Below are 70,323 nucleotides of genomic sequence, written 5' to 3'. Positions count from 1 at the left end.
CAAGCATCACATTTTTCAAACCGTACTGGCATCTAGATACAGAAGACATTGCTGCATATCTGAAAAGCTTCTGCTGACATCTTGTCACACTCTGCCTTGCAGTTAGTTGTGAAAGCACAGAGTAGGGGGAAACGTCCCAAATCAGAGTCTTGGCACTACAGCCTACAATTACTAGCAGGAGAGAAACACCCCAAATTCAGAAAAAATAAGCCAATGCTTCAGGTCTATCATCCCCTCAAACTAGGTGCCAAGACCAGTGCCCTTGCTAGAGGAACTCTTCATGCGAGTACACTAGGCTGCACCACTGATTAGTGAGGCCTGCAGGTCATCAGTGCAATAGGAAGCAGCTGGGCCAGAGCCTACATGTACCATGAGGGCCCCAAGCTGGGCTAAACCAGGTGTCTTTCTAGCTCAGTGTGTTGGGCTTCATGGAGCAGCAAGCAAAGCCTGTTATGCTACGTGCCAGCCCAGAGCAGGCAGAGCTCCTTCAGGTGCTAAAAGGGTAGTTTCTGCTGTGGATAATGTTAAAGTTGCTGTAGAGGATGTCTGACCTTTCTCTCTTTGTGTCTAGGGGAGACAAGTTATCCATAATGAGCCTTCCTCCCTCTCCAGCAGATTCTTGTACCATGTTGTTCAGCTGAGGATGATCAAGTATCTGGTAGGTCATTTCCGCTGTTGGAGAACTTTGAGGCTAAGGAGAAAGGGGGTAAAATCCTGAGCTTGGTAGTTTCTTTCACTTCTCTCTGCAATGTCATCCTCTCTGCTTTTTCAGTCTCTTCCTTTTTGCCCTGCTTTACCCTGCTCTGCAGGTAAAGTTGTTCATCCTCTGTTTTCCTTCCCACTCCAGCTTTTGCCCTCTGCCTGACTTGTTCTTGTATTGCTCCCCTTCTGCTAATGGTGGCCTGTTATGTGTCCTGAGCAATAGGTGTGTCTGATGTTTCTTGCAGCTTCCCTGTCTATCAAATAAGCTGTAGGGAAGGAGAGGGTATTTGTTCTCACAGTTAGACTGCTTCTATCCTGCTGGATCAGAGCCTAAGGACCTGCCTAGCTCCTTCTACAGCCTGGGATTACTGGAGTTGTTCTTCCTATCTGGCTCTGGCAGCTGAGCAGTCCTAAGGTGGGAGCATTAGGTGCTGGTGGAGAAGCCAAGCACACAGGTCCAGTGTGCCCATGCTGAAGGGCACCTGGGTGAAATTTCCTCTTGTATATAGGAAAGTTGAGATCAAATGCACTTTGGAATTTCATTGCAGCAGTCACTTTTCTTCTCAGCCTCTGGATCAGAAGGGATGGGAGATCTTTGGGGACACAGTCGAGTCTGATAACTTCTATTTTACATGGCCAAAGTTGATCCCAGCCTCAGCAGTACATTATAAGAGTGCAGGGTTGAAGGGTTTCATTAAGGACTTTAACTAGCTGGAAGGTCTTATGCTACCTAATGTAATTCTCTCCCTTTTTTGCTGCAGCTGATGGTCCTTCAAAAAGTATCAGTCTGGGTTGGATTTGTGGTCCCTATGGAGACTATCATCAGCAAATTCCACCCCACGCAGTCTCCCAATAGGCCCGGACGGCTTGCCAAGAAACGCCGAGGGAGACTAGCACGCATCCTCTTCTCCATCATCCCCACCAGGTTCCAGAATGTCCTGGGCTATCTGCCAGCAGACTGGGGCCAGAACAACATACCCAAGGGTAGGAAACAGGGTGTCCTGGGGCACTTGAAGGCTTTGCATCTGAGAAGCACTAAGCATGATATCAAAACATATTAGGCCCAGAGCTCATGTGCTGGGTGAAAGTGGTGAAACGGAAAAATGCATGTGTTTATTCCATATGGATTGTGATCATGCCTCCTGTGAATCTTTGCAGAGATCCGAGAAACTCTAATCAATCCATCTAACAAAGCAAATAAGAGGAAGAGGGATGATGTAGCTCTGGAAGAACAGGAGTCCTTGGTGGTGATCTTGGAGAAAGACCTGCTAGAAGATGACTCTGAAGATAACACATATGAGGTATGAAGTCCTGGCTGCTGAGTAGATCAGTTCCTCAGGGCTTGAGCACTTGGAAGATCATGTTTGGCCTTTGTGTCTGTCTGGTAGACTGGGAGCCTGCAGAGGAGCTTGTACCGAGCTACTGCTCGGAGAGCTGTAAAGAGGCCTTCTCTATCGCACACCCTTTAGGGATGGTAGGCTATCCAAAAATTACTGGAACATCACATCTTCGGTGTCTGAAAAGTGTGGGTGCCCTACTTGCTCTGAGGTTTCCTTTTGAGGGGCATCCCTGCAAAGAGCATCTCAGCCATTCTTTGCTGTTTGGCTTTGTCTCCCAGCACAGCTGGGAGTGAGGTCTGTGCATTCCTCCTCAGACTGCCTCTTTCCTCCCACAGCCATCAGAAGTAGAAACAGATAGTGAGGAGTACAAGTCCCAGAATGACACTGAGACAGACTTGGAGTTTGAAGAGCAGGAAGGGACCATAGTACTGAAGGAATCATCAAATCTCCAGGTGAGTGAGCCTGTATTATGTTGGCTGCAAACTTGTTCCTGGGTGGATTTGCAAGTACTGGCATAGAAAAACAACCTTCAGTCATTGCCCCCTTTGCTATGAAGGGAAGGGAGGTGTGGTCCAGGGTTCTGATTTTCTTGACCTCCTGTGGTTGACTCTGTTGTTGAAGCCCTTACAAAGAAGGTGAAGAGACATGAAATCTCTGTCCTCATCCTGCAACCTATATTGGCATAGTTGTTGCCACAGGACTCCAGGTCTTCCCCTGCCACCTTGATTAAAGCTGTGTGGGCTTACTTAAGAAATTCAGAACAGTTTAAGATCATTCATAAGTTCCCTGTGCATTGAGCTGCAGTCTGAACATGTCCCTTATTCTACAGGTGGAGAGTGTGCAATTTGCTTGGGATAGCAGCACCCCAGAGATCCAGGCTGTGAGCACAGAGGAGGAATCAGAGGTTCCAGCTGTGTCCAGCAGTGGGGAGGATGCTCCAGATGTCACTAGCAGCGGTGATGAGGATGCCCAGAAGCTACAAGCTGATGAGAGAAATGGTGATGGCAGTTCCCAGGAGCAGGGAGCTGATGCAGATCATAATGGGAGCAGCTGTTTATTGCAGAATGAGGTGAGGACTTCACTGTGTTGAGTAAGAACTCTTTCCCACCCTCTCTTTGTAGAGTGGGAGATGTGTGACAAGCTGTCTGTGCTCGGAGACATTTCTGCTTGGGAAGCAGATAGTTCTTTCTCCCTATTGCTGCCATGTGAGGTATCCTCACCGGACAAGGAGACATCCTCAGTCACAAGTATGCTGTTGAAACGATGCTGAGTGTGCTCAATGCACTCGGTATCTTCACCCCTTGTGTGACAGGACTGCCAGATGCCTGTTGGGCATCTTGTGCTAGTGCCCAGTGCAGCCACCTCCGAACCAGAGTCCATACCAGCAGGTCACCATTAGTCCTTGATGATCTACTGGCCCAAAGATCTTGCATTTTAAAGTGGAAAGAATATGGGAGTCATCACAAGTGACATTATGTAGGCTCCTTTGCTGCTCTAGAACCATCTGTTCCAAAGCTCTGACCAACAGCCTTCCAGTGCCTGATGATACTGGTGCTAGGCAGCACAGCTCGCAACAAAGTGAATAAAATGCACAGGAGGATGTGCTGGATACACTGGTTCATGCAGTAATGCTTACCTTGGCTGCTTCCCCCCCCCCTCATCCCCATGCTGATGTTAGCTAGAAATGGTGCTTAGGGTGAAATATCTTGTTTCCTAGGATAAGCAGGAGCTTTGACTCATGGGCCCAGATCTCTCTGCTGTGGCTATGAAGTGCCTGGTTCTCTGTGGCCACTGTGCCATGTGAGTAAGCTGTCCAATTGAATGCCATGTTAATATTTTGGAACTTTATAATAAAATTACCCTATTTTTCATGTGAATTGAGAAGCAATTGGCTCTCAGTACCTGCAGCTGGCAGGCTCTGTATGTGCACCAGATGGCATGGTCATATGGCTGCACCTAGCCCAGGGTATGGGACTGAGCCGCTTCCTGTCACTGAGCTCAGGAGGGAACTGGGATGCCAGTGGGACCTTCCACTTAGATTGTCCCATGGGGAAGCTTTTTACAGACCTAGAAGCTCCACAAACATGACAACCTCCGACAACAATAAGAAAGCTAGCAAGTCTCTGCCCTTGGGATAAACCAAGTAACTTCTTTTGGAGCCCAGAGTGCTGCTTACTGAGTGCTTAAGGGTCTTTCATCTACTTTTCAGCTCCTTTGCATATTTCTGCATCGATCCTTCTTCCTCTACAGAGGATTCTGATTCAGTGCAGGAGTGAAGGGTGATTCAGTGTCTGCAAAGGCAGATTTAGTTCAGGAGCTGCATGAACACAACTTACAGCTATGGAATGACTTGAAAATGACCAACACATTATCTGGACCAAATCACAGTAGCTGATTCTCTTTTCAGTTTCAATTTTCCAAATGTGAGCTGAGCAAGCAAAAAGGCTCAAGGAGACTGACAGTATCTCCATCGTTTGAGGTCTGCCTGCAGGCCCTGTCTGGTGCCCTGTGCAACTGCATTGAGCCATATTTGCATGTGAATAAACTGTCCCTTGGGCTAACAGTGCTCCAACTATTAAAAATAACTGTGGCATATTGCAGAGGGCATGTCTTGTTGAATAAGCTGAGCTCTCCAGCAGGCTTAACTTCATACAGGGCAAGTGTGGCTGGACAGGCCAGGTCTAGCATGGAAACAAGACAGCTAGTTCTGCCCTGCTTGCATAGCAACGACTATGCTTGACCTCTGCCATGGATAAAACATTTGAAGTGCAAATCCTTCCTCGCACTGAAGGGAGCAAGGGGGATTGAAATGCCCCAAGGTTTTGTTCTCATGTCTTCCATTGCATGTGGGCTGTAATAAAGAGCAGGAGTTAAAAATCTGACAGAGTTGAAAGGCAGGGCTGTAATGAGGTTAGAGGTGTCCCTGCTAGCAGACCCTGCTGGGCCTTAGCTGAAGCAAAGGCAATCATGTGCTAATGTTTTTCTAATTAAAGGTTGTTTTATCTGTCAAAGGTAGCTTTGGGGCATGTTGTGGTCTGTGCAGCTTCTCCTGGTGGACTAAAGCAATCTTGTGAAAGGCTGCTCTGGCCAGCAATGAACCTTCTAAAGGAAGGAATCCCTTTATTTGAAATTAGTGGCTGGATCAGGACCTCTCTCCCTGGGCTGCAACCCTTGAAACCCTCTCTGGGGCTCTAAAGTAGGCTTTCCCCATACAGCTCCTGCAGACACTTGTAGGGCATCTGGCACTGAGATTGCTCCTTGTACATATGCTTCATTGGGGCATGAAAGGGCTGTGCCTTGGAATGGACGGAGCTGGTTTCCTACAGATTAGACCAGTATATCTGTGCACCCTTAGTGTGTCCAACAGTCTTGAGTCACAAAACTCTGGTAGTAACAGAGCCATTCAGTATTCTTTGCCATGGTGGTGCCTCTTTAAATGTAAATATGCCTCTTACCTTGCATTATCTGCAGCTGCAATGACACTGGTATCCTTACTGCTGAACTACTGCTGAATAACAGCAAGATTTTTTTTCTTAAGGTTGATAAAGAGCTGATATTGCAACTCATGGATATTATATTGGGGTCTGCATTAATTCAATTGCTCCTCAATTGTATTTGATTGCTCTCCTGTTCTCTGCAGCCAGTGTTTTCAAAGCAGAGATTAGTAGAATATTCTTTAGTGGCATATAGCTAGGTAAGGGCTTTCTCTGAAATCTGTACAGGATTTTCATGCTTACTCCTGAGCTTTATCTCAAAATCCAGTGTTATTGAACAGGAGGCTTTGTTCACTGTCTGGGTGTCAGGCTGCAGAGTGATTATGCCTTAAAATGTAGCAAGGAAGGGACTAGCACTGAATCTGGCTCTTTGAGCTCACCTGCAAATCAATTCTATGCACACCTGTCTGCAATGAGGAGCATGCCAAAATCCTCCCAGAATCTTAAGCCCTGGTTTGAGAAGAAGAGAATGGAGATCAGTGTGATGCAAGTAAATGGCTTAGAGTGAGAACTGGATGCAAAGCTGTCTTATTCCAAGGTCATCACCTTGAATTGAGCCCAAGTAAGTAGGTGGTGCATGTTTGTAATATCAGCAAGGCTAGACAGGACCCTGAAAAGGGGTGAGGGGTGTTCTAGTAAGGACTCAGTCTGGAGAGAGAAGGCAGGGAGCCTGGGAGGTGTGTGAATGGAGATCTGGCTTCTGCTGACAGCTCCACTGATTTTCTTCTTGTTGTTGTTTGTGTGTTTTTTTTTTTTCTTTTTTGTGTGTGTGTCTGGGAACAAATGGCTTGTGCTTTCTCAGTCCCTTGGTGTGGGCAATGGGTAGATACTCCTCTGTGCTCAAAGTCAAGGGTGCTTAGGTCTAATCTGCTCTTTCTTCTGAATGGAAATAACAGATCTGGAACATGTTTTACGGAAAATCTTCACACCTATTCCCCCCAGCTGCTGCTTAGCCATGGTGTTAGGACAGTGACATCTTGGATGTTTTCTCCTAGCAGCATCTAGCAGCAGAGGACCAGTTGTCCTCTGCAGGTCTTGCAGAGTCAGCTAGTCATGGTCTGTGTAGGCTGGCAAAGAATGGCAGTTGCAGCTGCTGCATGGCCCTGCCAGTGGAGGGAGAGAAACAACAGAAGTAAGGCCCCCTTGGGCCAGGATCCTGGCACAGTTGTGAATTGACTGCCCTAAATATACACTTGAGCAAGGGTTTCATTTAGTTGCAATAGGATAAGGCTTGTACATCACAGAAATACATATTCACTTTTAAAAGGTTCTTTGGAGTGGTTCAGTGGTGCTGCCACAGGCCTGCTCACCAGGATGTCACAGGGTGCCTAAAAAAAATGCCTAAAGCATTTTTTGAGGATTTGATTCCTCTTTAAGTTGAATTTGGGTGGAGGAGGCAACTGAGCGTAGGGCAAAGCGGTGAAAGGACAATCTGTCCCTCTGCCAAATGCCACAAGTCTTTGCTAAGTGCCTTTGAGTGGCCTCTCTTGCCACTGCTCCTCCATGTCTCAGTCTCTGGTTCTTTGTCTATGGTCCCTCTTTGCCCCTTGGATGGGAAGATGAAGCACTGAGATTTGCCCAAGGCTGTCCAGGGAGGCTGCAGCCAAGCTGGAAGTCCACCTTGGGTTGGGGGGTGGCATGTGAAGAGCAGTCTGACTTAGCATATTACTGAGCTCTGGTTGGATGGAGCTGTTCAGCACTCTTTTAGCACTCTCTGGAGAAAGGCCTGAGAGGGGAGGTGGGCTGTGCCTGGCTGTGCCTATACTCTGCTTGTGTGGTGGCTTGGCCCAAGGAATGAGTATTGCCTGAGCCTAGCTTTTGTGGGGGCTCTACTTATCCTTCCTCCAGGTGCCAAGAGCTGAGCAGAAGAGGTGGTTTTGATGCTAAGTGAGGCTCTGGAGCTATGCTGTGGGACTGTGGAAGAGGGATGAGGAGCTCTGTTGAGGACCAGCTGCCCTTCTCCCTCTGCCCTCCCTGGCCCCTGCAGCACCCCCTGAAAGTCTCTAAGCATCATGTCTTTGGGCCACGTTTCTGTGCCTCCTTCCAGAGGTCAGAAGGGTTGGGACTGTAGGAACACCCAGGGCTGCAAACTATGGCCTTGGTCTGCATGCTTGCCAGCTCCTTTGAACATGCCGTGCTTTGGAATGAATCAAATGCATCTCTGCTCCTGGGTTCACTTGGACTCGGTGGTTTTGTGGGTGACTGTAGGGCCACTCTCACCTACTTGCTCCTACCTCCTGGACAAAAAAAAAAAAAAAAAAAAAGCTATCCTCAGCTCACTCTCCAGAGCAATATGGGTGCTTTGAGAAGAAAGTTATCCCTGGACAAAGGAAGGTGGGAAGGGGAATAGGAGGAAGGGAGAGAACGTAAGAAGTTGGGGCAGTGGTGGGATGATGAAGAGAAAGAGGGTGGAATTTGAGGGGAGCAAGAAGGGGTGAATGAAGGTGACTTGTGCCCATAGAGCTGGGATCCCAAAGGTCGTGCTGCAGCTGTGAGGAGGCTGCACATTTGTGGACACCTGGGCCAACAGGCCTGGAAAGGGCTCCTTGCTAAAGCTATGATGAGGGAGTTTTGTGGAAAACAAATGGCTTAATTGAGGCAAAAATGATAGCAATTAGTGTGAGCAAATCCAATTAGGAGCCACTGACAGATTACCTTGGGCCTGTCATTGGGAGCATACGCAGCAGGGGTAGCACAGGAGCAGCCCTGCAGCCTAGAAATGCCAGGAAATGGGGCCGTGGAGAGGTGTGCGCTCTCCCGGGGCCTGCTTTCATTAGCAGTCTCATTTCCTTGAGGCAGGCAGGGCCTGCTGGCTCTGTGCCCCTAATTAGGATGGAGAAATGGATTTAGGGGGCTGTACTCAGTGAGGTGAATTGTTGGCAGCTGGACACTGATGGAGGAATAGTAGATGAAGCAGAAATTCTCCCTGCAGTCTACAGTGTCATAACAAATGCCGTCATGGTTTAAAACTTCTAATCAAGAGCAGGGTCAAAACCCGCTTCCACGGTTGCTCCAGTACTGGACTTGAGCATTTTGCTCTTTTCCCCAAGGAGCAGAGCTCTCTTGAGCATCTCATGAGCTGCAGCTGCCCCTCTTCTCATGTTGTTGCCCCATCTTTTGTGCTATCCTTCATAGCCAGCTGCAGCATTCCTCTTGTGCAGGGAGGCTGCAAGTGGAAAAGTCTTCTGTTGCAGTGCCCCGCCCTAGCTGGTGGGTTTGGAGCAGCACAGACTGCAGTTGAGGAGTTATCAGATAACAAGCAGTTCAGGGAGTGCAAAACTACTTCAGTTTGACCTGAATTTGCAATGGAAAAATCTCTGAATGGAAATGAACTAAAGAAAAAACAGAAAAGGCTTTTAAATAATGAGGTTAAATGTTTTTTAACATAATTTTTAAATATAAGGGTATTTCCGAGTGCTATCACATGCATATAACAGTCACCCAAAAACTTCATTTCCAGCAAAATCATGTCAATTAACTCTTTTTTTTCCCTTCCTCCTTCTCTATTTGGATAAACAGAACTGACGTCTTTCTCTTCTCTGAGCTGTTCTTTTTCTGTTCAGCCTGATGATTCGCCCCCAAATCCATTATTCACACTATTATAGCGGTTTCAGCAACACCTGAAATAAATCCCTGGCCTTTTCTAGTCCAGCTCTGTCTCCTGCTTTAGCTCAGGAGTGATTCACCCTTATGCAGGGGTGGAGATATGTCTGAAAAAGGGCTGGGTTCAGCATGTGCTGGCCAGGGGCCTGTGCTGTAGTTTTTGACAGTCTCCATCTGCCTGGCCAGCTGTCCTTTGAGTGAGTCCTTTGGTGGGGCATCTGCTGTCAGGGATGGCAGGAGAGGTGCTGAGTTTCAGGCTGTTGTTGAGCTTGGCATAAGCTGCAGTCTGTCTGGGTGGAGAAGGCTTTTCTCCCACAGGCTCGGTCTTTCCCCAACTCTAGTGCTGCGCACAGACACAGAGTAGCCTTATGCAGCAATGTGAAGGCAGTGCTGGTGAACAGACTGTTTTTGTTCAGGACAGTGACACCAAGTCCGGCTGAACAGTTTTTAACTGCCTTAGCAGGGGATTTTATTAGGGCATCACTCCCACTTAAACAAGAGGTTTACCTGGATGCAGGAGTCCAGGGATGCCTTCAACAAGCTAAAAGGCATTTGTGTTGGCACCTGAGGGGCTGTGTTCAGCCCCTTTGCAGCAAAGAGAGGTGTATCCAAGTATGTAACTAAATCTGATCTCTTGCTGCACCAGAGCACCGAAATTGAACTTCTTTGATGTACAGTCCATTCCTGCATGTCTATACCACAAGAGCAAAATATTATTTCACTGAAAAAGAGCTTCTGGCCGTGAAGGATACCCTTAGAAATGAAATTCTCACCTAGAAGGTACACAGTTTTCAGTCCAAATCTTCATGGATCACTCATACTTTGAATGTCTAAGTTGGCTGAAAGCTTTCAGCCAATATTAGCGCTACTGTTCTTCTAGTCCATTGAACTGGGGCCAAGTTGTTGGTCACAGCTGGGAGGCATAGAAAGACCAGTGCTGTGCTGGATGCTGGGCTAATGTCCAGCTGGGAGGTGGAAAGCTGAGGCCTAGAGACTTGTTTCACATTGTTTCACAATGATTGAAGTGTGAGATCTAGCCATTTGAACTCCACATGCTACTTCAGCTGAGTTGGGAAATGAGCTAAATCTCTGTCATTTAGGGACTCTGGTATGTCTCTTTCTAGTCAACACTGTAGCAAAAGCTCTAGAAAACAAATGGGAAAGAGTGTATGCTGCAGACCTAAATATGCATATACATTAGGTGCAACTCGCACAGTAAAGGAGAGTAATTTTCACATCTGATCAGCTTCATCTATGCTTTCTCCAAAATGTGCTGTATTTATTCACATTTCATTTAAGATACTGCAAGATAGTAGCTTAAAAAATGGGAGGTGACATGAAAGCTGAGAATGCTGGAGGGAAACCAAGGACAATTGCCATCCCAACCCTCTGGAGATAAGGAAGGATTAGGTTCTCCTCAGTGAGCCAAGCAGCAAGCTCCAAATCTCAATCTGCTAGATCTGTGCTCTAGAACTAGCTCCAGCTGTGTAAGCACAGAGGAGCTGGACAGGGGAAGAGGATTGCACTGGGCTCACCTCCTGCAGATGGAGCAGAAAGAGGCAGCTGAGATATGAGATGCAGGAGAACAGGTTCAGGCAAGTAATAGGACAGACATGTAGACTTCTTTACCTATGTGGCCCCTGTTCTGACACCTCCCCTTCTCCCCCATAGACCTCGTTTGCTGTAATTGTGGGTGACCCTCTGCACAGAGCTCTCTCCCTCTACACTGTTAGTGAGCAACTCTTCCTTCTAATGCATCCCCACCTCTCAACCTGCTAGGAGTAGAGATCTGGGCATCGTGCCTGAAAATCTGCAATCTGAAAGCACAGACAGGGTTGCAGGTCACTGGTTTGCCTTCCAATGGACTTTTTGTTTTATTCATCTTGTCATGGTTGACTTGCTGTCCCCTGCATGCTGTGCTCGGCATTTCCAAGGGTTCCAGTTGCCCACCTGAGGCTGCTGTTCTTGCAGAATATAGAGGGGACAGACAATCTGCTCAGATTTTCTTGATGGCTCTTTCAGCCTTCATAGCAGCAGCAGCTTGGATATATCACCAAAAATGCTTTTTCTGGAGCCTACAACAACAGAACACATGTAGCTCTGTGCCACCCAGAACAATCTTGGATTGCATCTTCTACTGCATGTTTCAGCTGATTCCCATATCATCTCCTGTGGTCTGTAGCATGGAAAGGAAATTTAAGGACCAGCTAATTTATCTCCATTGGCCAGCAAAGAGCAGTTGCTCCCACCTTGGGGTCATACCTCATAATGTTTTAAGGTTTTAATGCAACTAGGATTTGAGGAAGAAGTACAAGCTTCTGAGATCAAACCCAGCCCTCTTAAATGTTCAGAGAAATATATGACTTCTACATGGCTTCTCTCTTGCTGTTCTTGCTTGTGAGTTAGCTTTGTCATTGGCTGTGACTCACATGTGGATCAGAAACCAAGAGCTTTGCACAGAGCATCAAAACAGTCTGGTTCCTGGTTGTCTTTGACATTCCTTGGGTGTCCAGACAGCAAAGGGGGATTTTTGAAAGGGGAATTTCACCCCAGGGTGAACACCATAAGATGTGCACAGAGCATGTGGCTGGTGGAAGAAAGGCTATCACTGAAGGCAGCCTCCAGACACTTCTCAATGCCAGTGGCCATGAGGCAGAAGTCCTCCCAAAAGCCATGCATCACCCATGCAAGAGTGCTCCCTATCTAATAAATCGTATTAGAGAGACAAGATACAATGGGGCTTTTAATTATAGAAGCAATTACCAAGGGCTAATGATGGCAGCAGTTTGATGGATTATTGTTACTCTTGAAGTTTAATAAAGCTCTGGTAGTTTTTATCAGATGAGGAGAGCAATCAGACAGTGTTTCTCGTATGCTTGCTTTAACAACTACAATGCACCTCTCCTCTTGATTCTTCCCATTCTTTTCCTCTCCCTTCACTGATGAAATATGTTTGGGGGCTTTCAGCAAGTGTAGGGGCTTGACTAGATGAAGTTTCTGCAAAACTCATTATGGGAAGAGATCAGATGCCAAGGTGTGCCGGAGACATCTGGCCAAGCTGAGCAAGGTAGTGTCAAAAAGGGGAGCCAAAGAAATGGGGCTGAGTAGAGCCCCAATGATGGGATAGACTCTGCAAAGGAACCATCTGGCCCAGCACCACCAATGGCAAGGTGGATTTGTGCCCAAGACTCATGAAATTCAAGGGAGGTCTTGAGGTTTCACAAACCTGATTAGAATAAAAACTGTTAAGAGGATCCATAACTGGATCATTTATCCATAGATAAATCTGAAGAAACAGTGAGTTTCTAATTAATGGCAGAATTAACATCATAGAATCATAGAATCTCAGATAAATGCATTTGCTGAGTGTTATCATAGAATCATAGAATGGTAAGGTTGGAAGGGACCTCTGGAGATCATCTAGTCCCCTCAGCGTAGCCCATATGGGGATTGAACCATGACCTTGGCATTAGCAGCACCACGCTCTAACCAACTGAGCTAAACCTGCTCCCCTAAAATAAGATAAGTGTGCTTAGAAGGGAGCAATTCTGTAGCAAATGCCATCTTTTCAATGTTTTTACTTTCCCTCTCTCAATATTTTTCAGCCAAAATTGTTTATTTGTTGAATTTGCTATTTGATTTGCTCCTTCTGAAGTTTTGGTTTAACAGAAAAAACTTACAAGGAAAAGCTGTCCATCAGTTGCTTGTGGGCCACTGGCAAACTGCTCAGATAGTGCCTTCAGCTCTCGTCTCACTGTTACTCCGTTGCTGTAAACAGGGAGATGCTGTTCTCCACAAAGTACATCCCTTCACAGCACCCCCCGTGGAGTGGGCACGGTGCCCAGTCCCAGTGGGCACTGCTGCATCTCATCCCATTGCCAGGGCCAGGAGGAACATGCAGGTGCCTTCAGCCATCTTGTGGCCACTGAGCCATGCAGCTCCAGCGCCTGAATCTTTCTCAGTAGATGTTTTGACCCGTCCAATTTTCATATCCCAGTAAAACCCTACCACCTCCCTTATTACCTCCCAGCAGCTTGATGAGCTGGGCTTCGGCTGCCCTGCTAAAGATCCTGCCACATTTAGCTAACCTACTTAGAAAACACTAACAGAGACGATGGCTCAGGAAAATACAAAAGTCAGCGATAGTTTTCCTTTGCCTGCAGCCCTTATTATCCCTCTGCAAATGAGGCTGGCTTGGCTGTGGAATTGGGGCAGCTGTCAGTTGACAGAGGCTGCCTGCAAACAGCCTCACGCTACTGGGGACGCAAACACGGAGTGATGGAAGAGTGAGAGCTAAGCTGGGGGTGGAGGCGTAGCCAGAGTTGTCATTCAAACCGAGGGGTGGATGGAGCCACACTGAGCTTGAGGCCTCCACTATGGCAGAGAAAACTGATGCCTCAAGCTACCTAGTCCTCCCTTCCTTTGCAGGACATTCGAGCACCTAGGAAAATGCACTCAAGGGGCACACAAGGCTGAGTGCTAGACTGAGGCACTGTCTGCCACAGGGGAGTTGCCTTTAGGACTTTGGGGAGAGGAGAGCATTGCTAGAAAGAAGCGTTTCTGAATGGCTCCATGCAACCTGGTGTTTGTACCACAAATTGTTCTGTCTTCCTACACAGCTCTTGGGCTGGGAGCTGTGACCATGTGCCATCAGCTCCATGCAGGGGCATGCTGATGCTGCAGTGTGTTCCCTCAGCAGCACCCAAGCTCCCAGGTGCCAGCATGTGCCCTGCAAAACACCTTCTCTTCCCTGCAATGGTACTGCACAGTGTTTGTGTCTTTCAGGCCACCCTAACCATAACTGCTCTTCTCAGGAGCTACAGCACATGCCTGGAAGACCTTCAGATTTGGCATTTGATGATATCGCTGCTACATGCCAAAAAAAACTCGTCAAACAACTGACTCTAGGAGGCAGATCTCCTGAGCACAGGTCTGTGGATACCACGATCTTCACTGTAGTCTGCTGCCCAGAGATGCAGAATCACTGTGCAATCACTGAGAGGTAAATCCTGACCATACATCCCCAGACAAGTACATGCTTTACCCTGCACCACAGGGGAACCTGAAAGCAACCTTAAATTCCCCATGACTCTGTAGCAGAGCAGAGGAAGGACAAGTTGGATGACTCTCAACCAAGATCACTGTCTTGGACATTTTCTCTAGCAGGGCCTGAAGAAAATTTAGCAGACCAGCCTGTGCAATGTTGGATTAATAATTCATTACAACAGGCAGAACACAGTGATCTTCACCCCCTGTCACATATTAAGTGTGCTGGTGTGAGGTGCAGAGGACTGTCATTGGCATGAGGGGCAGGGAAGGATGGTAGAAACGGCCCTGGTGTACACTGCTCAGTTCCTTTGGGCACAGCAGGACCCAACTGCCCCAGCTCCTTCTGACAGTGCCCTCTGGTGACAGTGCATGGGGAGATGCCCTCAGGCCAGGCTGAAGAAGGGCTCCCAGTGTGAAGGCTGCATGACTGGCTCCGGTTTCCCATTGGGAGGAGACGAAGTGGGGTGAGGATGTTCTTTACCAGAATTGCAGTGGACAGAGCTGGGACCCACTTTTCAGGGGGTCTGGTACCTCCATAGCTTTCTCTGTGGATAGTGAGCTCTGAGCTCCTGGCTCTGCTGCACTCTGGGCTGGGAAAAATCCTCACTAGGAGGAGCTGCCTTCACGCCCATTTCTGTGCTGGTAATTAAGCCAGGTCTTCAATCATTAAGTCAGTAGCATGCTCCCTGCATGGCTTTGGCTTATGCCGACTAGCATTGCTCAGACAGGTCCTGGGGATGGGGATGGGCCTGAGACCCTCCCTAAAGGGCAGGCTGGATGTGGACACTCAGTTTTGGGGTGGGGAATGGAGTGGGCTGTGCATTCATTGGTGCAGGTGTAGCCTGTGCGACCTGGAGATGGACACCTTGCAGAGAGATGCATTCGGTGCTGAACAACGAATTTATCTGGATCTGTTTGCCAGGTAGAGGACTTGTTTCCAAACAGTTTTTCTTTAATTCAGTATGTGGGTGGATTTGTTGCCTGTGAAAGTGAGAGACTAATAATGCTGGCCCAGAGCCAGGCACTGTGTTGCAGCACAGCTTGAGTTCTCACCTACCATGCTGATGCTCCTCAGAGGCTCCTCCAGCCCAGGCGAAGTCCACCCGCTGCTCTCCTGGCCTTGGGGTCCTATCCCTCATCCCAGGGCTCTTCTCTGCTCTCTTTGGAGCCCCCCCTCCCCCCCCCCCCGCAGTCCATGGCACCAGACTGGGATTGTGAAAAGCCCACAACTGAGTTATCAAAGGCAAAAGGAGAGCCTTTCTCCTCTAGCCTCCAAGGTATTTGCATCTCAGCAAGGCTGACAGCTAAACTGTAATTACCTGTCTGGCTGCAGACAACCTTTAAGCAGCAAAGCCAATTCCCTCAGTATCAAGCTTGAAATGTAACTTAAATCTTGGAGCCATTTTTCACCAGTTCCTCTCCATGTCCAGGCTCCCATCCTCTGTGGCCAATCTGACAAATCTTTCTAGTGTTACAAGACCCAGGGAGTACTGGAAGGACTCCTTTTTCCCAAACGTTGGGGAGAACATTAGGTCCCTCTGAGCTCTGGACAAGCAGGGACAGTTGGGAATGAAAAATTCAGGTTCAGGCCTGCCCTGATGTCTGCCATCTGCAGAAAACCTGTCTGAAACCTCTCTGGGGAGTCTGGACGGCATGGACAGCACCGCAGAGATGGCTCAAGGTTGTCTCTACTTTGCCTGCTCTCACCGCTGCTTCATCTGGTGGTTACATCAGCAAATCGCTTGCCGATGAAGCCCTCTGTGCCCATCTGCACTCCAGGGCCTCTGGAGATGGGAGATAGAGAAAGAGCAAAATTTTGCACATGGGCCAGAAGAGATTCTCAACAGCAGGAAAGAACTGGGCTCCCCAGCAGAGAGACTGGCATCTCATACGCCATCTTCCAACTGGCATTGGCTGACACTCCTGGAGACCAATGTGCAGACATGTGGGTGACCTTTCTGGCAAATTTAAAACTCCTTTCTGTTAAACTATTTCATATTTAAAATCTTATTTCCTAACCATGAAAGCCCTTTCTTCCTATAAATGAAGTGGAGCCCCTGGATGGGCATGACAAATGCATTAAACTGATAAGAAATACTGCATTTTTAAAGAAAAATTAAAGTTTTCTAAATCTTCCTCGTTACTAAAGAAGCCGTCAGGTGTGTTTTGTCCCAGATTAGACCATGTAGACCCACCTTGCTTGGGTGTCGGATCTACCATCATCGCATATGAGCATGATTTGTCTTGTCTTTGGTCGTAATGGCTCCCATCCCACTCTGAGGATGCGGAAGACGAGGAATTAGACAGACGAAGAATGCAGGATCCCATGGGCTGAAATCAGTGGGGTAGTAAGAGTAAGGATTTGGGGAGTTTCTTCGCTTGCCATTTGATTTTGTACTCTGGATACAGTACACACAGGGACAGGGAAGATGAAGAAAATTGCCAGGCATTGGCACCTCACCACTGTGTAACCTTGAACCATTAAACTTTACTTAAAAGGGCACTTTCCAATGGGTAATCTGAATGAGTAGAGGCAGGGCAGCCACAAAATGAATAAAATCTTGAAAGCCTCCGATAAGAAAAGAATCAAAGAAGTATGTTATACACCATTGTCATCTGCTGGCTATTGTTGGACATAGCAGAGACACAGAGACAGCTGAGAGCCCTTTGGTAGCTGCCAACGTGGAAATCCAAATCCAAGACAGGGTCTCAGCCTGCTGCAGCCAATGTGTATATGGTCTTCTTGAACTTTATCCAAGGTCCAGCAGTCCTAGAAGAGCAGCCAAGTACCATACTGAGTCTTAGCAAAGCCCTGGGGGCTGTTTGGCTGTGCTGGTCCTTCAGGCTCTGCATTAGCTTGTATTCAATGCAGCACTGTACAGGCTGTGGAAAGTGGGCTGTAGCCCTGCTTGCTGCGACATACATGCTCTCAGCCACATGAGATGTTAGCAGCTGCAGGCCCTCCTCCTCCCCTCGCACCACGACTGCCTCCAGCACCCTGTGCACATCTCTTTGCAAACTCAGGAGTAATTTGCTTCATGAATTTTGATACTTCAAATTGGTTCCTTTCAAATAAAGTTAAAAAAAAAAAAAAAAAAAAAAGTAGCTGGGGATGTGTTCCTGAGAGATTTGTATCAAAGTGTAACTTCTATCCCAAGAGACTGGGAGATGTATCATAAATGCTGCATTATTGATAGGGAGTTATTAGAAATACAGGAGGAGCACATCTCCTGGCTCATGGCATTCACAGACATCTTCATCTCAGGATATAGGAGGAGAGATCCCTTGTGCCTGCAGTTATTGATGGCACCCCATTGCTAGGTGGGTTCAGCAGATGCATGGACTGGTTAAGAATATGTTCAGCATCCTTGTATGAGAACGGAGCCAGGGCTATCCCATGTAGAGGAGATGGACACAGCTCTGGGCTCTTAATGCCACAGTGTTATATAATGCGCCCATGCACTTCTATGTAGACTGCCTGGGGATGAGATTGCCATGTCTTGTGTGCAGTGGCCCTGTCTCTGGCCCCAGGATATCAGTCTTCTCCCTAATCGGGAACCAGCAACTCCCAGAGCTGGAAGCAGGCATGGCTACAGCTTGAGATGATGAGTTAAGGCTGTTCATCTGGCATTATAACTCGCTCATATTCTATATTAGGACATTAAACACTCATTGGCCATTGGATCCACCTCCTCAGAGATCATCCTCCATCCACAGCCAGGACAGCCCCTTTTGCTGCTAGCTCCCAATAGCCACCCACACAGCTACACTCCATCCCATCACCCTTGCCGAGGCTCTTGCGGAGCCAAAGTCTCCCTCCCCAGCTCAGGCCAGTTTACTCCGGATGCACTTGGAGCCCCAACAGGTCTTTTGCCATTAAGCGTGATCAAGGTTGAATGTCACAGCTGCTCCATCTGCCAGAGAGCTTCTGCAAAAATCTTACAGAGGTGAGAACGCAGTTTATTTGCATTAAGTGTGAAGAAAGCCATCAGAATCCCTGGGGCAAGGGGCAGAGAAGGCACTTGGGACAATTTCTGGCTGGCAGGTGCAAACGGCACATTTGCCATCCATGGCACTTCGTTGCCTGCAATCCCAATCACCTGCAAAGCACTGATGATATTTGAAAATGAGCTTGGAGCTGCCATGAGGGATTCAATGCTATGCTCAGATAAATGCAGGCAGGACTCACGCATGGAGGGAGAGCGAGTGAGCCGGGGGCGGGGAGCACATTTCACAGGAGCCTGACGCAGCTGAGTGAAAGGAAATGTGGGCTGAATTTCATCAGGAGCAATTTCCTAGTGGGGAGAGAGTTACGAGGCAGCAGAGCAGCCGCCCCCGGCTCTCTGCTTGCAAGGGAGAATTTGGACCCAGCTGAGTGCTGCTCCAGCATAAAACCACCTGCACTCCTTTGGGTAATGGATAGGTGACCTTGGGTCTTTCTTGTCCAGCTGGATCCAGCTACAGGTGCCTCTGCCAGGAAAAGAAATCAGGAGGATGAAACAGTTGGCACTATGTAAAATTTTGTTGTACAGGCCTTGCTTGATCGTTCTTCCTCCTGCCTATTTGGGCATCAAGATGGCCACGCTGCACAAGATAGTGGCCCAGCACATCCCAGCTCACATATAGTCCAATTTTGCTAGCTGTGGTGACACCCATGGATGTGGATTCACATTTGGGTTGATTCCCAGCTGCTGCAGCCTACACTTGCACCTTCTCGTGAACAGAGCCCAGGTTGATTCGTGTCAACCTGGAGCCACATGGACCAAAATGGAGGCTGTGCACACCACCATGAGGTTAGGGCCTTCAGCAGGTATGACCTCTGCATAAACACAGCAGGACAGATGGATCCAAAGAGTCCAGAAAGAAAAAATCCTCAATGAGCCTGTGATAAGCCATTTGGCCAGCACCAAGGACCATAAGCTCCCCCATATCTCGTTAGCTTCTGGCACATAACTAGGCTGAAATATGCTCACCTCAGCATTTGGCACCCTCAGGGCTGCCTGTCGGGACAGTGATTCAAATCAGGTTCCTTATGAACACTTGGTTATTGCATGTCACGGTAGACAAGCAGCACTAGCACACTAACACTGGTAGTTCACGGTTGGATGCTGCCACCCCTACGGTGCTGTTTCTGCTCCTACCCCAGGGTCTGGGTAATCCTCCTCAGGGCAGGCAGGAGCAGGAAGCTCCGCACTGGTGTGCAACATGCCAAGGGCTGGGAAGGCACCACATCATCGCAGCATTGCGCAGGCTGCTGACCCGGGATGAGGAAGAGGAAGAAAATAGCTGTGCAAGCAACTGCCGAATTTGCTCCTTTAGCAAACACAGCATCTGTCAGCTCTGATGGAAGAGCCCACACATCTGCATGACTGGCTGCCTGCATGGTGCGGAGGCCTCTGGTGCACGAGCTGGCTCTGCCAGTTCCCATTGCATAGCTGGCTGGCTTGAGTGAAGCCAGTCAGGCTGCCTGGCCTGGCAGATAGACCATCATGGAGGCAGTATTGCCTGGTGGGTAGGGCAAAAAAAAAAAGAGATTTCTCTCTCTTATGACTTTAGCAAGCCCCAGATAAACTACTGCTCATCTCCTTGCCTAAATTTTTCTGGACATAAAATGACAGCAGAGAGACTTAGGGCTTGTGCGTGCTGCTAACAGGCACTCTGACGTGGGAAGTGCTGTTGGGGCTGCAATTAAAAAGCTAAGGCCAATGCTTGGGTGGGGGGGCGGAACTTGCACTGTTTTTTTCACTCTGGGTGTAAAGTAAGGAACTGGCTTGACAAACCCCTGCAAGAGTCTGGGGAGTCCCCCAAAATCACAAGAGCCAGCCAGGAATGCTGGCACCACCAAGCCGAAGATGAAGCTTGGTCCTTACAGAGGACGTAGTGGCGGCTAGGGTCTGCAGGCTCCAGCTCTCTCCAGCTATGCGCTGCCCAAGGGTGACCGCAGTCTGCGCCGTGGTGACTTTGGTGAGTTCCCAGCCCTTGGGGAGCCCCTGAGCGCACAACTGCTATAGAAATGAGGGTTTGGGGTTTGTTGGCAGAGCCAAGCCGGCATGGGGGAAGCTTTGGTGGCAGCCGCATCTGGCTTGCTGCCCTCACTCTGCGCACAGCATGCTCTGCCAAGGCAGTGAGGCCATCTCACTGAACATCCCCATCTATTATCAGCACCCAGTAACCAGCCAGCGGTGGTTGGGTCAGCCCTGGATCTTGCTGACTTTGCCCGTTCGGTGGCATGCAAACACATTTTTGGGGAGCAGCTCTGTTTAGAAAAGAGAGGAAATGAAATACAAACGGCTGTCTTGGAGGAGTGGCTACAGAGGAGAGAAGAGCAGATGGGCACGAGGCTCCCAGCTCCTTGGCATGGGGCAGAGCCCCTCCCCAGCAAATCAGGAAGGACATGCTGCCTGAGGGCCCCCTGCAGCAGGGACACCTCCCAGGGCTTCCTGGCCACACAAGCTCTAGGGATCTGACCCCATGGATCCCCCTGGATCCCCCTGGATTTCATTACACCACCCCAGCTGTGCCAGGCTGTTCCAAGCCCCACTGACAGTCTAGGGACACTCATGGACATGAGGCAGCTCTGTGTGGCTGGGCCAGGCTTGGCAACAGGGAAAAAAAACTCTCTTGGAGCTGAGGATCACAACAAGAAAGAGAGAGAAAGAGGAACATCCCTTTGTAGAGGGTGGTGGTTTTTTTTTTTTTTTTTTTTTTTTTTTTTTTTTTTCCCTGCTAATTTATACTGGTACCAGGAGCACTTTCCAGGAAAACATTAGTATGACAAACAGAAACTCCTCAGCTGTTCATGTGAAAACAAGCCCCAAATGAGCTGGCCAGTGCCTGCCCCAGGTGCAGAGCTGTGTAAATCAGGGGCCCAGGGGCTGCAGCTGAGCTGCTGGTGGTAAAGGAGTAGGAGGGCAGCAAGCAGTTGGGGGATGAGAGTGGTAGAAGCAGTAGGCAGCTTCAAGAGATGAGTGCAAGGTGATGTAGCAGAGGGTGAGAGGCTGCAAAGCTGGGTGTGTGAGTCTGGGGGTTGGAAGCAGCAGCTTAGATGCTGCAGAGCAGGAGGGCAAGGTCTCTGGGATGAAGGTCTCCAATGGGTCTAGGGCCCTCTGGAGCAGGGAGGTGTACTACAAGAGCTGTGCTGGGGCTGCAAGGCTTAGGCATCTGCTTGTCCTCTCCTGGTGCTATACTGGGGTGGCAGCTGGAGAGATCCACCCTGTCCTGAGGTGCTGAGGTGAGTGATATTCTCTTATGTGAAAAGAAACTCCTGATAAGGTAATGGGGAGAGTAGGGGGATTATGGCCTGAAGCCTGGGAGCTGGTTACAGGTCCTAGGGGAGAACTGGCCACTGCTAGCTTGGGGAGGGGTCCCTTCTCCTGCAGTGGAGGTGCATGTGCTGAGGATGCTGGTGAGTGAAGCCACCATGGTGCTCCAAGGATGTAGCTGTGCTATTTTCAGCAGTGCTGCCCCTGCCTGGGCTGGGGATGGTCTAGTTGAAGCCACTTTGCTATCATTTCATCTCAGGGAGCTGATTTTGAATGTGGCATTTCCTGTAACAGTGATGATGCTCTGCTCTGGCACAGTTCCTGTCAGACAAAACCTGCTCTAGTGGCCTGTGACCTGTGGGATTTTGGTTAATCATCTGAATTAAACCAGAAAGTGGCAGTTGAGCACATGAAGATGGGAGAAGGATGCTAGCAGGAGACCATCTCCAGGATCAGTTTTTGGGAGAGGGGTTGGGGTTATGCAGAGCTGGGAGTAGGACCGGAGCATCTGTGTTTTCCCAGTCAGCATGGACCATCCTTAGGAGCCCAAGGAGACACTGGGATCTTTGTCCAAGATCTCCTGCCTGCCAGCAAAAGGGGCTTACTCAGGATTTGCAAGGGGCAATGGATAGTCAGGCACAGGGCTTTGCCATCTCCTCTTTGCTGTCCCTCAAAGCCCTGACAGTCAGGGCAGGAGAAGGTTTCTCTTTGCCTGATTTGTGTTTCTGATGGATACAGCTAACCACCTGCTGTTCTGAGCTGTTGAAACTTTTATTTTAGTTACCAAATATTTATTAAAAGTAACTAGGGATTAGTCATTGGCTCAAGCAGTGTTTGCAGAGCAGGTACATATGTCCGGTGCTTTGTAGATAAATACAAGGGTGAGAGGTCTTCTCTCTGGCGTTCATGCTCTGCAGCAGATCAAAAACCCTGATATAGAAACAACAGGGTCAGGGCAGAGTGAACTGGAGGAAATGGGCTTTGAAGTGGGGGAACAACTCTGGCTTCCCTGTGGAGAAGGTCAAAATTGCAAGCAGCACGCATGTAGAAACAGGGTTGTTCTTGTCCTGTGCTCCTAAATTCCTGGGTGTGTTCAGATTCTCCAGCTCCTGCACCTACTGCTGGCACGTGAATCTGCTGCTTTGAAACTACCTCAGTTTAAACCTGCTGCAGGGTTCCACACAAGGTGCTTGTGTAGGGTGTGTATTAACAGTGGCCAAATCCTTGTGAAACCCAGGAGCCTCTTTCTCCAAGCCCAGGCTGAGGTAAGTTAACTAACAGCCTCATGTAAGTGCAATTGAGACTTGGCTGAAGCTGATGTCATGCTTGGGTAATGCTTCTCTCATGCCATGCTCTTTCTCTTGTGCTGTTGTCCTCTATTCCTTCTGCTCTGGATTCTTGGAGAGCAGCCCCTGGTTGCCTGCTCACCTTGTCAGCCTAGACCCTCTGCCCTGTCAGGCCTGAAGGGCCTCTGTCTCTCACCTATGTTTCTCCTTCCTTCCCCTTTCCCACCCCCAGACCGAGTGATTGTGTGGGAAGGGAGAGAATGGATGGGCAAGTGATGAGTGCCGGTGGTGGGCAGAGCTAGCCATTGCTCTTAGTGGAGAGCCCACTGATGGAGTTGGAGAAGACAACCTGCTCTTTCAGCCAGAGAAAACAACCATGCCCTGGAGTCCCCTGGGCACCCAGGGCCTTGCTGCCTCTGGCCATGTGGTGTCACTCTCCACTCAAATTTGGGTCTCTACAAAACATTCCCAAGCAGCAGAAATATGAGGTGGGGTTTCCATTCCCCTACCCCTCAAGCATTTGAGTGCCCAAGAAAAAGCCATTGTGGTCTGTCTCAGGGCAGGTCTTGGCTAGGGTAGTGTATACTCCCAGGAGGACCAGTCCTGAGGATATCCCTATTGCCAAGACCTTGTGGCTGGTGGCCTGTGACTTGACTAGCTGTGCTGTAAGTTGGTTTGGGGCCAGTAGGGAGGGTGTCTGGGCTGTTCTCCAGCTGTGCCCAGGGGATGGTGTCCTACCAAGCAAGCACTCGTTCCCTTGTGTCCCTGAGCCCTTACAGCATCTGTCCAGCCTTCCCTCTCCCAGCACCAAAAGAACATACAATGGGCTTTCAAAAATGTCTAACTTCTGCATGCTGGCAAATACTAGCTCCTCTTGCACTCATCTTCTGGATCATGAACCATTTGGGTGGCTGCTTCTATGACTTAAGTGAGTCTTCTATGACTTTTCATTAGTCAGAATTAATGACCAAGAGTCAGTAGTCATCACATGGCTCCCACTGCTGCATCCTTTTCGGTGGCGGAGGAAAATCACTAGCTCTCATCAATGCTGGCAAGACTTAAGTGCTGCGTCTGAGCCAGCAGGGAGCTGTCAGCAGCAAGGAAAGGCCCTTGCTCCCAGCCTCTTGCTGTGGGAGGAGGTACCCCGGCCTCATCGTGGAAAGCTCCTCTGCTTCTCAATGGGAGGGTGAAGTGGGGGCGAAGGGGAGAAGTTACTGTTCTCATTGCTAGGTTTTTTTGTTGGGGGGGGGTTGTTTTGTTTCATTTTTTGACTTGGCACGCTTCAGCCAAAAACTCTTCAGGATTTCAGGATTTTGAGTGTGTGCCAGAGCAGCTGTGATTTTTATTTTATTATTTTGCTGAGTCTGTGTAAAAATGACCCAGAAAAGCAGTAAAACTTGTCAAGATGCTTCCAGCAATAGCTCACTCCAAGCAGCACCTCCCAAATGGAGAGACCATCCCTCGTGCCCAAAATTGATGTGTGCAAACAGTCCCGCGGCCCTTTGGCTCCTGTGGCTGCAGTGCTTTTTCCCTGCAGTCTTTCCTGCAAGTGTGAGCCAGGACCATGCTGCCTGGCTCTCTGAGGGAAATGATCCCTCTTGTATGCTATAAGAAGTGCTGGGGGGAGGTGGGGCAAAGACCAGAGCAAGGGCCTTCTAGACCCATGAGGCACTGCTGGGTGGCTTTGCAGGGCAGATGTGCCAACTGGATGGGCTGGGACCAGGTGGCCCTGCTGCACCCTTGGTTCCAAACCTAGGCAAGCAGCAGATGCAAGAAGACATGGGGACCTCCAGCATGGCCTGCACTCGCCCCTAAATATCATAGCACAACGCCCCTAAGTACTTGGGCCAAAGCTGCTGCCATTTCACATTGCCTGCTCCTACCTGCATCAATTTATTGTCCTCTGCCACCTCACTGGCTTCCTGGCTCCTCTCACCAGCCACAGATTTATGTCCCCATTGGTTTTTTCTCCACCTCTTGCAATTTTTTATGGCAACTCCATTTCTGAGCTCCCCACTCATCTGTTTGGGCTTGAAACTTGCCCTCCTCAGCAGTATCTGCTGCATATTTCCCAGCTCTCTCCCCACTGCCTGGGGTGGCTAGCAGAGCTGCCCCCACAGTGCCCCAGAAAACCTTTCCTGGCTCTGTGCCACAGCTGTATTTAATTCGTATTTAAGGTCCCTTGAGTGGTGTTCCTATCCAAGCCAAATTGAATTAACTGGAGAGTGAGACTCAGGGACCCTGCACCATGTGCTTCTCTGGTGCTGAGTGTGAAGCTGTTGCACTGTTCCTGTCACCTGTGCTGGGGAGATCCAGCCTCTGCCAACCAGAGCTGCTTGGTTGCTGCAGACCCCAGCCTGGCTTGTTTTTTTCTGAATATTTGTCCTATCCTTTTACTAAAGACCAAAGGAGCTTCAAAGCAAACGGGAAGCTGTGTCCCTTCATCCAGAGAGAGCACCTGGAATCCAAACTGTGGGTCCTAGGCACAAACTGCCTCTTCCCTTATCCTGGGCAAAACGTGTTGTTATGCCTCAGTTTCCCCTCAAGTAAAATAAGAGCAGCAGCACTAGGGGGATGTCATGAGATACATATAACTTGCTCTCCTGGTGAGAGGCTCTTACCTCTGGTGTGCATGGGGCGGTGGACAGACAGGGAAGGGCACTAGGAGGCCACTAGGTCTAAGCAGTGAGCCCAGGACTCACATCTCACATCTGATCCAGCAGACATAAAAGCCTCTTCAATCAGACAAAATCAGATCAGCACTTGACTCCCAGCAACACAAGTGCAAACCATAAAGATGAAGCAATTCCCCCGTCCCTTGATTAATAACAGCCCAAACCTGCAGAGCAAGAGCAGGGTGGGGGTGGGGGGGAATGCTGTTTAATTGACTCTGTTTTTGAAATGGCAGCTTAATGACTAGGTTCAAATTAGCCAGAATCACCTTTTTATCCTGGGGAATTGAAATGAAAGGTGCATTGCTCTGGGGTTCCCTCCCCTCTCCCCAACTCAAGCCTCTAAAATACTTCTCCAAATAAGTTACATTTCTCATGCTGATTTCTCCTCTTTTATTAAGCATATATATTATTATTCTTTAGAATAGCAACAAAACTCCTTCACCCACACGTAAATCTCCTGATTTTTCACTGCAGATCCAGGGATCAGGCTGGGGATGGGAAAAGTCTGAGATGCTGGTGTCTGCAACAGATATATAAATCCACGTCCCAGAGCAAATGAACAGTAGGAGGCAGACAGAAATCTCCATCAGCAGAAGTGCTGGGCTGCAGCAAGGGAAGAAGGATGGAAGTTGCAGCTAGAAATAATAAGGCATCTGAGATGGGAGAATAGTTTGGCACTTCTCCTGGCATGATCCTGCACAAATGGAGCAAATTCAAGCAACAACACATAATAAGAGAGCCTGTGACACTAAAGCAGCCTGGGATTGAGGGCTATGCACACTCCATATCACTGCTGGAGGACTGCTGTCTGTCCCTCAGTTTTCCCACCTGAAAAATGGAGGATGTGCTGCCAAACTCAGCTTGAAACCTCTGCAAGATCCAGAAAATGTAATTTAAGTGCTCAGGTGATTATCATCAGCTGTAACACAGCAGATCAACAGTAAAGGACGCTTCACTCCAGCAGCCCATGTTCTCTCAGCAAGCTCCGGAGCGAAGCCTGGTAGCCAGCAAGGCTAAAGCCAGCCCAGCCAAACACCAGTGAATACAGAGGAGCAACAGGCCTGTGGGGGAAGGAAATCAGCCCCAAGGAGAGTTGGTCTCTCTCACCCTCAAAGCCTAATTAATTAAATAATCTCCGTTTGTAGGAAGCTTAGGGGACAGGGGCTAGAGGAAGCTCCTAATGGCTAATTGGTGAGCATCCTTCCGACGTGCGATGCAAGCCCTGGTGAGGCTGTGATGCTTTGGTCCAGCCTCCATCCCTGGTTCCCCCATTCCCAGCACAGCTGTTGTTAGCCTGGGCATCTTCCTAGCCGCGCTACGCTGGCTCCAGGGCTTGGCACCTCTGCAGAGGGATGGCACAGCCCGCTGTGGGGACATGGCCACCAGGCCCTGGCTGCACTGGGGGCTGTGCTTACTCCTTGTGGAGGGTAGACACCGCAGCTGGGTGCCCTTTTTGCCATCCCGTCACTGGCACCCAGTTCCGTTACACTGAGGGGAAGCGGTTGATTCTTGATCACCTCTGTAAAGGAAGCATCTGATGTGAGGTGGCCAGGGCAGCTCCCAGCTGGGTGGGCACCTAAACCCTGACCCTGAGCACTCAGGCGGGGGGGGGGCAAGCTGTCGTGGGGTTGAGGAAGCCCAGGCAGGGTGGTATGAGGTGGGGGGCACCTTGCCCTGCTCGTGCTGGGTTCCTTACCCCCAAACACTCTGCTTTCCTCGCACCCCGCTTTGCTTTGCCTAAAGGGGAGGGAAGAGCAGAGCGGAGCAGGGACCCCCCGCCCTCTCCCTGCATTTCGCTGCGGGCTCCGTCCCCTCTCCCCGAGCAGTCCGGGGCTCCCGAAGACCTTCCCCTTCCCTCCCCCGTGGCCCGGCGGGGGCCGCGGGGATGGCGCGGGGGGCGGCTCCCATCCGCGACTCCGCCGGCGCAGGGCGAGCGGCGGCGGGCAGCGGGGAGAGGCGCTGAGAGCCGCCGCCGCCGCGCCGCCCCCGGGGACGCGCCGGGGCCGGGCCGGGGTCCGGCCGGAGCCGCCGCCGCCGCGCCGCCCCCGGGGCTGCGGCTTAGCCCGCGCCGCCGCCGCGCCGCCGCCGCCATGGGGAGCCGCGGAGCCCGAGCGGAGCGGTGAGTGCGGGGTCCCGGGTAGGGGAGCGGCGGCGGGGCTGGGGAGCCGCGCCGGGCCGGGCCGTACCGAGCCGTGCCGGGAGCGGCAGAGCCCGGCGGGGCGCCCCGGGGCGCGCACACGTGGCCGCTCCGAGGTAGGGGCGGCCGCGGAGCCTCCCGCCGCCCCTCGGGGCATCCATCCGGTTCCCCTCGTGGAGCCCGGCCCGACCACTGGCGGCTCCCCGGGGCTCTGCCCGCCCGGCGCCCACCTGCCACGGCTGCAAGGCCCCTCTGCGACCCGCAGCCTCCGGGGAGAGTGGCTCAGCCCAGGCTGGGGGGTCTGGACAAGCCGAGCAGCCGCGGGCAGGTCCGTTGCCCTCCGTGCTATCAGGAGGCGGCTTAAATGCTCTCGGGTTCAACCGTATTGTGAGCCGTGCGCGTTGGTACGATGGGGCGCTTTGGGGCTGAACGCGTCTTACTCCATCTTCCACCGCTTGCCTCTGCCTTCATCCACTATGTTCAGGAGTGTCTGGTACCTGCAGCCCCCCCGCCTCCGCCCTCCCCAGCGTGAGGGCTGGCCGATGGTTCCTGCAGCCCTGCGTAGCCTTTCCCCGGCAGACCTGAGCAGGTCTGAGCACCACCGGGGGCTTCCACGTCTTTTAGCAGTCATGTTTTACCCCCAAGTCTTCCAGGGTCTCGCTCCTTGCTACTCCAGGGCCCTGCATGTCCCCCCTTCCCACCCTGCACTGATTTTAGGGCTAGGCAGATTTTTCTGTCAAAAAATCCCGGGGTAGATTTAAATGCAAATTTTACCAGGGTTGAGCTTCACAGGGAAATGGAGCAGGCAGCAATCGCAGCATACGCGACTCCTTATCACAGTTCCAGAATAGCAGCCTGCCTCTTCCTACTCCACATTCAGTGTACTTTTGTGCCAGTTTCTTAATCCACTAGCAAAGTGGATTGAGCTAAAACCTAACAAAAGGTGCTCTAATTCCCCGAGCGTTCATGCAAAGGAGCTGTTGCAGAAGAGCAGCTGCTCTTCTCATTCGTGCCCTATCTTAGTCCGAGATGGTTTGGGGGAAGGAGAAAAGAGCAAACAGGAAGAGAGAGGATAACAGAAACAGGCAGAAACGCATGCAAAATATATTGACAGCGGAATGGTGTGCGGCAGGGAGCAGAGAGGGAGAAAGATCTGTGGGTAGATGATGGCAAGCGCTAGTACGTGTTGGAGTTTGGACTCAGACTGGCAGTGCCCAAAGTGCAAGCTCTTGTCTTCAAAGTGAAGAGCAGCCCCTCTGCTGCCACCAGAGAGGTTGGACGGGGCAGCGGGCTGGGGAAGCTGCCTTGCCCCAGGGAAGCTCCGTCTCGGCAGTTCAGGCCTTTCAGAGCTCCTGCTTGCTGCTTATTTTCATGGCTCCATCTCCACTACGAACATGGTGCTTTTCTGTTGCTGCTTCCAGCATCCTGGTCGCTCTGGTGCTGGGGACGGGCTGCCTGGCTGGCAGGAGAGGCTGTCCCGCTCGGAGCCATCGGTTTACCCACTGGTTTACCCAGCTCTGGTCCCACTGCAGGGGAGACAGTGTTGCGAAGAGCCATATGCAGAAAGGGAAAGTTCATACAGACATCTCCCTCAAAAAAAATCACAAGGAATTAAAAAAGGGGGGGGGGGGAGGAATTGTACAGCTGCTCCCAGCAAGCCAAGTGGCTGCTCTGTGCGACGTATTCACATGTATCTTTAAAGCCGACAGCCAGAATCTGTTGCTGGCGTGAAAAATGCATAATATGCTCGAAAACCTATGGTCCCTGCCGTATCTGAGTGCAGCCTGAGCCCTTTTCACCACTCAAAGGTCTGTAACCCACCAGGGAGTGATGCCAAGGGGCCGTTGTGCTCTGTCTGCCCGGGGGGCAAAGGCATGGCTCAGGGCTTTGCATCCCAAAGCTCTTCCCTTCACCTGTGCTTCATCATCATGATCTCTCGTGCTGCAGGCTGGAAACTAGGAATGAACCACTTGCATCCAGCCCCCCAGAAGAATTGCACCCGGGCAAGAAATGTGGCTTATGTCCTTTAAACATGACTTGAAAAAGATCCGATGGGGAGCTGCCTGTTTGCCAGCCTGTGGCTGATCTGGTTTCATTTGAGTTAATTTGTTTAGCATTGGCACATCTATGGCACTCATTAAACTGTGAGGGGAGGGAGGACAGGTGCTGCTTCTTGCCACTGGAGAAGACACACGTGTTTCAAGTGCAGACAGAGCCAGCGCAGTGGAGAGAGGTGGCTCACGAGCCACAAGCATTTTTCGTGGTTCTCACGGGCTTGCAAAAATCCTGTTTGTATATGTGCAGCCTTTCGCAAAGCCGCCTGTCCTCAGCTGAGCTGAGCTCAGGGGAAGATGCACTCGCACAAACACAGAAATGCCTAGCCTGCAAAACAGCACGCGAAGCAACTTGAGAGTCGGGAGCAAACATGTTCCCTACTGGCTGAGGGAAGTAGGATGCAAAGCAGCTTCAAGTAAGAGCTATTTTTTTGGCTCAAATATCTGCAGATTTTGGTTTTTTTCCTGTCTTGTTAAGAGTAAGGGGCTCAGACCCAGCGCAATCAGGTGAGCCGAGGCAAATGCTGAGCATGAGCAGCCCTTGCCAGGTGAAATACTTGTGCCGTTCCCTGGCTGAAACTCGCGGGTCAGTGTGCTTTTCTCTTCTCTCACATCTTGAACTCTGCTCAGCAATGTCTGCTTGTATTAGCTGTGTTAATCTTGCACCATAAGATACGTATCTGTTACTCTGAGGCCCGAAACTAATCCCTGCAATTTCCCCTCTGAGCAGTGTTACAGGCCTGTATTGCACATTTAATTTGGAGGCTGATTGTGCATCAGGACAGGGGTGCCTGCATGTGTTTACGCTCAGCATTTAAAGGCTTGAAATTGATGCCGCTGGAATCGATGTAGCTTTTTCCAATTTGTGCATTTTGCTGCATTTTGCCCAGAGCTGCCTTGACGTGGCTATGGACCTGGTGGCCTGTTCTCCATGCTGGCTTGGTGCGTTCAGTAGGGCTCGTGCTGCAGGAAACTGAGGCGTTGAGCGGGCAGGTGCTAGGTGGAACATGCAGACCATCGCAGAGGAGCTATACTTGCTGGGCTCTTCTATGTCAGGGCTGCCTTTGCCTCCCTGGGATAGGGAGCGAGGGCTGGTGGTGTATTCCTGAAACACAAGAGCATGTGCATGGGATGCGCTTTGCACAGGCAGCTGCAATTCCCACGTGTCACGACTCTTCAGTGCTTTGCAAGATCGCACACTCAACACAGTGCAGGGTCAGACCGCTGGATACCCAAGTTGCAGGAAGCAGGGAAAGCCAAGCAAGTTTTGCTGTCAGCAATGCTGCCACGCTGGGGTGGTTGCAGTCCAGCAGTGAGACAGAGCAGGTGAAAGCCACTGGTTTTCCTCCTACGTCCCCCAGATCATTTACAGTTGTATCACTCTGGAGGACTGAAGCTGCTGCAGGAGGTCCTGGGTATAAGTGAAACAGTAGGTCTGGCTTGGTTGGGACCCATGTTTTGGAGGACTTTGCCTACCAGCCCTTGAACTGTGAATCTTTCATCGCAGGTTTCCTGCGCAGTAGCTCACTATGGTGCTCGACGACTAACAGGGGTAGCTCACTTGTGACACCTGTTGCCAGCAGCATCCCGCAGCATGCCAAATCCTACATCTCTTCTGAATTAAGGGGCAGAGGGGTTCAAGCAAGGCCATCCTTGAGTTTGTTCCCTGCTGTGCCATTGACTCACTGGGTGACTGTAAAAAAAACAAGAAACTATGCCTCAGTTTCTCTGTCTGAAATGGATATACTGTGAAGGTTTCACTCTCTAGATTCATATGCTCTTGCAGACAGCTACAATCTTGCTGCATTTCTAGTTTTCAGCTTCCTCTTCAACTAAAGTGAGGATCTGATTTTCTTAAAAGGGAGCAGAGGGCATGCATCATCTTTGCTGTGGCCACGCTGGGGCTCTAGTGGTTGGAGATGCTGGGATGAAGGGCACGGTGGAAGTACAGCGTGTCACAGCCAGCCCTGATACAGAGATGCTGCCTGAGTCTGAGCGGCTGTTGTGGGAGTCCTGGAAAAACACCAAGACGAACAGGCGAGGGCAGAAATGTTCAGAGCAGAGATTTGAGAAGAGGTGAAGCAAAGCACTAAAACCCACGAGAGCATTTGGAAAAGATGACGAGAGCCGCTCTGGCTTGCCAGCCACGGTAGGAACATTGATTTGACTTCGGGCATTATCGGTTGACTTCTATGGGAGGCTATTTTGGAAGTGTTTATGTAGGGTTTGCCTTGAAAGACAAAGCAAATGCTTCAGCAACGATTGGCTCCTGGGGCTGCAAGCGCACCCACAACGGCTCCGTGAAAATTGCAACGTGTCGGGCACGCTCCTGGCCAGCTGGCAAGGTGTCCCGGCTCGCGGCAGAAGCCGCGACAACATCTCCAAGTAAGCACCTAGCAGACGCATGAGAGTTTCAAGGTGGCCGTGGTGCAGGAGAGCTGCTTCGGTGCTTGGCTCTGGGGTGATGGATGGCATTGGAGTGTTTAGCGAGGAAGGTCTTGTGCTTGTGAGCTGTTTGGTTGCGGGCTGTCCTGCAAGATGTGGATGCAGAACAGGGGTGTAGGAGCGATGGAGGCTGGACCTGAAGCATCGCTCTGTGTCTGTTCTGGGCTGTTGGCAGTGGTCACTGGTACCGGCAGCAACACTGTGCACTGCTTTCCCCTTCTTTTGATCACTTAGCTTTAAGCCACGACCCTCTGGGAGCCTAATCAGAACCCTGTGCTGGCCCTGGGGCATCCCAATGCCAGCACATGCTGCAGGATTTCGGTGGTGCAGAGTAAACTGCGGGGCCTGGGGCAATTTCAGCATCAGAGCAGGTTTCTGTGCATGAGCTGGGAAATGGCATTTCGTGCTAGGGAGCAGAGTGCTCTGTGACTGCCTTTTCCTCCCTATCCTTATCAAAAAATGGCAAAAGTGAGAAAAACAACTAACTCAGCCCAACACATTCAAGTAGGATGCACATGTGTTGCAGAAAACGCTCAACCTGCTAATGTTGGTGACCTCCCACAGCCAGGACGCCTCCTGGCACAGGCCTGTGAGCTGGCCTGACCCACTTTGTGGCAGGGACACTCTCCCTTGGGTGACGCTGGCATGGGGCCGGCGTCACTTGGAGCCCCGAGCTGCCCAGCAGCCGCCGATCCCTGTGCAAACTACTGAGAACGGGCTGCCTGCACTGCAGCCAAGCCTCCAGCTGCAGATAAATGTGCACACTGGGGAGAACTTGGCTTTATCCTGGCTTTCGGGCAGCCCGAGAGAAACAGCTTCCCCCCGGATGAATTAAAAATAAACATGCGGGGTCTTAGCTGCATTCTTCAGTGCTACGGTGCTGCTGTCATGTCTGTATGGCACCGAGCTTGCCCGCAGCTCAGACGAGAGGAAAGCACCCGCCTTTGCAAGCACGCGAGGATCCCCGGTGCAGGCGAGGGAAATCTGCCATGCCAAGCAGCGCCTTTCCACGCCACTAGATCCCAAGCGGCGAGCCCCCACTGCAGCCGCCCGGCCGGCTCCCCCGCTCCCGCCGTGGCCACCGAGGTTTCCCCAGCGGTGCCCACCTCCGCCCGGCCGCCAGCCTGGCCTCCCTCGTTAGCCGAGGCCTTGGCGCTTCGTTGCCATTTGGGTTCAAAGGGTTTCTTGCCGCTTCCTGAAGGGCTGCCAGGCTGCAGGCGAGATTAAGGGGAGGCTGGGTTTTCATCCCTTTGCTCCTTTGCCACGCTGCCCAGTTCTTTAATTTCTTTTCTCCCTCTGAATTTTTCATGCTCTGCTGTGGCCGCTGAGGGACCCCCTTACAGCCCAGGTGTTTTTGCAGCCGCATCCTGGCTCTTTAGCTTAGGTTGATCTTAACAGCTTGGACTCGTAGCACCGAAGCTCCTTGTTCGGATCCTACTGCGTCAGCCAAAATAGCAGCGGCTGCATACCGTAGTGGAGAGGAACAAGTGTTACCGAGAATTCAAATGACAGAGCCCCGTATCAAGGTCTCGGAGGGTTTACGCTTTATTAAGCAACAGTGAGTTCATGGGAAAGGACTTTCACCCGGAGCACCGGTTGTGTCTACAAGGAAAGGAGACCGGCGACTATATTTAGGTTCAGCCGTGTGATCTGGAGGCCGAGGCCAGAGGGGCTGGGCGTGCAAAAGAGGTGACGTCCTTGTCCCCAGCAGCCCCCCGCGTCTGTCTCCATTAAGTGGGGGCTCAGGAGGGACACGAGCCCAGGGCTCCCGGGGGTCCCCATTTGCTGAGCTCTGGAAGAGGCATCTCCCAGAAGGCCACCATGGGGCATATCGCTGCTTTATGGACTCTCCTTTTTGCTTTGCCCTTAGTTATTACTGTGTTATCTATGGCATCTTCTCATTCCCTGCCTGGCTTTTACGCGGTCCCTCATGCTCCTCCTGCCGGTGCTGGGGACAGGCAGGCACTTCATCCCCACCAAGCTGGCAGCACCAGGCCTGCGAGTCAGATCTTGGAGGTTTGTTTTTCCCTAATGTGTGCTTTCATGGCGATGGATTTTTTTAATAGATCGCTGTTTTGCATCACTGCCTGAGGGTCTCCTCCTTCCCACCCCTCCTTCATTAAAAATTCATTGTTTCTCCCTGATCTTGTTCCTAGAGGGAGAAGGGGAGAAATAAAGGAGGTTCTAGAAAAGGAGGAGGGAAAACAGTCAAAGGAAGGGCATGTTCTTAATATAAGAACATCAGAAACAAATGTCATCCCTCTCGTCCTTGCTCTGTCCAGGTACAGGGGGGCGAGTTTGAGCCCAAGCACTGCTCCAGTCACTGAAACACAGGTGCCATTTAACAGCCTCAAGCCCAGGACAGAAAGTAGAGAGGGACGTTGTATTTAAGTGGGATGTTTCGATGAAGGCACGGCAATGCGGGAGACAGGTATAGGGGACCCTACTGGGCACCGCGCCAGAACCCTGCTGTTCCCTGGGTGCAGCCTGGCTTCCCAGGGACCTTGCAGGGATGGACGTGACTTCTGACTTGTCTTCAGTCCTGAGCAGGTCTCGCTTTCATTTCCTGTTTTTTTTTTTTTTTTTTTTTTTTTTGGGGGGGGGGGGAATGCTGTTTTGATAGAATTACTGCCTTTCGGCTGTAGGGCTGTGCATCTTCTTGCCCCAGGCCAGCTGCATGTGGCATTCACACCACGAGGGCTTGCAGGAACCTGCGCTTGCATCAGCGGATGCCCCTGTGGCTGCAGATGGTTTACAGTCATCTTTGAAGCCTGTAGAGTTCAAAAGCCAAAATGTGCTCTGCATCTGGGCAGAGCAAGACCTAGTAGACAGCATAAAATACAGCTGGGCAGATACAAGAGTAAATTTGCGGGCTAAAATAATTTAAAGTGGAGATTGGTAGCCTGTGAACTGCTAGGCCAACTAACCTTAGCCTGTGGAAGCCTGTAAAAGAGGACATTTGATTGTAAAATGGAGTCCAAGGGCAGCCCAGAATTATTGTAAAATAAACCACACTGGCAAAAAAGGCTTTCCTGCCGCAAGATGGAGAATTGACCCAGGGCATTAAATCAAACTGGATCCAGCTGGATTGGGAGCAGCATGCAAGGCGCATGCTGGGCACGGACAGGGTGGCAGGAGCAGGCAGCAGTGGCAGTCGAGAGGAGCCAGGTCGGGGCCAGCGAAGCACTGGTGAGCATCGCTGCTGGGGGGAACAGGGCGAGCGGGTGCCTGGTGTCAGTTCTGCCGGAGGCATGGATTTGAGGAGCAGGGAGGGAGTCCCAGGCATTGCAGTGTCCTGGGCAGAGTTTCTAGACCACCTCTGAGCCTGATAATTCAAGTACAGAATATAATCCTTAATGACTTCCGTTTCTCCCTACCCTTTTCTGCCGTCTGCCAGCCCTCCAGCCTTTATCCTGCACTTTCCATCTTCAAAAGGCTTTATGAACATTTCGCTTAATCCTCATGATGCCCCTCGCAGGGTCAGCAAATAACAGACATTTGTGGAGTAAAGGCCTACAGCAATATGGTGAGCAGAATAATTAAAACAGCTCTGGCCCACAATCCCAATCACCAGCTCAGTCAGCCGAGCCTCTACGGTGACTCTATTTTGTATATGCGGTAATAGCTCAGATTAGGTGAGTGTTTTTGTTTCCCCTTGGTGGGAGAAAAGGAGCAGGAGGGAAGTGAGCAGTACTGAATTCTCTGCCCAGAGCCGTACCCTGCATGCACGCCGGAGCCAGGGACGGGAAAGCCAGTCCTGGATCCTGGTTCTGCACCGTGTGCCGTGATGGACAACTGGAACAGCACAAGCCCACCTTTGCCTTGGTGCTGTGCTGCAAGAAGAGCTGCGAGCGTATTTGGCTTTTATGTCCTCTTTTACCAAAGGATCCCCAAGTCTTGATTTTTCCTGGGGCTCTGGACAGCTGGGCACCAACTCTTCAATATAGGCAGAATGAGCTATTTTGTATTTTTCTATGTAAATCTCATTTGAAGAAAAGTCCATCTGGCTCGCTGCATGCTGCCAGAGGAAACAGGTTAATCTCAGGTCAGCTGTCTAATGCGCATCTCCAAGATGGAGACCAAGGCAAGGTTGCACTTCCAGTACCTCCAGCTCTTATCCTTTTCTAGCTCTGCAGATCTGCTCTGGAGTGATGGAGGACACATGCTCATTTCCCTAGGGTTCAGCTCAAAGCAGCATCCTCATAGCAGGCTCTTCAGGCTGCAGGGGACCTGCTCCAGGGCCGCAGGAGCCTTTCTATTAGCTCCGTAATGTTGAGCTCATCCCTTTTTCGCCTTGACTCTCCAGAAGGGATTTGGAGCTGCTGAAATCAGCCAACTTTGGCACTGAGTTTTTCACCAGGAGGCAACTTTGACCCATAACCTACAAACCCCAGTGAGAAGCAACAACGAGAGGTGGAGTAGGGCTGCTGTAATTGAGTGCTAATTAGGGGGTGGAAAATGAGCAGGATCCTGCAATTGCAAGCCAAAGATGAAGTGACATAAACGAGATCTAAATGGTGACCTTTTTCCATAAGCCAGAGTATTGACTAAGTATGACAAATGAAGGAGAAAAAAAATCTGCCTTCATTAATCTGTGTGCTTGTGCACACAGCTGACACCGAGAGGTAACCTTTGGTCTCTTCCGTGCTTCCGGGAATAGGCAGTGTGCTCTGTGCTGGTCCTCACATCAGGCAGGCTGTTGTGTTAATCGCATGAGATAATTTTCAGGGCACGTATTAAACAAGGCAGAGAGATACATTGCTGCAATTACTCGCAAAGAAGAAGAGATATTTCTTGCCTAGGAGGGGGATTAGGAGGCTAGTGAGATGCCTGCTCTGCCCAGCATGGAAAGGAAAGGTGGCTTGAGATACAAGTTGTGGCTCTTTCACGTGTGTCATTGGCCAACTCCGTCAATGATCCTGGGTGTTGCTGGACATCTTTCCCTAACGGTGATGGCCGTGACCGATACCTCCAACATGTCTGCAGTGTATTGCTCCATGAATGTGCTGAAGTTGTTCAGATGAACATCCCATGACACCCCCTTCATGTTAACAAGTAATTTTGGTTGTTCATGTTTCCATAACTAAAAGGTCAGTCAGAATCCTGGCCAGCTAGGAACTTTGACAGTGATTACACTAACAAGCAAAAGACTCTGGCTTACTGCTGCAAGCTACTTTATCCCAGATCACGAGGCTACAGTGCTGCCGCTGCATGATGGATGTGATGAAAGCAGTTTGAGGTCAGTCTCAGGGCCATACTGGTGGCAACTAGCAGGTCCTCATGTTTTAGCAGTGGGGCCATGCTGCTGGAAGCAATTTGGTTTGTCCTCCAGCTGCAAGCAGCAGCGTGTGCATAGTGTGATGAGACTCCTGGATTGCCAGAGAGCTGTGGACTTGTTACTTTGGGGTATTAGCTGCAGATTTGCTGTCTTCCTTGACTCCAGGCTCTGGCTGATGCTGTATGCGTGTCTCAAGAGATGTTCCTTCCCAAGAAGACCTCAACCCAGAAATAGGAAGAAATTGCAAGGCACTATCATAGAGTGGAACGTCATGGTCTGGTCTTCTAAAAGGCAAAAATATCTCTGTTAATTTCAAAAGACAACTGGGTCTTTTTTGTCCTTTGGCTTTGAGATAGGCTGCATAATTTCTTCTTCAAGATAATCTCAGGCTCAGAATTTGCACTTTAGCCTTCTTTCTCAGCAGAAAAGCTGATCCCACGTATTAGCCAGAGAGAAGCTATCCAGTTCACTGTTCTTCCACCAGCAATCTGCATGGCCTTGGGCAAATTGCTTAAGAAAAGAGTTAAAATGCAAATTTAAGAGCATAAAAGCTAGACAGTGAAATGTGCTCTGATATTACAAAAACAAGGAGTTTCAGGAAGAGATTTCAAGTTTGGTACATGGGAACCAAAAGACACTTTTAATCTACTTTATTAGCATGCTTGTAGGTCCCATTGCACAAGTAGTTCAAAATAAAATGCCACCACAGACCAAAAAAAAAAAAAAAAAAAAAAAAAGTAACCTGAAATTGAGGTTGCTAAGTGATGTAAGAGTTACCAAAAATAAATGCCAAGAACATCAGTTGAGACCCTAATCATTCAGATGTATGGGAATGATAAGTTCAAATAACAATAGCAGAGATTTAATGTGCCAACACCAGGTGTTCGCCATAAAGTGAGCATAAATGCAATGCTAGCCCTGCAATGACGTGGCCAGCTTGTTGCAGACAGGTCTGGAGGCAAAGTCATTGCATGGAAGAATTTACAGTCTGCAAAGAGAGCATAAAGTGCTGGTAAGAGCAGGGAGTGGAGTATTTTTTTGATAACTGCTGGGTTTACTACAATTTGGTTTCAGAACTATAATAAATATATGGACACGTCCAGCTTGCTGGGATTCATATCTCATTTTGCATTATCCGTCCCCAATAGCCTGAGCCAGGCTGGCTTTCACAAAGACCAAGCTGAGCTGCTCTGTCACAGTTATACTCAACTTTCTCATGGAAATGCCTCTGAAGGTTTTCAGCAGATGCCTCCCCCATCCTGACTTCCTACTACAATGCACAAAGATGCTGGAGTGTGAGATGTACCGCATACGTTGCGACAATGTAAAACAAATACATCTTCCCTCCCAATTGTCACATTATTTAGGCATTACCAAAGCTCCACCTGTTTTGCAGCTACCAGCAGTGTGTAGCTGAAACAGGTATTTATGCATCAACACTGTAAAGGCTCTAATCCCTCGAATTACATACACTGGCTTAATTCTCTAGACAAAATCCTTACTGTATTGCATCATATCGTAGTTACTATTAGCATTGCAAACTCCATCTTCTACACGCAGGCGCTGAGCACACAGTGAGGGCAAGCCAGGGTGTTTCTGGGTCGTTTGCCTCCAAGCAGGGGTTGCTTTGGATAACTGGTATCTTTATTTTAAGTACTGGGTCTTCTTTTGAATTTACTGTTATGAATCATTTGCAGGCATGTTCATGTGTCAGCTTCCCATGCTGCAGCATTCTGCATTTGGATGTTGCCAAGCCAATGCCCCTTTATGTTTTTCAGCTCTAAATTAGATGAGATTTTGGGTAGGATCTACACTGGATTTTTTAAATGTTTCTACCCAAGCCACAATGGAGGCTCAGAAATGCTCCCTGTCTTTAATTTCCCATCACTGCCAGTGGCTCCAGTTGTCTCAGGACGCTTGGAGAGGAACTGAGTGCTCCTCATGTGGGGAAGGAGGGCCCAGGGACTCAATTCCTTGTACCTCCACATGCTCCTTGAACAGCCAACTCTGGCAAGCCCATGGCAGAAGGTTTTATTTGCCATTATTACTGAACATGGGGGAATTTCAATCCTGTTCCTTTATTTTGTTTGTTTATTTTGGGGGGTTCTTTTTGCTAGCTAATCTCTGTTGGATTGTATGCCTGCTAGAGAGAAGGTCCTATTCTGCAAAGCACAAGCTGAATTTTATGCATATGTGTCTATGCCATTGACTGCAAAATGGTAACCCTGGGGGAGGATGTGGTAAACTGTTGAGTGTGTAAGTGGCAATATTGTGGTATTATAGCAGAGGGACAGCTGGAAAGCATGTGTGTTTGTCCTCCCAAGGAATAGTCAGGGTTCTCCAAGCAGAGACAGGCAAGAAGGTCTTCTGGTGCAAGAAGTGAGCTGGGATTATCTGCAAGTAGTATCTCACCCTGTGGCACACACTATCCAAGCCAGGTTCATCCTGGGTAGCTCTGTGGGGATCATTTAAGACAGCAGCATGGCCACTTTGCCTTGCTGGCATCCTTTAGCCAGAGGTTGGGAAGTGCTACCTTGGGCTCTCTGCCCTGCCCCAATGATTTTCTGCCCCTAGTCGCATGGTTTTGGAGAGGGAGCAAGTCCCCCAGGCGGTGGTGCAAGCGCAGCCCACACTGGGGAGAAGTTGGATGTCACGACTCCCAGAGAACATTGCAGCTTGCAGCAGCAATGATTAGGAGGTGTGGACTGGCTGCCACCTCCAGTTCATTGTTTTGGGAGAAAGTGCTTGAGTGAGATGTGCGAGAGACAGTTTTCAGGTGGGTAGCAGAGCTGTGATGTGGAGGCAGGCAGTAGGAACAGGCTGTGCTGCAATACCTTGCGCTGCGGGAGGAAACCAGTTGCCTTTGCCCAGCTCCCAGCTGTGCAGGAGCTCCTGGCATCACAGGAGCTGGCATCCGCTGGCCTTCACTTAAAGAGCTCCCACGTCACAAATCCCCTCACCAGAGCACAAGCCATGGCAGGGAAAAGTGCGTGAAACCCCTAAAAAGAAATGGCCAGGAGAGGGGAGACTTTAAAAGGTTTGTGCACATGGGGAGGCATAGCCAGGGACTTCTGTCCCCACAGCTGAGCTCTGGCCATCACCTTCTGCCTTAGTGTTCATGCCGAGCGTTAAGCCAGCCTGAATTTAGAGGAAACCCTCCATCTTTTGCTCTGCAGGTAGCAATGACTTTCTCAAGTGATGCTAGGTTGGCTGGAGTGCTGTAGAGTGTGTTGTTTCTTTAGGGACCGGATGGACCCCAGAAGGTGACCTCTTGTCCTTTCTTTATGTCATCTCCTAATGGAGACAAGGCTCCTGGGAGAGGCCAGGGTAGCCTTGGGAGGATGCACTGGCCATGCGGGAAGACACCACCATACTGAGGTCCAGATCTTTGCTCCCCAGGCTCAGCAGAGATGTCTCCTGTTAGTGCTAACGGGGTTTGAGCCACATGCTCCTGGGGCTGACTGCCACTTCAGAGCTGGGTCTTCATTCCTCCGTCATTCTGCTGCAAATCCCTGGGGAAAGCTTCTTTGACTAAGGCTCCTCAAGCCTTCTCGTAGGAGGGAATTAACCTCACCAGTTTTTTCTGCCCTTGGGCAGCCTATGGCAGATGGGACAGATGAGGCAGATACAGGGGGGGAGAGACAAGTTGGCGCCCAAGCTCAGGTGCCTCCAGCCCTGCACATTGGAGGAAGGTTGCAACTTCCTCAGCTTCAGTTCACCAAATGAAAGGTCATACCAGCTCCTGATCTGTAATATCTCTGTGCAGGTGTAGCCAAAACAGGACCTTAGACTAATTATTGTCTATTCACCAACATGAGCTGTATTCCCCAGCCAAGAAAAGGGAGCAATTAAAATTCCCTCTCTCTTTGTTGCAGGCAAATTAAGCTTTAGTCTGATCTAGAGTTCAAAATGCTTTAGCAAAGCTGCAGCAAAAATGTTCACTTGAACATTCATGTCCTGCAGTCTTTGGAAATGCTTCTCTTGAATCCCAGAAAATACCCTCTAGGTCCCCTTGGCAGGAACATGGGATGGGGGGGGCGTTGTGCCAACAGCACTTTTGCTTGCAAAGTCAGGATCGAATCCAAACACCGGCTGAGGCAAACCCTGAGTGAGAGGACTCCTGAAAAGCAGTCAGGAGGCATCCATCCTGTAGGTGCCATGGCCTGCTGAAATCCCTGCACCTGATTCCTGGCCAACGTTGCTGCGCGCTCCTTTGCTCCACCCCAGAGCTGGCTGCCTTCAGTGCTGGGTTCAGGCACTGTCCTGTGTGTAAGGGGATCCTTCAGGGTGCAAAGTGCTATATAAATTAGGAGACTTGCGGTGTTCAGATCACACGTCAGGCTGAAGAGAGGCTAAGACTGCTTCCTCTCGCTGGAACGTCGCCTGTCCGTGGCTGTGCACCATGACCTTGGGCTCAGTGACATTTTTTCAGGATCTTTATGCTGGACCCTGTGGTCTGTAAAGGTAATTTACAGTCTTTTCCTTGTGCTGTTTTGTCCAGACGAGCTATGGCCGGACACTTTGCCATTTAAACCTCCCCAGCCTCGAATGCCACAGCAGAGCCAAATGCCAATGCAGAGCCGGACCTGCAGAACGGTGAGTGCTCGCCGGGGCTCGGAGCGAGGCACTGAAGTGGGGGCTCCTGCCCACACCAGGTGGCTTTGCAGGACCTGGAGAGGGTGAACTGAGCATCCTTGCCAGTGGCAAACCCCAGCGGAGGGGCGCAGGGACAAGGGGGATAAGCACAGAAGAGGGAGTTTGGGTGCCATTTGATAGACAAAATCCTGTACGTCCATCCATGCCCTGTTTTGCAGAGCAGGAAGAGCAGAGAGCGTCTGCAGGCAGGTTTACAGCAGTAAACCTGCCCCTTCAGCTGCCACACTGGTCTTCTTCAAGAGGAGGGTAGCACTCAGGGCAGGCTGAGATCAAGAAGCAGGGAGGCAACTGCCTCTCCAGTTCCCCTCAAGCAGGGAAGTCGAAAAGAGCCATGTGCAAAAATCGTCTGAGTTCAGGATCAGTGCAAGTTGGGCGTTTGGTTCTCTAAAAACCTGGGGTGAAACCCAGCATCTCAGGAGCCTTTGATGCTGGGGTGCATGAAATCCAGCTCACTTCTAGCTCATTACCATCTCTGCTTTGTGACATTAGCTCTCTCCTCTCCCTCTGCCCTCTTCTTTGCAGCTGTAAGAGCTCTGTACCGCTAAGTCTGGCACCGTGAGGTTTATTCCACATAACGGCCGAGAAATCTCTTGCCATTGCCACATCCCCAAATTGAGCATGAAGCAACTTGAGTGATGATTTGATGCTAAGCTCAAGGCTGTTACAGGTATTCAGATCTGGTAATTGTTCTGAGGTTGCTGGACAGACAGGAGCAGGGACCTCAGCTTTAATCACCCTGGGTGGACATTCAGGCACCTTGGACGAGGGATTGCTCTGAAGAGCTCTGTCTGGAGCTGAGCTGTACGAACAGGTTTCACAGAGGCGGATGGGGATTTGGGATTCCAGCAGCTGAGCCCACATAGTCCTGGGAAAGGGCAGAAGTGAAGGCAGAACTCTGGAGGCTTTGCCCTTTCTGTGTTGTCAAGATGCCAGCCTGGGAGTTAAATGATACAGTCTCATGGAGCAGGGCCGTGCCTGAGCCCAGCAAGGGAGGGTGGCCCGCGGCAGCACCACTCCTGGCATGCAGCCACCAAAAGCAAGGTGACAACCTGCAGCCTCGTGTTGAGCATTTACACCTGGGTGCTGCATCCGACAGCAGCTGATCCTCCGTGAAAGGTCTGGGATACAATTGCTGCGCAGCTGCAGAATGAGGCAAACAAGCCTGCCTGATGTTGGGCACTGCTCTAGATGGGCTCTGAGAGCTGTAATCCCGCTACCAGCCATGCTCATTCCACAGCCCTGAGCATCACCTGGGCTCTGCCCTTTCTCCATCCCCTCCCGAATCCAGCTCTGCTTCCTCACACAGAGGTTTCTGCCTTCTGGGAGCTTGTCCAGGAATGCATATGGCTAGGGAGATGCTCTCCTGATCCCACAGCCACAGCTGATGCCCCAAAGCTGTAGATCTGATGCCTGATGCCAGCGTGTCTTGCTCCAAATATTACTCCATGAAGATGTTTCCAGTCCTGAGGAAACATGGGTTTGGCGCAGCTGAAGTCTCTCAAGGGCTGCATGGCTAGGTGCAGCTCCAGATCCTGCCATTTTGCCTCTTACACAGCTCCCCCAGACATGGAGACAGGTTTAGGGATGCTGTCAGGTGCTTTGCAGAGGTTTTGCTGCCTGTATATGGTGGATTTTGGATCTGCTCTCCATAGTACTCGGTGCTGCAAAAACATCTCCAGTCTTCCTCCCTTCTCAGTGACTCATTAAAGCAGAGGTAGTTTGGTCTCCTGCTTGGCAGGACGAGGGTATAAAATGCAATGTCAAGCACTATTTCACCCTGTAATGGCATTTTGCTTTCTTTGCTGGCTGCTCGCATGATCATAATTGGGATGGCAATAAAATTTTAGATGCAACAGCTGTAGACAGGTCTTAAAAAAATGCATTCAACCCTGGACTGATGCTGAGCGGAGCTGAAAGGCGCAGAGAGGGCCATGTCAGGCAGGCTGTCACTCCACTTGCCCCTCACCCAGGATTACTGCTCAGAGTAGGTTTTTCCAGCAGACTGGAGGCATGAGATCTTTGGCATTCATCCCTCTGTGCCCCTCTTCTCCAAGAGGTTTGGTCTCAGACCTACAAGCTTGTTAGGCTCCAAAAAGCAGAGCAGTCCTGCTGGGGCAGGGCTGTTTCCCATTCATGTCTCTCTCTCTCCCACACTGTCCTCAGAACAGACATCTGTCTGTCAGTCTGGCCTGTCAGTCTGTTCATCCTACCCGTGAATCCAGCCATCCTATCAAATTAAACCCTCCGGAATGATGTGTCCCTCCTGACCAGAGTGCCTCAGTAGTGCCTGGCTGTCAGTGGCATGCAAGGAGCAAGAGCCTGCCTTTTCCTGACCCTCTGCCATTGCTGCACAGGGCCCTTCCCTCTTGCCTACCACTCCCTCCTCACCCTTACACCCTCCATTTCCAGCAGCCAAGGTCCAAGCATTGGGGCTGACAGGAAGCCAAGCTTTCTGACATGCTGAGCACCCCAGCACTCCTGTGCCCATGGTCACTAGCTCCCCATGGGGCTGTGCACTCAGGAACAGTATCCTTGGGGGAGCAACAGCCTGTGGGGAAGCAACTTTGACTCAGGCTGCTGCAAAATCCACTGATTCTGAAGTAACAAGACGGGAGTTGCCTGGATGCTGCTGGCCAGACCCAGGCCTGGCTCTCATTTCTCCTGCTGGGATGAACCTAGGGCCTATCTATTTCAGGCCAGGAAGGCGAGAGTGGATTTGTGTGCCAGCCCGAGTGCTCTGCACACCCCCAAGCAGTGTCATTAATCAGCTTTCTGAAAGGTGGATAATTACAGCGTATGCTTTTCTGTTATGATTATTAATCATCCTACTCCTGTATTTCGTTTATTATGGAGCTGCCTGCAGCACGCTCCCGGGTGAGGAGTGAAGGCACAAGGACCCCTCTCTGGGCAAGAGGAGCTGGGTGCCATTTCAGGTGATGTTTCTGTGGGAAATAGATGCTCCGAGCATGGGAGGTGTCCCAGCAGAGCCTGCAGTCAGCCAGGGATGGGGCAGTGTGGCATGTCCTGCTTCACAGGGTTCCGCTGTGTTCTGTCCATCCTATTCCACGTGGCTCTGGTGAAGCATGGCACGCTGAGGAAAGCTGGGCCATTTCCCCGTGCAAAGCCATGTTTGGTAGATGTTGCCTTTGGTAGGTGCCCCATCAGGGACCTTCTGTAGCAGTCTCCCATCATGGGAGCAATTCCCCTCCATGCAGAAGTAGCCTTGGGAGGCTGGCAGAAGCCTTGCTCAGGAGACTGAATGGAGCTGAGATACTAATGTATGGGCCCAAAATGGAGGGGGAGAGCAAGCGGAGGGCTGAGCAGTTTGGAGAAGAGAGTCAATGCCAATCAAAACTGTCTGGAGACCCCTACCAGATGATGAGAGGGAGATAAGAGACAATCAAGCAAAGAGACTTCACTTTCAAGAAGACACGGAAGAGAAGTAGCTACAGAAGAAGGGCATATTTCCCCTCTTTGATTTACTGATCTTTATTTGTGTCTCTGTGGGGGCAGGAGCTGGTGCCAAGAGCGTATCCCTATTTTCCAAGACATGATGCTTGTAGCCAGGATACATGCATGCCTTACTGTCGTGTCTGCACTTGCCAGAGCTGTTATGGGTTTGTGTTTTGTAAATCTCTCAGCAACGTTGTGGAGGGGGGCTGTAAAAAATGACAGATGCCAGGAGGATGTTTCCCGGGGGGCTCAGATTCCCCGTCCCTGCTCCCGGTCCTCCATCAGATTACGCTATATAAGGGCAGTAGGCCTGAAGCAGTGTGAGGAGGGAAGAAATCTGAGCATGGCCAAACATTGGGACCCTGATTCCGTGCAGATGGGGTAGCAGGAGGTATAACTGGGTGAATCCCAGACCTACTGAGGCTGTAATTTGCAAATTGGTGAAAGAGAAGGAAGGTGAAAGTTTTACAGATAGAGTCTCCTAGACTCCAGCTGCCCTCTGAACTCATTCCTGAATCTTCACAGCATTTCATTTCCTTTTCCAACATGATGAGTGCTAATGGACAAGGATACCAGAATGCCAACGGGGATATAGCCAGCAGACAGTACCTGTGACAGAAAGCTAAGGGGTGTAAATTTTTTGACAAATGATCCAGGAAGAGCCCCATCATACATACCAGGATCCAGCCTGACATGGCAACATGCCTTCAAAAATTAAAAGTTTTCACTGTGCTGCACTTGCTGGAAGTCCCCAAAAATTAAGATCTGGCTGTGCATCTGGGAGAACATCTTAAGGGGACTGCCTTTGCTTTCTGCTCTGCCGAGATCAGCATGGGCGTTATTTTGTTTGGCTTTGGCTGTGGGACCCAGCTGCATCTTTTAATCTTCTGTGTATTTGCAAAAAATAAAAATTAAAAAAAAATAAAAGAAAGAAAGAAAAATGTGAACCCTGTTTCTGCAATTAAAACTTCCACTACTTAAAACCAAATTCAATTTGAATGTTTGAGGCTACATGCTAGCAGAATAGCTTCCTTGCAACAAGGCATTTTTGGGCACAGTTGATGGCAGAAAGTCAAAGTCAGCGATATCATAGTTCCAGTGTGGTCTGGCAGTTACTGAAGTTGTTCAGATTCAAGTCAGGTTTGTTCTCAGCCAATATTTCACAGTAATAGTTCAGATTCAGTTCTGGATAGAGAAAAAGATGGTTTAGTCTAATTCCTTGAATTGAAATCCGAGTATAGCACCTACCTTTTCGGCTCCCCATTCCCCAGCAATCATTTTAGAGCTGTTATTCACCTTGGTAAAGAAATAAAGATGCTCATGGAATATTAACTACCTCCCCAAAGTCCCTGTTGCGTATCAATAGGTTCTGTGCTTCATTCTCTAGTACATACATTGACCTTTTTGAAATGTTGTAAGTTGTGGTTGTATCTAAATGTCTTCTCTCATGGGAGCATCTTGTGGAGACAGAGATTCAGACATAATGTCTATCAAGAAGAGAAGGAGATTGCTGCCAATCTGTGGCTCCCTGCACAGTATTGCCTCATCCACATGCTCAAGAATCATGAGGTTATCTCTAAAAATAAGCAGTGTTTTGAATTGCTTCCTTGGTTTCTTAGCTCATTAGGGAATCCTTGTTTTGGGGTTTTCTCAGCAGTTGTGAGGGCTAGGAGTTTCCATGTGAAAGGGAAGTGGAGCTTCCTGTGTAGTTGTGCCTGTTGAGTACATTGGTCATGGGTTTTGCTAGGTGGAAAGTGTAAAACCTGGCTCTGTTGAAGGCTTGTGCAATCTTGCTGCTCTAGCATCATCTTGGCTGGCCCCTAGACCTTGGGCTGTTGAGCAAGGGGAGAGTCATAAGATGCTGCAGCTGTCAGTCACCAAAATAACTCACTACTATATAAGGTTTTCATGTTTTTTAAACAGTCCCTTTAAGTCCTGCTTAGGGGCATTTTTTGCAGTGACCCAGAAGGAGCTTGTCTCCTCATACAGTCATCTCTGATTTCATGCTTTCTCTCCTTATTTCTGTAAGTTGTTAATAAAATGTGCCTCTATTTGAGCAGTTTCAAGTGGGTTGTGATTTCATTTGTTTGGCACAGGCGTCTCGTGTGTTAAGTGAGAGTATCCAGAACATAAGTTGTTTGCCAGCCAGTGATGTACTGCTGAGCTGTTTCTCATGTTGTGAAGCAGCATGTAATTATGGCTGGGGTGTTCACCCACCTAGTGTCCTGGTAAACTCCAGCCATAACCCCCTTTTGGGGCATTTACCAAGCTATTCTGCTAGGCTGTAGCATTTTAAGAACAGGCTGGTGCATGTGTGAACCAAATTGTTGGAGCACTTCCTGATGATGTGCAGCAGGCACTTAGAAGAACCTGTAATGCAGAGCTTGTCTGACACCTTTGATGACTACCACTGAGGAGGGATTAAGAAATGCTTTGGAGTTTGCTCTAAGGGTCGCCAGGTGGTCCTGGCGTGGGAGGATGAAGGAAAGCAGGAGAGGGTGAATAGCCAGGTGGGGTGGGCAGCTCTTTTAAATCTTATGGGAGCTTTTGCCCAAACGAATCTCCTAGCCAGATGAGATGGCAGAGAGAAGTGAGAAAGGAGAAGGAAAAAGTGTCAAGGAAGACAGAAGCTGTAGAAACAGTGCAACCAAAGGAGGTGTGATGCCATCTGACCTTACTGCCAGAGCAGTCCTCAGATGCTGTGCACCTGTGTAATGATTTTCCTCCAAGAATCACGAAGGTCTTCATGTGCTTTTATCAGATAAGTTAGCAGAAAATCCTTTGCAAAAGTAGGCAATGATGTTAGGTCTGTTTGGCTTCTGCGGAAACCGAGACGGTGCCCCCACTGGGCAAGTCCAGAGGAGAATCCAGGAGCTCAGGGCAGGAGCCTCTGGATCTCTTGAGCTGCAGGTCTCATCCGTACAAGTCCGCTCTGGGTCACCAAGACACATACCGCAGCAGTGCTGTGACAGGCTGTAGAGCCATTTTTGGAGGCATTCAAAACACAGGGATGTGTAGGTGCCACGTGACAAATGCACGTCAAGAGACATGGATGGGAAGGCTCCCAGGCCTGGCCAAAAGGGCTCCTCCAGCCCACAGGCTGCCTCTTCTGCCAGCTAGCATGCTCCCTCTTCCCTGGGGCCTCTCACATTTGGGCACATGGGTGTTAGCACGTGCAAGGCTGTCTGTTGAGCAGCAGCCATGGCCTCCCTCATGAGGAGGGCAGAAGCATGCAGCTCTTGAGGTCACCCCTTAGTCTATCATGGCCATTTGTGCCTCTCTGCTTCGGTTTTCCCCTTTTGCTCATTCAGCCCTTCCCTTCAACATCCCACCTGCCCAAGCTCTCTTTCTACTGTGCAGGCAAACAGCCTGCAAATGAAATGACCTAGAAAAAACAACTTCTGGATGCACAGAGAGTGGCAGAGACAGGAGAATTTGTTTCCCAGCTAGATTCTGATGGGATTAGGAATAATTCTCTGTTAGATAATTCTCCATTAGATTTGGTGATTGATTTTCTTTCTTTCCACCCCTAGTGCTCTCCCTCTCTCTGCTTCAGCTGGATTATTCTCATGCATGGTTTGCTAATTGCCTGATCACTGTAGTCTCGTCGGAACGACACACAGGGAAAATCACTGGCTTCCTTTGACCCTCTGAGTTTTCTGTCTTTTTATTTATGTCTCAGCTCTGATTTAATATCCTCCACTCCTCAGCATAAGCTGTGTTGTTTTTGCTGCCCTGATCAGGTGAAATCTGTTCCTACTCGGAGCTCTGCCAGTCACATAGCAAAGAAAGGAAAGATGTCAGGTAGTGGAGCAGGAGAGATGGCCTTGTCTATGTGGTTAGAATGAGGTGCGTTTAGACAGAGCAGCAGCAAACATTTGCAAACACTATGCCCAAAACTAGAGGCTGCAGGAGGGCTAGGAGGCTCAGTTTAACACTCAGCAGTCACATCACAGGCAGTAAATAGGTTATTGTCCATAGCTGTGCATGTTGTCTCCTACCTCATTCTATCACCAATGTTAGGAGACTGCACATGGATTCCTAGGGCACTTAATTAAGAACAGAGCATGACCAGGAAACTGTAGACAGTGCATGAAGACATGTAGAAAGTGCATGGAAAATTAACATTTTTCTAGTCCTGCAATACAGTATCTTATTTTAAAAAATCTTCTATGAATTCGTGTGAGGCTGTCTGTGCTGTAGGGGGAGTGGATGTTGGTGTGAATTATCAGTGTAACACTGGCATTAGATAGGAGCTAGAACATAGGGCATAACAGGGGAGAGAGGCAGAGGCTCCCTTTAGAAGCAAGTAGGGTGCTGCTGACTGCTGAAAAACTATGGTTAGAGTTTATCTGGTGCAGTCTTTACCCACAGTGCTTGAGGCTCTTGTGCTACACGCATTCAGTGAGATGGCATTGCTAACATACTTCAAAGCAGTGCCAGTACTATCTCTACATTTCCTCCCTGCAGGAAGCTGTTCTGTGGGATGGGGTCGAGTTTGGGACTGGTTTGGTTTCTGACCATGAAGGCCGTGTTACAGCCGGTGGAGAGGTATTTGCTGGGCGCTTGGAAAGACAAAACTTCTTCTCCATGGGGTGGGAAAGGCTCTGAGGGGTTTGGAGTAGAGGCTTGAAGGCAGGCTGAGCCCTTGAACCAGATCCAGGGCTTCCATGGAACACTGCAGCAGGTTGCGGAGTGACAGCAGCATGCCATGAAATGCGGTGCATGAGGCAGTTGCAAATCTTAGTGTCCTTGCAAAGCTGAGGCCTGTTTTGGGGGTGTTAATGGCTACATGCAAAGCATGGCCCCCTCTGCTGCAGTGGTGAGGAAGGAAGAAGGAATTGGATTTGGGAATCTAATAGGTAGGGAGAGACTACAGGGGCAGATGGAGAGAAGCAGGATGCTTCCGCAACATCCTGCTCCTCTGCATCTACATCAAAGTCCAGTCTGAGTTTAAACTCTTCCACAGCAAGGAGCTGGCATCCCAGAAAGCAGAGAGAGCAGAGCTCTGTGGTAGAAGAGAAAGGAAGCGGAGGTGTGCAGGAGGTGTAGAGTTACTCACTGCCTTTTGCACAGGAGCCTCAGCACCACACAACAAAGCAGCTCAGAAGGGGCGCTCCCAAGAGCAGCAGCAAAACCTTCTAATCCTTCTATCAAAGCATACCATGTTGCTCTCTCACAGCAGGTTTAATGTGGGCACAGAGAGCTTTAGTAGGAACACGAGGTGTCTTGTTAATCCTTCTTCATGTGCATCTTCACCTTCAGTGCAGAGCTATGGATTCGTGCCAGTGCTTCTTTGAATGTGTGGCTCTGCTCCACACTCAGCCCCAAGCAGGAGCAGAGGAGTCATGCCTGGCTAGGGATGGAGCAGAAAGAGGTGCAACATGACATGTCTATCTTGCCTCTAGGCTTCACAGTGGCATTCCTGGAGCTGGGGAAGGCTCATGTGGCTGCCCCCTTCAGCTCCCCACCTCAGAGCTGAGTGTTTCTTTCCCTGCCTGTTTAACATTGGGCTCTTGGGACATCACATGCTTGTTGGGTACAACTATTTCTTTGGCAGGTAGACTGCTCCTCTGATGCCCTTGAATAAAGGGGGAGTTTAGGGGCAAGAGATAAGTGTGTTGGAGGTTGTTGTGCCTTGGTCCCTTCTGGCTTGTCTCTGTTGCCTTATTAATGGAGATTTGGGGGATGCTGGCAGGTTTTTTAATTGCTCTCTACATGCTCTCTTCCTCTTGGATCTTGCTGTGATCCAAACAGCAATTCTGCGCAGGGCCCAGGTAGAAACAGGCCTTTAGGTGAGTCCTTTTCCTGTGAGATGGTCATCAACCACCTTGTAAGCCTGCACCTCTCAAGGATCCCTTTACCTATGCTGCTGTGCCAAGTACTGGGCATTAGTTGCCCTCTCCCTCCTTAGTAATAGTGGTGATTATTGGAGCCAGGATGTCCTCTATGATCAGAACATTAGAGCTTCCCCGGGGCTGTCAATTTATTGTCTGTCTCACGATCATGGTGAGCTGTCAGGAGCTGCCCTATGCTGCAGGCAGCACTGTGCTCCGCTGCGGTCGCGTACCAGGTGTGCAGGTGCCTGGGGAGGCATCCATCCTCGCTGTCCATCTGGGTAGGGCTGCATGTGTCCTGCTCTGATCCCTGGGATCTCCCACGTGCTTCCCTCTCTGGATTTGCTAATCCCATTCTCTTTGCAGAAGCAGAGGCGCTCCCCTGACCTGGAATCAGCCACATTCACATTAATATCTTGGTGTGATAAAGCCTCCTGCCGTAACATCTGCTCTGTTGCAGCCTGCAGGCGTGCCTTAGCCATCCCCATTCACCCCTTTAAAGGGAGGCTGCAGCAAAGACTTCAAACGGCAGGACAGAAACACATCGCCTGGGGGGAACACTCCCAGCATGTTTCAGTTTGCAGGGTTTCATCTGAGCCCTTTCTGAAGAAGAGCCTCTGGGCTGGCTGCAGATGGGCCTGGAGCCCGTGGACACCCTATAGTGCGCAGCACTGCCAAGTCTCTGCTCGGCCAAGGGCGGCAGGGTCCTGTGGCCCTGCTCCCCGTAGCCCCAAGGCCCCGCAGCCGCAACCCCACAGTGCTGGCCCCCGCAGCCCCACAACGCCAGGCCCCACAATGCCAGGCCCCACAGGCTCCCCCAAGCCCCCACAGGCCGGTCCCTGTGGCCCCCCCCCACTCCTACCCCGCCGGTTGCTAGGCAACGCCGGTGGCTAGGCCCTGCCCCGCCGCCGCCTCAGGGTTTTCCCTCACCTTCTTTTCGCCTCCCCCGCAAACGGGGCCCTTGGTGGCATCAGCTGGGGGAAAAAGAAAACAATTCAAATCCCCAGCTTCACATTTGGGCTCAGAAATTTGCTCTGAAGCCCCCTCCCCCCCAACAACAGGCGTGCGGGCATCTGCTGGTGCTGCGAGGTTTAATCCTGCCAGGCCCCACCAGCCGTAGCAAGAGCTGAGCAAGGAGGTGACGTCCCAGAGATGCCGGCTTTTTTCCCTTTACATCCCCAAAATTATATTCGGGACCTTTTGGTCTTGCTCCTCGCGGCCCGGCTTAGTTGAGGGCGCAGCGGTTTCTTGCAGGGAAGGAAGGACATGGCCGGGGCCGCAGGGCCGCCCTGCGGTGCTGGCTTTGCGTTCTACGGGGTTGTACTTTGCTCCTGGGCTTTGTCACGTTGTGAATTATCGAGCGGTTGTTCATGGTGCCTCTCGTGCCAAGTTTGTTGTGATGTCTGTGACTTTCTTTCCAAGCGAGGCTTCCCGCCCCGGAAATCTTGCAGCATGAACGAGATGAGAAACAGAAGGAGCAGGGGTAGGCGAGGGGAAGAAGCGGGGAGGGATTCAGAGAAGCGCGGAGCAACGACAGAGACCGCAGCTGTCTCCATATCTGCAGAAAGCAGCCAGGACCGTTCCTAATCTCTCGAAACAAGAGAACTGAGGGCCAAAGGAGGCTTCTCACAGGCCTCTGGAGACATTTGGGAGCACGACACCTTGTGCCTTGCTCAGCTAGCAACGCCACCAGGACCTGCTTGCTTTTGAAGCTCCGCGGCCCCATCCTTGCAAGGTCTGAAAGGGCATAAACACCAGCTAAATTAGGAATAATCCCTCTTCTCCAACACCTCCTCACTCCGTAGCAGCTAAGAAGGGAGTAAAGCAAAGTTGGGCAGGGAAGGGGAGTTAAGGCTTGGCCAATGTACTTGGGAGAGATGAAAAGATAATGTTACCCTACCAAAGTGAGAGGCTGGTCAGCTTTTAAAAACTCAGTGCTACCAGTCCCTACGCGCAAAGATCCCAGTGCACAACCTAATCACCTCTTCACATGGCCAGATCCTGTCTCAGCTCACATGCAGAGCGAACGGTTACAGGAGGAGCAGCACAACCCATGCAATCCCCCCACAAGGCGTCCCAGCAAATTGCTGTCCTTGGGGAAATGGGACCAGATAAACTGGCAGAAGAAATACTTTGGCTTTGGGATGGAAATCTTTGAAGTGGAGCTTTTTGGCGATGTGCAGCCAGAGCGTGTTCCAACCCACAGCAGGTCCCCAAAGAGGCCGTATTTACGTGCAGATTGTGCCTCTACCGAAGCCTTTACCACAACAGATGGAAATGGGAACATGAAGGGCCTCTCTGGTCCCCTCCTGCCTGGGGGCAAACAAAGGGATTATTCTGTGGCAAATGAGGCAGTGAAGGCCAGGAAGGAGAGTTTGCAAGCAAGCCTCAGTGTGCTTCTGTGCGTGCAGAAAGCAGACATTCAGCGGCACATCTCAGCCCGGGCATATTACAGCCAAACTCTAGGAAGCGCAGCAGACTGCCTGCCATGCGAGACACCAGCCTTTGCTTTCTGCTGTCTAAAGGAAGCAGCAACCATCAGTTCTTAAATGTTCAGACCCCCGTTGACTGATGACCTAAGATCTAAGATGCTCTTTTGTAGCATCTGTCCTTATGGGTTGAGAGAAGAAGCAGAAAGGAGTCAAATTCTGAACTGGAGCTCTGGCACAGGGATGATCTTGGCTGGCTTTCTGGTACTGAGCTGCTCAATGCCTTAGAAATTTATGTAAGGGCTTGCTTGGAAACCTGGGCAAAATTTGGTGTGCAGTGCCCCACCAAGGAAGCAGAGGTCAGAGTGAGGTCTCAGCCTGGCATGTGGATGCCGGTATTCTTGGCATCTGTGTTCAGCGCACCCATCCTCCGCTCAAAGGCTGTGCCAGCAGCTGTGAATGGTTTGAGTCCCGAATGAGCCATCAAGCCTGCTTAAGGCAACCATATTCACATTCTTGTTAATCAAGATCTCGTCTAGTTGATACTGTGAGACTGGGGAACGTGTGGAGCTTGTGCTGACAGATGAGTCCGGCACTCTCCCATTAACATTCTCAGCAAGCTATAAACAGGCCACAGCCAGGGGAAATATCCTTTCCCTCGTCACTTAGGCAGGGAATGACTCATTTTACTCAGTCTCTCCATCCGTCTCAGAAACCCAGCCAAAAACACAGCACTCAGAATGATTGCAAATTCCCATTTGGGGCAATAGTATTGTACAAGGGTGTTCATCACAACCCCAGGACATGCATGGAAGAGGCTGCCATCTGTATGGCTGCTGCTGGGGTGGGAACACAGCATTTATATTGCTATCTTATCTGAAAATGAGCTGGCACAGAAAACTAGCATAGGCTGGGAATAGCGACCACAAAGTGAGGGCAGCTGTGGTGAAGCAGCTGGGACATCTCACTACCAGGACAGAGGTTTGCTGCAGACTCTGAGCCCAACAGCAGTAAATGGGCATCTTGTCACCTGCTTGGGAAGGGTGTATGGGATGTTTTCAGGAGTTTTTGGCTCTCAGCTGGGGTAGGTTTTCGTGTGATCCCTGTAATTACCTTTTCTTATCTTGTGCTGAGTTTGAAAAGTGCTGTCACAGGCAAGATGGCACTGCCACCTCCAGATCATCTGTTCATTGGGGTGTTTATATTATCACCCTGTTATTCTCTGCAGCGTCAGTGTTTTGGGGATTAGCCTTTCCAAAGAGCCTGGTGGTCTAAGCATTGCTTTCTGTCCCTCTGTTTGCTCCCCTCTTACATGAGGATTTCTTGATCCTCCCCTGGGGCCCCTCCATTTCACAAGGACCTTATTGAACTATTGCTTGTTATGGGCACCACTAAACACAGTATCCCTGGGAAAACTTTAGCAGCTTGCCATATCAATAGCCTTGGTTTAGAGCACATAACCTCATCTTTGGGTGCTCCTAACTTCCTGAAGCAGATTCCTGAGAAGGGGAACTAATGAGTGCTTTGTTTTAAACAAGAGTTATGGATTTTTTAAAGAAAGTCTAAGCAGGAATTCTGCAAGTAGTTGGAAGAATAAAACAAGACATTGCTTTGACTGAAGTATTTGTACTTGCATGATGTCAAAAAAGGAGAACCTAGAAATGTCAAACTTGGCTTATTTTCTGGCCTTTATTCAGAAAAAGGGAGAAATGAAAGTTGAGGAAGAGCAGCTCTTGAAAGAGTTGGGAATGCAGAGTATTTGCCTCTGAAGTATCAGTCATTTGAAGTAGCAGAAACTTTGCCACTCCTTTTTTATTTGAAGTGGTGGTATGCAGGAGCAAAAACCCACCTGCAGAACTGGCTGCCTGGCTGTTAAGGTAACTGAACGTTTTAGAGTCAGGAAATACGAGACCAACGGTTTCTCCTGCCAGCTAACCTGTGCATCTCAGGAAATATTGTGCTGTTAGTGGCTGGGACAAAACAGAGTTGATGGCAGTATGTCGTGGCTTGGAAGGGAGGGTGACTGCTCTCCAAGGTGGACCTTCAGGTGTCCTTGGGGCACAGAAGTTAAATGGCCAAACACAATTCCCTCCCCTACCTATCTATCAAATCTGTGGTCTCCAGTGTGCAGTGGAGCCATGTCTGTGCTGTGCTAGAAACCCTAAGCCTTGGAGTTTCCTGGCTCGATTCCTCATCCCTGTGTGCAGCGGGCATGTTATTTTTAAAAATAAATTAAATGCGAAGAAGAGCTTCTATCTAGGCCTTCAAGTAGAGTCTTAATTGGCATTGCCCCCTAGAGACCAGGCAAGCCCTGGAGAATGCCATAATATCAGCGTAATGTGCTATTAATAAATCATGCTGCTCTCCTCTACTCAGTTTTGGTTTTGCCAGATGGGATCTGCTTGGAGCCCCCTTGGCCACTTCAGGGTGAAGGGACCTGGTATCTCTGCAGCTGGAAATAGCCCTCGGGGTCGAAGCTTATCATGCCACTTCTGGATGCCCTCATCAGAACGGGCAAGATGAGTGCCCAGGCAATGCAGCTGGTAATCACCTACCATGGACTTTGATGAGACCATTGGGACAGTGCCCTGCTCTCCTGGGTACTTGCAGGACAGGGCTTCTGGGCAGCATGGGCTGCAGTGCCTGGCTAGGTCCTCTTCTCCGGTTTTTAGAGAGGGAAGGACAGAGAGGGAGAGGGAAGCTCCTGTCGCACAGGAGCTTCGGCTCCCATTCACTGCTGCCTTTTACCCGAGTAAAATAACCCAAGCACGTTCGTACCTTTGTTTAGAGAATCAGTAACCAAAAGTGGAGTACAGTTACAGAGGGCTCATTCATTATGAATGCAACAGAAGAATCAACAGATAGCTGGCACACTAATCTGCTGCCCCATCTGGGACCTGGTCCAGTGGATGCAGGGCACGGCCAAGCTTTTCAGACCACAGTCACCCCCAAAGCGCCAGCCCAGGGTTTGGCCCCGCATTCAAACACAGGCTGTTTCTAGGTTAAGAATCACAGGCTGATTCTTATCTTGGTGTCTGCAGGCATCCTTCCTGTGCAGCTCAGTGAAGGCAGAAAAAGTTCATTTGTAAGTGCACTGGTGACTATTAGGAAAGAAGAACCTTTTAAACAGAGTAGATTAATTTAAGTTGGAAGTGCATAGCTGTAAAGCTGTCTCGAGTTCCTAAGGCTGGCAGTGAGGCAAAGCCAATCTTGAAATGGCTCTTGACACAGTTGAGAGCAGTCTCCCATGAGATGGCATCTAGGAAAAACAACTCCAGATCCAAGTCATGCACTGGCCTGTCCACTCTCTGGTGCTTGGGCATTGTATGGGGCCCACGGGGCAGCACGTATCACTGGACATGCAGCAGAACATCCCATCAGGTGCAGCGACTCAGCTCTGAGCAGTCCTATGCCAGCGGTGTTGGAATGCCGCATGCACAGGAGTTGTGCAGTTGGAGTGGAGAGAGGAAGAGCTGCATGAGGTTGTTTGCGCTGTTTGCGTTCTCAGATGGGTATCCCACTGTGGCACCAAAAAGACCCGGGAACCTGTTGCTGCAAAATGCCACCTACCAGTGGTGCGTCGTGGCAGCAGCAGTGGGCTTTCCATCCCAGTGGGTTGTCACCCAGCAGGGAAACGTGCTTCAGCATCCAGCCTGGCTATTAATCCTTTCCTTGCTGCCTGCAGCTGTGTGAAAAAACATAATGCTTTCCCTCTCTGTTTGATTCATTTAAAGAGAAAGGGAAATGTGGCAAAATTAAGACACATAAAAAGTCTTTAAAAGATAATTTCCTGTGGCTCCTAAATTGCACTGAGCAATGGGTTTATTGCCAGAGAACTGCTCAGCTTGGATAATAGGATCAGGGATGGAAATTAGCCACTGAGATTGCATCCTTCCTTCAATGCATGCACAAAAAGGGCTGTAAATGTCCTACCTTCTGGAGCTAAGTCCAGTGGGAGAGGGAAGGTAACAGGGCTTTTTTATCCTTAATGAACAGTGTGATCCGTGTGCCTGCTGGAGATGTTTTTCCAAGGCTCAGGAGCTCAGGAAAGGGCCCAAATAAAGCTGGCATGCCTCCTGCCAAGGACAGAGTCAGTCACTGACATGTGCTCTCCTGCGCTTGCTGCTCCATCACTCGTTTCGAGCTCTCCAGGGCCCTGGGCTGTGACAGATGCTCCTGTGCAGCTCTCATTGGGCTCCTCCGAGCTGTGGGGTGTAACCACCCAGAGGGGCTCTGCCACGTGCCCTGACACTGGGGGCCAGTTTGGAGCTATTGGGAAACTGCTGGGAACAGAGCAGTTGAGAAGATCACTGTTGCCTATCGGTCCATAGCCATGCCCACTCAAGGATGCCCAGCACTCTTCCTCCTTCCCTTCTGGCGATTCACATTTGAAGGCAGAGTGAGGTCCCGGAAAAAGGCTCTGGGCTCATCAGCCTGGAGGGTTTTGGGAGTCTCCAACACTCATCCTAGTGCTCCCTGGGAGCATCACAGTGCTGCTTAGAAGGAGGAAGCATGAGCAGGAGTCTGTGCTTGGCTTAATGAAGGTAATTAGTGTAACAGCTTCTGAGTGCCTGGGAAATACAAAAGGCTTAGAGAGCCGGGTGGCCATGCAGGCTGGCTCACCAGTGAGCAGGAGACAGCATTGCCTGAGCATTCGCCAAGTGTCTGTCACATGTCTGCCAACCCCGTGGCAGATAAGCACATCCAAGCAAGGAGCCCGCAGAGAACAGGTAGGTGTGTGAGATGTTTTAGAGATGCCCTGCTCAGGGGAGCGTGGTCACTCCTGGAGCTGCTTCGCAGCATTTCAGCAGAGGGGACAAAAGGCCGGGGCCTTCGCCAGGCATCTGGGGAGCTCGCTGGCCAAATGGTGCAGGATGACTCCAGGAACGGGATGTAATTACCTGCTCTGGAGCTCAGCCAGGGGAGCACAGCAAGTACCAAGAAGCGCTGGCCGAAGAAAGCCAGCTCAAGGTTTGGGAGAGGCTTCGGCCCTCCGCTCCCCATCTACACATCTTCACTAGCAAAGGGGTAGGGTGGGAGCATGCTGCCTGTCCAGGAGGGGACCTGGGACTGGGAAACGGCCCTGGCCCCTGACAGTTCCTCACCAAGAGCCGCAGCCTCTCTCATACAGCTCATGGTAGTGAAGAAATCTGAGGAAGAGCGGCTCCTTCCTTCTCCCTCCGTTACACTTTAAACCAAGCACAAAGCCTCTTTAAATCCTGCCTTTTGAGCTTTCGGAGATTGCTACTGTGCTCAGATGGGATTGGAGAGAGGGCAATACACAGTGTGGGGAGCAAAGACACATGCTGGAGCCATGGCCAGCTCAAACATGAGAAACCAAGGCAATCCTGGCACACGTTACAGCGCCCCCGGACGTCGTGACATCCTGGCACCATCCCGTGCCGCCTGCCTGGTGGGCGATCAATTGATGCTCCATGCCGTGCCAGGCTCTGACATGGCTGTATTTTGGGAGTTGCACAAGCCCAGAGGGAGAGAAAAAGGCAGAGGATACATGGGAGAGCACGCCAGAGGGTTCTTCCTACTCAGGCTTGACCAAAAAATTACTGAACTGAGAGGCAAAATTGCCCCGGGGACACAGTTCAGATTTCACAGGGACTGGCTTGAGCTCACCAGTACTGCACACCAGTTTGTCCCAGTGCTGTCACCAGTTCATCCTCGTGCTATGGGTGATATGACCAGCTTCCCCACCTGTGCACTGGGCTCCCCACCACCTTGAGAGAGGTGGTTGCCGCTCTCCCCATTTAAGCCTTTGCTGAGGGCAGCAATGCTGGGTGCAGGTGCACCAACCTCTCCCCATCCAAGAAGAGTCAAGCAAAGAGGGGGGCTTTTTACTCTCTGAGTAACTGCAGGAGAAATCAGAAATTGTCCCTCCTGTTGTGCTGGGTGAGTCTGGCCTCTCTTTTCTCCCCCACTGGATTTTGCAGGAGCTTTTAATAGGAAAGAATGGCACCAGTGTTGGACCGGTTATTGGAAATATGAATAATAGAGAAGGCAGGCAGAGGGAAAGAGTTAGTAAATGGAAGGTGTCAGCAGCGAGTTTCATGTCACTTTTGATAAAGCTGTCTATAAAACTGCTTTAAATTGCCTTAAAAAAAAATCTACACCAGTAGAAAAGGCAACAAGCAGGGTTTTTTCCAACCTCCCTTTTATTCTAAAAATATCAGCTCCGGTCACCCGAGATACCAGCTTTCACCAGAACTGGAAGCTGGAGCCAGCTAGCTGCATCTTGCTGACCTCTCTGGGGATAGCTCGGCTCCCGTGTCGCTCAGGATGAGCCCAAGAGCTGCCAGACATGATTAAAGGCAGCAGGGAAGAGGTTAAATCCCTGCTTGTGCCCAGAGGAGGAGCTGCTGTCCTTTGGCTGCTGCCTCTAAGAGGTGCCCCTGGGCTGAAGTCCAAGGCTGTGGGAATGGAGATGTCCGGGAGACAGACGGGCTCTGCTGTGAGAGGCAGCTCCAGTGCAGCGAGTGCAGAGGCCCGTAGATAAATATTGCAGATAGGCAGTGGATAGGAAGTGAGCTGTTGCTGCCGCACACTGATAAGGCACTCAGACAAAGAGACACATTAGCACGGAGGTGCAAAGCGAATAAATCCCAGTGAGGAGCAGCAGGAGGGGGAGGAGGTGGTGGCCACATGTGCAAAAGGAGCTGCTGCTGTGGATTGGGTTGGTCCAGTAATGGATGGAGACCCTTTTCTGAGGTGGTGGGAATGGAGGCATCGCACCCTGGCCACGCCAGTGAAGGGGGTGAAGCACATACCCAGACCCGAGCTGAGCCCTTTGCACCCTATCTTCCCCGCACGCAGCTGCAGGATCCCTGTCTTGCTATGGCCTCAGGGTCGTTTCAGGGCTGCCCCAGCCTCTGCTCCTGCAGTGCCGTCCTTGGGTGCAGAGCGGACACTCCTACTGTTTCTAGACCTTGGGATGTTCTCTGCAGGGTCAGCAAATCCCACTCCTGGCATGGCATTTTCGCTTCTCATTACTGTCCTCTGATTCATATAACGATTGATTCATGCCCTGCCATTTTCTCTTCTCGTTAAAGTCTGTGTTGCTGTGGGAAGAAGGGGACCAGAGGGCACATACTGGCTCTCCGCTGTGGGAAGGGCAGGAGGGGAAGGAAAACTGGAGACAAACAGCTTTGCCCAGAGGCGCAGTCCTGGGATGAAAACACTGCAAGCGAGGCAATGAGGAGCCATGTTTCTTTCGGGGGCCAAAGCAAGAGCTGCTGAAGCCCTTTGGATTATATGAAAGCTCGACCTCGGCCTAAACCAGTGGCATTAGTGAGCAGCATGAAAAAAATTAGACTTCCTGACCGCAAGTCCTGCTTCCATCACCTGACTACCGGGCAGCCGGACCCAGGAGTCTTGGGAACAGGTGCAGAAGTGGCCAGGATTGCTTTATCCAGGTCAGGGGGATGCATGGCGCTAGTGGGAGATGGGCTGAGAGCTTGAAGGCCTCCACGGTGCCAGACCTGTAGAAAAAGGCAGGTAATAAGTGGTTCCCCAGAAGCATCTGGGCTCCCTAAATACATTTTCAAATCTGTAGTTTCTGGAAGTCATTCCTGGAAAAGGGATTGAGGGCTTTCACTGAGGTGCTTTGGAGTATTTTCTGTACAGTACTTTCATCTCTCAGAATTGGGCTGAGACCCACAAAGCTCGTTCCATATCCAAAATATATAGCTAAGGCCAACCATAGGTCTGGCTCTGCTCTCAGTAACCTCCAAGTAGCAGCATAACCTCACCAACTCCAGACACACCATCACCCTGCAGAGGTGGAGACAGCCACCTTCCTCTTTGTGCCTCAGTTTCCCCTCTTGCAAGATAAGGGAGATGTTAGCCCTTGGGTGGTGCCAGACCTGCTGGCCCCAGCCACATGTGGCATGTCCCTACTGGCAGAGAGATGGGCTGGAGAGAGGCTGCCTACTCTCATGCCAGGACCACCATTGGCTCCTGGAGAAGCCTGGCTCTGCCTGGCCACCATCAAACTCACTGAGTTAGGATCAGAGGGCTTGCAGGAGAAGGCAATGCACCAAGACTCCCAACAGGGCTTTGGGGAGCTGGGCAGGTTGGGGGAAGAAGGAAAAAGAGAGTGGGGAAGGGGAAAACAGAGAAAAAGGAAACGGGTGGGAAAGTGCTAATCCCTCCAAAATGAGGGCAGTGGTTGCTGAGCCATGAGGATGGTGCATTATGATTCAGAAGGTCGGTATTAATCCATAATCTACAAAGATTGTGTCTTCAGTCTGCAGGCTTTTTAATCTCCACTCTGCTAAGGATAGCTCCAAGCTGCCGGAGCTGGGAGGACCACCCTGTACGTGCAGCTGGGAGCGTCCCTTGTCCTGCAGGACATGGTGTCAGTGGGATGGACTGCACCTGGAGGAAAGGCCATAGGACCATGGCGGGGAAGGATTTGTGCCACCAGCTGAGACACCTTTGTGGCCACCACGGGGTGCAAAGGAGGATGTGGTGTTTAGGCTTTATCACAAGTTTGCAGGGTCTCAGGCTGCTTCTCTTTGCTCCTAAGCTGCCCTCAGGTCTCTGGCTTTTCCACAGTCATCCTTGTTGGGGGTGCAGGGGGGGTTTAACACCATCTTTGCTTGTGCAGGAATACCAGGCGGTTTGGGTTCCCCTTTATCCTAGGATGCTCTCATGAACATGCACCCAGTCTCAAATGCAAACATGCACATGTGCAAAGGCTGCCTCACACCCACCAAAAACATCAGCGATGCAACCACCCCTGTCCACAGGCTCTGGGGACGCCTCATCAGCCAGCCCACAGATCGTGCTGCTTAGCTGAGCACTGGCCTGGTTTAGCTCCATGAGAGCAGCACTTTTCCCAGAGAAATTGGTACCCTCAGTGACAGTGGAGCTGGTGAGAGCTGGAGGGGAAGAGGCTGAGGTGTGGGTCTCCAGCCTTGTGTCCCCTTGCAAATCTCTGCCCTTGCTTCTGGCTCAGTTTCCTTTTTTTTCAAAATGGTACACTCCGGTTGTGAGGCTTATTTAGCCCATTTGCTGATGCCACATCTCTCTCTCCCTTCCAGGTGCAAGGGAGAATGGTAGTGAGCCCGTAAGACCATGCTCTACACAATGACATGTTGGCTCCCAGTCCTGGTCCTCCACCTGATCTTCCTGAGAACTGCCCCAGTTGCAGCCTGCCCAGCCCGCTGTGAGTGCGCTCCTCAGATCAAGTCAGTGGTGTGCCATCGCAAGCGGCTCACCTCCATCCCTGAGGGCATCCCCACTGAGACCAAGATCCTGGAGCTCAACAAGAACCGCATCCGCTGCCTGAACCCAGGTGACCTCTCCCCGTATCCCTTGCTGGAGGAGCTTGATTTTAGTGAGAACATCATCACAAATGTGGAGCCAGGAGCCTTCAGCAACCTGTTCAACCTGCAGACCTTGCGACTGCGAGGGAACCAGCTCAAGCTGATTCCCCCAGGTGTCTTCACCAAGTTGACAAATCTCACCCTCCTGGACATCAGTGAGAACAAAATTGTCATCCTGCTGGACTACATGTTCCAGGACCTGCGAAACCTGAAGAGCCTGGAGGTAGGCGATAATGACTTGGTGTACATCTCCCAACGGGCCTTCTCCGGGCTGCTTGGCCTGGAGCAGCTAACCATTGAGAAATGCAACCTGACCTCCATCTCAGCAGAGTCACTGTCCTACCTCCAGAACCTGGAGGTGCTTCGGCTCCGGCACCTCAGCATCTCCGCACTGGAGGACCAGAACTTCAAGAAGCTCTACAACCTCCTGCAGCTGGAGATTGACAACTGGCCACTGCTGGAAGATGTCTCCCCCACCAGCTTCCAGGGTCTGAACCTCACCTCGCTCTCCATCACCTACACGAACATCACAGCCGTGCCCACAGCTGCCTTGAGGAACCTGGTGTACCTCAGGTACCTGAACTTATCCTACAACCCCATTAGCACTGTGCCGAAGGGCTCCTTTAAAGACCTAATCCGGCTCCAGGAGCTCCACATTGTGGGTGCTCTCTTGGTCTCTGTGGAGCCACAGGCTTTCTCTGGCCTGAGACAAATCCGTCTCCTCAACCTCTCCAGCAACTTCCTCTCCACACTGGAGGAGAGCACCTTCCACTCTGTCAACACACTGGAGACACTGCGCGTGGACAAGAACCCCCTAGCTTGTGACTGCCGCCTGCTCTGGATTCTGCAGCGACGGAAGACACTCAACTTTGATGGGCAGCAGCCCATGTGCTCCTCACCACCCGAGATACAGGGCAATGCCCTGCGTGACTTCCCAGACTCCATACTCTTTGAGTACTTCACCTGCCAAAAGCCCAAAATAAGAGATCGGAAGCTGCAGCATGTCACAGCCTGGGAAGGACAGTCTGTCTCCTTCCTCTGCCGGGCAGATGGGGAGCCAGATCCCTCCATCGTGTGGGTCTCCCCCCAGCACCGCATGATCACCACCAGAAGCACAGGGCGGGCGATAGTGCTGCCGGGGGGCACGCTGGAGATCCGATTTGCCCAGGTCCAAGACAGCGGCACATACATTTGCATTGCCAGCAACGCGGGTGGCAACGACACCTACTTTGCTACCCTGACAGTCAAGGGGCACCCAGCTGACAGCTCCTTGTATGCAAACCGGACTTTGTACCTCAGTGAGTTCAACGACACCTACCACAATGACACACAAGTCTTCTTAAAGTTTACACTGGACCTCAAGACTATCTTGGTCTCCACAGCCATGGGCTGCATCACCTTCCTTGGGGTGGTGCTCTTCTGCTTCCTACTCCTCTTTGTGTGGAGCCGGGGCCGGGGGCAGCACAAGAACAACTTCTCCGTGGAGTACTCCTTCCGTAAGGTGGATGGCCCCACAACCACCACGGGCCAAGGAGGAGCCAGGAAGTTCAACATGAAGATGATCTGAGCCTTTCCTGAGGTGAACCATTCTCTGCTGCCTGTCCCGAAATGTGGCCAATGCAGGCCGGGGCCGGAGTGAGGAGGTTTGGCTTTGGAGCACCCATTCTATGTTTTCCAGTGACATCCTTGTCCCTGCCGGCAGGCTCTCAGCAGGACCTGGCTGTGCTGGGATGTCAGCTGAGGCTCACCACTAGAGCCTGCAGCGGCTGGGAGACATGCCAATGGCTCCTCACAGGCAGAATTGAGCAAGAACTGCACTGCGCATACCTCGGGGTCAGGGACACCCTGCTGAAACCCCAGGCTGCCCTTCCACAGGACAGAAGTAGCTTGGAGGTGGTCATGGCTCGAGGGCTTGGTGGAGGGGGGGGGTCCCAATGTAGCTAATGTTTTTGCGTATCAACTATGCATTTCTCAAGCGATGAGGTGAACTGCATTTGGGCCTGGGAAAGACCTGTTTCCTTTTTTCCCCTTTTCCTTTTTTTTTTTTTTTTTTTTTTTTTTTAGAGAGAGAGACTCCGGAAAATTTTGTGGTGGTTGTTTATGACTCTTCTTTTTTTCTTTCCTCCTCCAAAAATTTTTGTAATGAATTTCCAAGAGAAAAGTCTTCCAGTGCAATGCAGGACTGGGTTGTTCGGGGAAGCTGCTCCAACAAATACAGGCACCCCAGCTCTCCTTGAGCCCCCTCGGCAAAGCCAGATCCCCCCAGGGCATGGCTGTGCTTTGAAAGCTTGTTGGCAGATTTAAAAAGTGGCATCTGCAATCCAAGGTGCCCAGAGATGCTCCTGCAAAAGCAATAATAACCCACCTCAGCAGCCTCACCTAGACTGTGCCAACATTGGGCAAAAAAAAAGAGGGGGAGGGAATGAGGCATTAGTCATGGCCATCACCAGTAGGAGAAGAAACTGGCCCTGTCCTTGCATCTACACAGCCATTCCCCAGGTGTGAACTACCTGGGATGGCTGGTCACAGCTGGGGTGACACCTGGGGCTGAGCTGGAAGTGTGGGGAGCAAGGGCAGCTCCCAGAGAGCCTGGCCCACAGCAGAGCAGAAAGGTGGGGGCTGATCCAGCACCCCAAGCCCAGCCCAGAGAGTGACATCTCTCCAGGAACCTCACAAGGGGGACAGTGACGCTGCAAGTGAACTAGTCTGGGGTCATTCCTCCTGCTGTGTCCACAGTTCCTGAAATTGAGCCCTGGGATTCCCAGGCATCCCATTTAGGGGGATACATCCGCATTTCAGCTCTGCAGTCCCAGGTTATCCTGTCCCCAAGGCAACTGAGCAGACGTGCGATTGCTGAGCCAGGTGCAAAAGGCAGGGGCAGCTCTGGGGCCAGGCAGGCTGTTTTCTTTCATTTGCAAGGTGAAATTCGGTGGGAGAGAGCGACCTGGTTTGTCTCACGGTGGAGAGGTGGGGGAAGGCAGTGCAATGCAAGGTGGAAAAAATGGTTTGCAATAAACAGCTCTGGAATGAGTGGCAGAAACAACACAGCCACGGAGTAAAGGCAGAAAGAGGCTCCCCAGATAGCGCTCGAATTTTGGGACACCCCTGCCCATGTCTGACCAACCCCCTCTTTTGGAGATGGCTTTTCTCTGGGGAACACCCAAGGCTGTGGGCAGCCAGCAGCCCTCCAGTTGAGCTCAGCCCAGGGGGACTCTTTGCCTGGTCTTGGCCACCTCGAGATGGCATTTGTGCAAAGCGCTGCTGCTGGCAGGTCCCGTTGCTCTTGCCCATGGGCCACTTCTGCCTCTCAGCCCTTCTTTATTGCCCTGCGCTCTGCAGCGCAGTGGAAATGCCCACACCCAGTGGCTCCTGCCATGGGGACTGTCCCCAGCCAGGCTGGCTCCTCCTGAGCTAGGGCTTGTGAAGAAGAGCCAGGTCACTCTGCAGGGCTGGCTCTGGGGCTTTGCAGCCCCTTTCCAGGCGTCCTTTTGCTCCCATGTGCAAATCTCTGCTTATTTTTGTTTACGCAGCACTCAAGCTATTGCGGCACCCGGGCGGCCTGCCTGGCTTTGGAGAGGGGCCAGGGAGGCTAAGCTGAGGTTTAGTGCTTGTAGGGTGCTCGGAGGGAAGGAGGGTAACTCCGCCATGAGCCCCAGGGTGGCCCAACTCTGGAGGGTGACCTCATGGTGCCCAAGGTACTCCATTTTGCCTGCGCTTTTGAGGAAGGAGCACAGGGATGCAACTGTGCATGCAAGATCCGGGCATCCGGTGTGATCCTTCATGCCAGTGGTCATCTACCCCTGCTCACAGCACCACTGGCTTTGGCACGGGGGCAAATTTTTATAGTTGGGAGAAGGTGCGGAGATGCCTGTGGTGGAAGCAAAGAGCCTAGATGGGCATTTGGTGGGACGGGAAAGCCATTGCTGCCCCGAGCAGCCCAGCAGGCCAGGCCTGGGGCTAGACTTGCCTGTGGGTTGGCAGTCCAGGGACACTGGCACCTGTTCGCCCTGTCTGCACCCTCCACGGCGGCCGGCACAAACCGTGACAGCACCGAATGGCCAGGCAGGGATTTGCCCGTGGCTTTGCTGGATGGGACACGAGCCATGGCGACTGCTTACATTACTCCCTGCACCCCATATCTCGCTGCACCCACTCCTGCTGCTGTCCCAGCCCCTGAAATAAGCTCCATGGGCACAATGCAGGGTTTGAGCCCATCGCTTCAATATGTTTTGGCTTTTCCCCCAAACTGGACTTGACCCCCCTCCCCGCAGGGGCAGGACGAAGGAGCCCACAGGAGCCACCAGCACCCCAGGCTCAGCATTCAAACCTCATCTTTCCCCAACACACACCCTGTTTTGCAAGGGAGGCTGCTCCTCCACCTGCCCCGCTCTGGCAATTCCAGCCCCTCGCACAGAGCTCGGGCCGCCACGGCCCCCGCAGCCGCCGCCGCGGTTTCCCTCATCTCTCCCCATCCATCACCCTCTGCCATCAGCCCACCACCCCCTCGCATGCCAGGACCCCCCCCCCCACGCTCCCCACGCCGTGCATGCTGTGTCGTGGCCCGAGTCCCCTGGTATCACCCGCACAGTCCCCCGCATCCTCGTTCAACGTCTGGGTTTTTTGTGTTTTGTTTTGTTTTTTTTTAACCAGGGTGGGGGGTCGTGGGGAGAGGGTCCGGGCATGGAAACCTGGAGGTGGGGAGATGCCCGCTGCTGGCAGAGGAAGGGGTTTGGCAGTACAGAACTTGCACAGTTTTCTATGTAATGAGCATGTGAAATATATTTGCGAGGGGAAAAAGAAAAAAGGAAAGAAAACAAAACAGGATTCTCGTGGATTGGTTGTTTTGTTCCTTCTTCCTCGTGTGCACGGGATAAAAAAAAGCCAGGATCGATGGAGAAAGGCCGGCAAAGAGGAGCGACGGCGATGCTCCACACGCCTGGCCACGAAACTGCAAAGGAGCCAGAAAAGTTGGTCCTAGGCCTGCTCCATCCCTCCGCTCCCCTGTGCAAACCAGGCAGCTGGGTGGCCCTTGCTCCACGCACGGGGTCTGGCCTTGCCCCAGCCAGGTGCAGAGCAGACGGGTGCCCCGGCGGGAAAGGGGGGGGAGGTATTTTTATACAGCACCGTGCGCAGGGTCCGGAGACGGGAGCTGCACCACCCCCGGGGAGGCCACAGCTCGGGCCGGGAATCTGGATGGGATTTTTCACTGTGGGGAGTGAAGAACATCCTCCTGCTGGAAAACAGGGGGTTCATGACATTGAAGCGGGCGCCTTTCAAAATTATTGAGCTTGCCAAAGGTTCCACGGACAAATTGTAAGCAAATCTCCTGATTTCACAGCAATGAGGGCTGGCAACTAATAAGAAGCAGTGGGTAACTATCACATCCCACATTCAGGTGTCTACGTTGGTGAGAGACCTGGAGAAGAGCAAAGGGCAGGGTGACGGCTCCGGAGGGACTGTTAGGAGATGGCTTTGGCTTTGCCATCGATTCCCTGGCAAACGCCCCTGGCAGCCCTGTAAAACGCTGCTAAAACAACTTGCAGAGGGCACGGAACTGTGTCTTAATAACGAATAAATGATTAATGCGCATGTGTTAACAAAACGCCCCCGCTATTACTCTGTTATGAATTATTAAGGGTGCGTTTATGGCCTTCAGCTGCAGGGTGCCCTGCTGGCACCCACCCTCCTGCTCACGGAGGGAGAGGAGGGGCAGCGAGAAGGATTAACGTGGGTCAGGCTGTGCGCCCTGAGCCCTCTTTTTTGGGTGCTCGGAGCACGAAGGGGGTGGGGGGGGGGGGTGTTGCGGCTGCCGGTCCCACACGTACGCAGCTGCACCGGGATCAGCGTCATGCGGTTGCCGCTTCTAAAGAAAAACAGATGTTTCCGGCGTGCCCTATCCGACAGCCCCAGCCTGATCCCGCGTGAGGCCACCCCCGCCAGCATCCCCGCGGAAGAGGCTCCGGCACGACGCCACCCAAGGCTGCCGGGGACCGTCCGTCCTTCTGCCACGTGCTCCCAGACGCCAAGGGTCTTTTGGATGCTCTCCAAACCACTCGAGTTGTTCCCGAAAGCCCATTTTCCATGCTTTCTTCCTCATCGGTCAGCCCAGGGTGCCAGCTTTCCCAGCCCGGGATGGGGACCGGGACGGGGATGGGAACGGCATGATGCAAGCACAGGCAATGCTTCCATCTGCTGGAGAAAATGGCTCCGGCTATCCGGCACCCCAAATCCCGCTGCCCTGAATCCCCACCTCACGAGGCGGGGGGATGCGGCGAGGTGACGAACCAGGGGACCCGGGCGCAGGAGCTCCTGAGCCCTGGCGAGCGCTGCGGCTCGGTCACCCCAGTCGCTGGTTAATTTGCTGATTTAACCACGCCGTCATTGCAGCAACCCGCATCCAAGGGATCCGGGCGCACTCAGGCCTGAGCCCGCCAGCTCCTTTGGCAGCTTTCAGGGACAAGGGAGTCGCCAGGACTGAAAATGCTGGGAAATCGGCTCCGAAAGTGCTTTTGATTCCTTCCCTCCGGAGCTCGGGAAGCCGTCTGAGCCGGCAGCGGCGCTGCCGGGCCCCCGCTGAGCTGCCCTGAGCCAGACGCGAAGAGGCCTTGCCGCAGCAAAGCATTAAAAATAACGGCCCGAACCAACGCCAGCGAGAAACCAATTAGAAAATGCGATCTTTCCAGCGGGTGCATTTAAAGCGCTTATCGCCCGCTGGGAAGAGAAAGCAATTTCCTTATAAATTAAAAAGACTTTGGCTAAGTGGAAGGTCCCTGCTTGGGTTCCCCAAAATGCAGGAGCACCAGAGCTTAGTGCGGAGCAGCAGGCTCCCCGGGTTTAGCCTCAGATCGCGCCCCCCCCCCCCCCCCCCGCCCGGGGCGCTCCTGGTGGGAGCTCGCCATCCTTTCGCACAGAGCTTTGGAATTCTGCTTTTCTGGCTAGGGTTGCGAGGAGAAACTGTAAAAGCTTTTTTTTATTATTTTTTTTTTCCTTTGGGTGCTAAACCTGCAATGTCTCTACTTCGGCAATGTCCGCTTTATAGCACCTTTAATTCGCTGCTTATGGTTGGCGCTGGAGTGTTATCGTGGAACTGACATTCGGAGATTTAATTTTGCAAAATGATTTAACGTTGGACCAATTTAGAAACCAATTTAGCTTTTACCCAAAGTGCTGCTGTATATCGCAGCCGTTCCCAGGTAATGTCAGCATCTGAGGCAGTTCTTGTAAATGATTTTCAGGGTGGGTTTTCTTTTTTTTCTTTCTTTTTTTTTTTTTTTTTTTTTTG

General features: G+C 51.1%; 1 protein-coding gene across 3 annotated transcripts; it reads left to right on the top strand.

Annotated features, from left to right (window-relative positions):
- The first annotated feature begins 27,456 nt into the window (after positions 1-27,456).
- LINGO3 (leucine rich repeat and Ig domain containing 3) lies at positions 27,457-68,643 on the top strand. Of its 3 annotated transcripts, none has more exons than XM_062596065.1 (3): positions 27,457-27,530; positions 41,827-41,921; positions 62,757-68,643. In XM_062596065.1, the coding sequence occupies exon 3, from the start codon at positions 62,791-62,793 to the stop codon at positions 64,606-64,608; it is 1,818 nt and encodes a 605-aa protein (XP_062452049.1). In that variant the 5' UTR covers positions 27,457-27,530; positions 41,827-41,921; positions 62,757-62,790; the 3' UTR covers positions 64,609-68,643. The 3 variants fall into 3 exon arrangements, with proteins under 3 accessions (XP_062452049.1, XP_062452052.1, XP_062452051.1); XM_062596067.1 differs by lacking the exon at positions 27,457-27,530 and adding an exon at positions 31,663-31,751; XM_062596068.1 differs by lacking the exon at positions 41,827-41,921 and having other exon boundaries at positions 27,485-27,530.
- The last annotated feature ends 1,680 nt before the right edge of the window (positions 68,644-70,323 follow it).

The sequence above is a fragment of the Rhea pennata genome, chromosome 27 (assembly GCF_028389875.1).
Source record: "Rhea pennata isolate bPtePen1 chromosome 27, bPtePen1.pri, whole genome shotgun sequence".
Lineage (NCBI taxonomy): Eukaryota > Metazoa > Chordata > Aves > Rheiformes > Rheidae > Rhea > Rhea pennata.
This window is presented reverse-complemented; position numbering and strand designations above follow the sequence as displayed.

Excerpts from the sequence above, each read along its gene's own strand:
- LINGO3 (XM_062596065.1), top strand. The coding sequence starts at position 62,791 with ATGCTCTACACAATGACATGTTGGCTCCCAGTCCTGGTCCTCCACCTG.